General features: G+C 38.2%; 1 protein-coding gene across 3 annotated transcripts; it reads right to left on the bottom strand.

The window, feature by feature from the left end:
- Positions 1-24,103: 24,103 nt before the first annotated feature.
- Positions 24,104-53,943, bottom strand: SOCS6 (suppressor of cytokine signaling 6). Of its 3 annotated transcripts, none has more exons than XM_055705414.1 (2): positions 53,807-53,943; positions 24,104-30,115 (listed from the first exon to the last, which is right to left on the bottom strand). In XM_055705414.1, the coding sequence occupies exon 2, from the start codon at positions 29,988-29,990 to the stop codon at positions 28,386-28,388; it is 1,605 nt and encodes a 534-aa protein (XP_055561389.1). In that variant the 5' UTR covers positions 29,991-30,115; positions 53,807-53,943; the 3' UTR covers positions 24,104-28,385. The 3 variants fall into 3 exon arrangements, with proteins under 3 accessions (XP_055561389.1, XP_055561388.1, XP_055561390.1); XM_055705413.1 differs by having other exon boundaries at positions 53,677-53,925; XM_055705415.1 differs by lacking the exon at positions 53,807-53,943 and adding an exon at positions 36,581-36,664.
- Positions 53,944-72,089: the final 18,146 nt, after the last annotated feature.

The following is a 72,089-nucleotide window of genomic DNA, read 5'->3' as shown; positions in this document are numbered from 1 at the left end:
TTTATTACTCGTGGCTCTATCTTGCCAGAGCCAGAGAGTCACAGTTACATAAAGAGTGTTCTCAAGTGTGAAATAAGGTTCTCGGCCACCATTTAAGCAGAGTTTTAGTACCATGGCTACACTGGTAAAAACAGACTTGACGCTCATCCAACACAGACTTTTTCTGAAACTGAAAATGAAGAAAAAATGCAACTAAGAATAAAAAAAGGCATAAATTTCTGATTTAAGGATTTTGAAATGAATGGAGAGTTTTTCCCAGCAGTCAAGGACTGGAAATATCAACTCAAATCTTTTCTTGGTCCTTATACCTGGTAACCCTTTAAAGAGAGTAATGAGAAAATATAGAAGTATTTCTAATAATGAATTTAACCTCCTTTTGTTAATACAGTTTCTGTAAGCAGTTAAATTCCTTGAATATATTCATTTAATTAAATGTATTTATTACTTTAATTTACTCAACAGAAGCTGGCAAGAATTATTTCGTTTAATCTCTAGGCTGCACACCCACACACATTTTGCTGCAAGAATTTTAGATTTAATGTCTGAAACCTGAGATCTTTTTAATTGCAGAGGGTCATGAATACTGTTTCTCACCATTAACTGGCTCCCATCATCAAAGAAGCGTTGAGGAAAGCAGCTGGGACTGGGAATCTCCCAGGAAAAGAGAAGCAGTACTAAGGAATTGTAGTAAATTTACATCTCTGAGTGGTTTGAGGGTAATAAAGACCTTCCTAGGAAGGTGAATTTAAGCTTTAAGTTTGCATGCATACATAGCTGCATCCAGAATTTGCTTTTTGAAATTAATTTTTTCATGTCACAGTCACGAAAAAATTTGACTTCTACTGTTTAAAGGCTCCGGCACAGGGACTGTGTCACTATTCTGATCTGTTTTTGCAGAGATATTATGAAGTTGTCATTCACTGAAACATGAATTTTCTTTTCATTCCTGAATATTAGTGAATCAATCAATGCTGTTCCACTTTGCAGTTTGCATATGCATTTTGCGATATTTTTAACATTGTTTATTAGAACTTTCTACAATGCGAGTCTTTATGTTCATTAATTAATTAGTTTGACTCTGCCCGTACCATAGCATTTTTATGCCTCTTTTGGAGAGCTGTGATGTTGCATTATTGCCTGTTATTTCTAGCAGGTGTAGAAAACTCACATGAATCCTCAGATAATTTTTTTCAATACACTTGTTAAAATCCTTAGTTTATATGCAATTTAGAGAACTAATTTGCAGCTGACAGTAGGACAGGGCAGGTACCTGCAAATGCCTAATAAATATCCTTACGGCTCCCAAAGGAAGATCCCTTACCCGTGAACATTAAGAAGGAACATTCCAAGGGCACTGACAGTGACCTAGGGTGGACCTCACCAGGCTGTACTTTGGTTACTGCGTGAGTAGAGCTGCTCCTGGGGGGCTGTGGAGTAACCTTGACAGAGAAGTTAAAATTTAAGTAGCAATTTTTCTTCTCCCATAAGAAATCACAATAGCCTATCAGACCAAAGTGCCTAAAGAGCACCCACAGAACTGCTGCTTCTTACATGAGAAATGCAGGCAATGAAGGGGTTACCATGTCATATTTTTTCCCAATTGCTATAAATGTCACTGGCTAAGGATTCAGGAAGCATTTGCTATAGTTCTATGCCAGCACCTGATTGTGAAAGTCTGATTAGATTGAATTACTGAATGTATTGTCTGGTTTGCAAAATAGAACAAAGAAAGGACACACCCTTCTAATCCTATACACGGTTCTGGGGCAGTGCTGCATTTCCACACTGAACAGATTTTCAGCTTTTCTACTTTCATTTTCTACCCTTATCGGGTGTAAATATAGGTTGTACTTAATGTGGTGACACACTTAAGTATGACTTTCTGCTTTAGTGCTGTTTTCTTCTAGCCAGCGAGTCCCGGGGTCATCTACCCTCAAGCCAGCATGTTTTTACACATCAGTGCACAATTTTCAACTAGATGGTATTTATTAACTTGTCCCGTACCGTTTGTTTATACATCATTCTCCCAGCCTAGACAAGCCCACAGCAATAGGCCAAGAACACCTAACCAAACCTAAGCCTGGTTTTATTTTACTGTGACAATATTAAATATAGCTCATTAAGAGATCTGAATTTTGCCAAGTATAGGGGAAGTCAGCAATAAACCATGAAAATTTCAAAAGACTTTCCCATTGGTTGCTCTCAGTCTCTGATTCTCTCTTACATGAGCACAGTTAGAACATGTTTTCACAGAAGGGTTTTCTATTTGGATTCAGATACCTGTGAGTATACCGCACCAGTTATTACAGACAGATCTGTCATGCTCTGGGGACTCGGGCCACAGATTAAAAATGGAGCTCTTTGGGACATAAACCTATTAGCTATTTGATGAATATGCTGAACCTGTTAGTCCATCTTGTAGTTTCTGCTGCAAAGTGCAATGCTACCTCAGTGGAGCTGCTACTTTTGTCCCTCTCATTTGTTTAATGTTTCTTGCTTCCTGTCTCGTAAAAGCAGAGCTGTGTCTGCTGTGATAACACAGATCAAACATTTCTGAAACAATGAAGAAACCTAAAAATGTAACGATTCATTTTTAATATATGTGATTCATAATCAGAACATTAGCAAGTGGCAGGTGCGAGTGTTAAACCGTAAGATTTGAAGTGTACTTTGCTTTATGAATGTTGAACGCAAATGACAAATGAAGATGGAAAGCCACAGCATCCTGGAGTAAGTACCACAGAGCCAGTCATTTATAAAAGGCAGCAGCAAAAAGCATGAATGGGTGGAGACAGGAAGAAAATCCACCAAAGTGAATAGAAGAACTTTATCAGTTCAACAGGACAAGAATCAAACCAGTGTGAGAAACCTTGCAGGAAAGTTGTCATAACTGTAAAAATAGGAGCTCCTGTAATGAAGACTTATATAGTCCAATTTACATCAGGGAGGGAGGAAAACAAATGGAATTGGTCTCGTCTGCCATCCATCAGCTCTACAACAGAATTTTTATTGTTTTTTGGTAGTATGGACTGCAGTTTAAAACAACCATGAAGGGGGTGACATCTTTACAGATAATATATCTATACCCTATGGTCATAATTGCTCAGTCACTGTATAACTTGCATTTTTAAGGTCAAACCCAACAACTCTCAGGATAAGCAGCTTCTAACATCCTGTTGCAAATCTATGGGTACAGTAATGTTTATGAGATCCAACTACACAAAGCTAGGAGGAATCACAGAGTCCTTGAGGTTGGAAGGGACCTTTGAAAGTCATACAGATCAACTCCCTACTCAAAATAAGTTCAGTCCACTTAGAGCAGGTTGCACATGTTCTTGTTTAGTTGACTTTTCAATCTCTGAAAAATGAAGCTTCCACAGATGCTTTGGGCAACTTGTTCCAGTGTCTGGCCACCCCCATGATTGAAAGTAAACACATTTCTTACACCTAGAGGAAATTTCTCATGTACTAACTTGTGCCTCTCATCTCATAACCATGCATCTCCAAGAGGAGTCTCACCCCACCTTCTCTACAGTTTCCCACCAGTTAGCTCTGGACAGCAATAAGAGCTTTCCCTCAGCATTTTCTTCTTAAAGCTTTCAGCTCAAAGCTGGATTTGTTCAAGGCCAGTCCTCTCAGCTTTTCCTCATACATCTTGTGCTCCCTTGAGCATCTCACTGGTGAGCCCAAAATGGGACGCAGTACTACAGAATTAATTTCACAGGTTCCCGACAGGGGAAATGAGCCACATCACTTGATTTGCTGGCTACAGCCATGCTAATATACCTACAGTGTGAAGACACGCTGCTGCCTGATGGTCAGTTTGTTGTTGACCATGACTCCCAGGGCCTTTCCTCCAAAGCTGTATTCCAGCTAGTCAGCTCCAAACTGTATTGGTGCCCAGAGTTATTCCATCCCACATGCAGGACTCTGCACCTGACACTGTTTGACTTCACGCAGTACCTGCAAGCCCATTTCTCCAGCCCACAAAGATCTTTCTGAACAGTAGCTCTGCCCACTGTCATCTTCTGACAGCACAGCAAATGTCCTATCTCTGTCTCATCATTCAGTTCATTAAAAGTATATTACAGAACAGAATCAGCCTTAGAACTGACCCCCAAAGGATACAACTAGTAAGCAGCTACCAGATGGACTTTGCCCCATTGATCCCTCTGAGACCACAATGACATGCCTAAATGAAAAAAATGGACAATTACGGCTCTTTCATTGACTGTGACTTGTGAAAGCATATGATTGCATTGATGGTTTATAACACTGACAGCAGCAGACTGTCCCAGGGCAGGAGCTGCTGGAGAGTCCAAATTCCCAGTTGTGGGAGGGAATGAATTGGCAAAGAATATCAGACCCTCACTAGTTATTCGTATGATGCCACACCGTTAATTCAACAAAACTAGCCACAGTTGAAGCAATGAAGCTTTCTGCAAGCCATTATCATCTCCCAGCTGAAACCCACTTCTGAAGGTATATTGTTTATATTGGATATATATGTATCATATAATGCAGCCCTGGTAGTAAAAAGCATGGCTGCCTCAGCCCAAAATAGCATGCTAGCAGCACTGTCATTTCAGTGGGGTTCTGGGTGAGCACTGGTGCGGCAACACCAACCACAGGAAAAGGGATGCATCAGTAACTGAGATACAACGCCATGAATACCCACATCCTAAGGGTATACAGTGAAAACAAGCATGTTTTATACAAAACAGTCTTAGAAGACCCTGGACAGAGGCCACCTAAGGAGGAGCTAGATGATGCCTAGGTGTAACTGTTCCTTATTTATGGTAAAGTCTTGCACTTTACTTCAGAGACACGCTTGTGCATCGTTAAACCACTGACTCCATCTCAAAAATAATGAAAGACTGATGGGCTGTAGGACCAAATCATTTGTTGTATGAAGGACAGAGGATTGTTTTGTTACAACAGACACACAAAACAAGAAATCTGGGTTCTGTTCCCTGTTTTACAGCAGACTTCCTACATAATGTTAACTGAGCCTCTTTTGAGCCATATACTCTGTTAAAACCTATCTAAAAATGCTATCATGAGAATTTAATTTCAAAAAGTGAATTAAGAATAGAAAATAGGATTACTTCTTTCACTGCATGTTTTGCAATTATTAAATACTATTTATTCTTATTAATGAACGCTTACAAGTCTAACGGTATTTGCAAGGGGTTTGAGACAGTGGAAAATGCAAAGTGATACCATTGTTTCTTAGTCAAGCACTGTGTCACTTCTTTCATAGAGTATTTAGATCGAGGCATTGACAAATCTCAAAACCAACTTCCTCCACACCCCAGCTCTTCCCCTGATGGTGCGGGGCTTACAGGGCTCCAATCAGCTAGGCGGATCCTCTCACCAATAGTACAAGTAAAGCCACCCAACCTTTCACTTTGAAAAAGGAAATGCATTTTCCTGAATATGTGCCAGATTCGACTCCACCCCTAACTCTCTGCACTGCTTAGTTACACATAGTTTAATGGCATGAAAGCTGCAGAATTAGTGATCTGTTACTACTCTATCACTGCATTTTCAGTGACAGTGACTCACTTCATTGCATTATAAATGCAAGTATGACTGAGAAAGGGTGCAGTAATGAACCGTGTACGTAAACCACCCATGAGTCCTACGAGATTCTAAAACTTTCTTTTGCATCTGAAAAACAGAGAACCAATAGTTGAAATGAGATAAGCTGTTCTCTAAATATCAAGTACTTAAAATAATGCATGGAAGAACCAGAAAACATATCATATATGTATGTATATTAAGAGAGATATGTTATCTATGACAACCGCTTTGTAAGCTCTACAACACTAAATTAGTAGATACAGCAAATAAGATGAAGACCATTATATCCAAGGGAGTCCCTGTAAATGGCATACAGCCATGAAGTACTTATAAAAGATATACAAAAACATGTAGTAAATATGAGAGACACAACTACATCAGTTACACTTCCTCTGTGTTAGTAGCCCTCAAAACAAAATGCACAAGAAAAAATCTGGAGGAGTCATCCAAAGACATTGAAGAACAGGTGGTAAGATTAAGTTACCACCATTTCTGAATTGCGTTCTTGATAACCTAATATATTAAACATAGGCTTTCTGAAAATATCAGTTATTTGTATAACAACAGTAACCATCATAATTAATATTATTGATGACTACATTTAATTTCACGTAACTCCAAAACTGCCTGTTCATCCTTATTATTTCAGGATGACTGAAAAAAGAACGCTTCCCCAAACATTTCATTGAATATGTTATCCACCCTATTTTCAAAATAATACCAAACTAAGTTTCAAATGAGATGATGAAAGTTTTCATTTGGAGAAGAGCAACATAAAGTATTTTTATATTCTGAAATTCTTCTCCTCTGCCACAGTGTTTTTCAGATTGTTTTTCTACAAGCCAGATTCCGAATTATTGAAAATACATCCAGAACTCTTTTACTGTTCAGTTTTTGCCCCTCTGCTGAGGTATCATCCTTTACACAAATTTATGTCAGCAAAGATGATGTTAAGGTAAATGATGAAAACTGTAAGAGGTAATTTTTCAGAGACACTAATCCTTAAAATTTTACTCTTATTACTAAACTTTTAAGTTCAAAGAGGTAGGTTGGATTTGAGCTTTCCATATAAATACAAAAGTGCTACTATGGCAAAATCCATCAGGGGCACTATTGTGAAATTCCACTGATTTGATATTAGGCATATCAGGTTATGAGCTGTATATTTCTTCATATAAGTAAAATTTCTAAAGTGTAATTGCAGGGGGAGAAAATAACAGAGCAATAGAATAACATCTTTAGTAAAACAGCCTTTAACTAAATTCATACCAAATGGTTAGCCATGTAGGTATCACATATATATTTTAAATTACAAAAATAAGTTCCAGGTTTTGCTACCATTCACTCATGATTTCAGGAAACTTGCCATTGACGGAAAACTACTATCTCAGGGCTTATCACCAGATGCATAAGTATCTCTTGTCTTAAGGCTACATGATTTCAGCAGGAACTGTGTAACATGCTTCCCAGAAGTAATTAATAGGTGATTCATTTTGTAATTCAAGACTTAAGCTTACTAATCCATAACACAATAGGCTTTAAAAGGCAGCACTTGAAAATGAATTCTTTGCTTAGAGGGCACCTGAAATTACCGCATTGTTCCGCATCAGTTTTTGTTGAAGAAAAAATAGGAAACTTCATTTGAGTTTTGCTGAGCACTTAGGTGTTAATTTTCATGCACAGAGGTTTTGCTCAAAACTTAAAGACTCCAAAAGTGCCCTAAAGCACAGGACTGGAGTTTTCAAGCAGTTTAACTTCCTTTGAGCTCCTGGACAAGATCCTGCTTTTAATTATGTGGGCATGGATACATTAAGATTTCATTGATTCTCTTTCATTTGGAAGAGACCCAACTACTAGTACCTATTTGGGTTTCCTCAGATGTGTCCTCTTCTTCTGTCCATATTGAAGACTCTGGACATTCTTCCAGGATTTTGGGGGGTTTTTGGCATCCAGTAATGTCATCGTGTCACATGTTTGAAAAAAATCTTAGAATGCCTCTTAGATCCACCCTACTACAGTGAAAGTCTGCCCATGTTTATATCTTTGGAAGTAGACATTCTCAGTCATTCAGGTTAAAGTTAATACAAATCAGCTTGGGACTGGAAGTAGTAAAATTTTACGTTCGTGGCAGTGCACTGCATGGGCTTTGCACAGACCCCGTATTTTCTAAACTTCATTTACATACATTTGTATTATCTGTGCTTTTCTCTTGGGTACCAAAATCCTCCATTACCCTGAAAACTGAGAGTTAATTACAATTAGTTCTCAAAGGAGATTTGGTTTTCAAGCTCACAGGCACACCAGTGGCAGAGCACTGCCTTCATCTCCTCTGACCCTCACATCCCAGTGATCCTAACTAAGCATCAACTTTTTCGTCCCAAAGCCATTTATAGATTTGATCTCAATGCTGCAAATTCTTGCACATTCAGGTCATTTCACATCTCTGACTATGTTTAAAGAAATTCACAGCTGTAGTACCACATGCCCCTAGTAGCACAGACAAGGCCAGCGTGATCCCAAGATCCAGTGACCACAGGTACAGAAGCAACTCTGAAAGTAACTGAAAGTAGTAAGCCACTTTGCAGAGCACCAAATATCACAGCAGTTACTAACAAAAAATAAAGCATGCAGTTTGTCATAACTGCAGTACTTCTGCTACATAAAAACATTTGCTATTCTTCTTATGTCGCCAATAACAGGAGATACGTATATAATAGCTGTCACAGGTCGGCTCAGGCAGCGTGGGTCAGATGAGCGAGCAGTGGGGTGGATCGAGAGCTGGCTGATGGCAGAGCTCAGCGGGTTGTGATCAGCGGTGCAGAGTCCAGCTGGAGGCCTGTAGCTTGCGGTGTTCCCCAGGGGTCAGTACTGGGTCCAGTCCTGGTCAACCTATTCATCACTGACCTGGATGAAGGGACAGAGTGTGCCCTCAGCGAGTTTGCTGATGGTACAAACCTGGGAGGAGTGGCTGACACACCAGAAGGCTGCGCTGCCATTCAGGCAGACCTGGGCAGGCTGGAGAGCTGGGCAGAGAGGAACCGCATGAACTTCAACAAAGGCAAGTGCAGGGTATTGCACCTGGGGAGGGACAACCCCACGCACCAGCACAGGCTGGGGCTGACCTGCTGGGAGGCAGCTCTGTGGAGAAGGACATGGGAATGGGATCCTGGGGTGCATTAGGAGGAGCATGGCCAGCAGAGGTGGAGAGAGGTGATCCTGCCCCTCTGCTCTGCCCTGGTGAGGCAGCACCTGGAGTGCTCTGTCCAGTTCTGGGCTGCCCAGTTCGAGAGAGACAGGGAACTACTGAAGAGAGCCTAGCAGAGGGCTACGAAGACCATTAGGGGACTGGAGCTTCTCCCTTATGAGGAAAGGCTGAGAGAGCTGGGCCTATTCAGCCTGGGGAAGAGAAGACTGAGAGGGGATCTTACAATGCATACAGATATCTTCAGGGCGAGTGTCAGAAGGACAGGGCCAGGATCTTTTCAGTGGCACCCAGCGACAGGACAAGGGGCAACGGGCACAAACTGCAACACAGACAGTTCTTTATGAATGAGAAGAACTTCTTTACCTTGTCGATGACAGAGCACTGGAACAGGCTGCCCAGAGAGGGTGTGGAGTCCCTCATTCAATACCTGCCTGGATGTGATCATCTGAAACCTGCTGTAGGTGACACTGCTTTAGCTGGGGGTTGGACTGGCTGATCTCCAGAGGTCCCTTCCAACCCTGGCCATTCTGTGATTCTGTGAAGTCAAACAGTTGCTGTGCTACCTTCATAGCCCACCTTAAAAGGATGTCCCCAAAGGCTGCCTGTGCAACTCCTGTAGTTCTCAGACTGGCTGTCACTATTTTGTGTGGTAAGTACGTAACTTTATCAGGTATTATTTTCTTTTCCTCGCATGGGACATACCCACTACTGGAAACATAGTCAATATTCAACAAACATTAAGAATCTCAGCAAAATTAGTCTTTCCTGAATTCTAAACACTGAAAAATTATATTGTTTCATCAAAACTAAATTTTTAAACCCAGAGATGCCTCATTGTAAAAGGACTTTACACCTCCTAAATGTATTACTTCAATTTCTGTTATAGTGTAGATACCAGAGATACTAATTTCTCCAGGGTTTAGTCATCGGATAGTGGCCTAATATATGAGGAACAGATATCCACATTCCAGTGATTAAAAATTATTAAAAATGAAAAATCTCTCCACAAAATAGTGATAGATCAAATCAGTATCCTAGATATCAGGAGAGAAAAAACACTTGCATGTCATCTTAAAGGCATTTAGTTGCTTTTAAATGTGATCAACATGGGAGTGAACACCCGAGAACCCCCAAATTGTCAGAAAACTACATTTTCACTTGTTGGTTCTTTAACTGAGATGTAACACAAAGCTGACTGTTTTTAGGATGGAACATACAAGACATGACCAGAAAATGAAAATTCTGACATTCATCTACAATAAGGGCTACACAGTTCTTATTTGCTTACACAGATATATAAGTATAAACAATTCATTCGGGTTCCACCACAAGTCACCAGTAAATGCCCCAGCCACCGGCTAGTAGGTACTGCAATGTTGCTTTCATTGTGGATCTAGCTCAACCTACTGTAGACAGTCTTTATACTTGTCTGTAATTATAAACCACTTTGTAATCTTCTTCATTTTAGTGCCATGACTTATAATGCTATTGAAATGTTTTATTTTTGCCTGCTACATTGAGCTATAAAAATATTCTTTTCTTACAAAGAACAGAGTCAACTTACCTTCTTTCTGTTTGTTTCTCCCAGATTTTTGGTACTTGCATACAGTCACATTTGGAACACATCACATTTTCCCCTAAAATTTATAGGGACGATTTAAGAATAAACAGAAGTTTATGCTGCATATTTGCCAGATCTTTCCCACATGATGCTAGTCAAAAGTCAGAATATCAGTCTCATGCTTTGTACTGTCAGCATCCAGAGAAGATAATAACTAAGGGAAAAAGGATAAAGGAGGCAGGGTTAATTGCCTCTTTGATATAAAGGAAGTTTTACTCTGATTTTTCATTGTAGTTAACTTAGCAAGAGAGATATTGTCTTTTTCAACCACTTAACCAGGACTAGCCCCAACTACCCTTCACAAAGCTTTAGGTGTGTCCTTAAGCCTGTTATTCTACTTCTGTGCGGTCTATGAAGAACTTACGTCATTAAAAAAATAACAAATTATCCTTAGTTGTCACTTCAGCTGACTTCTTGCCTGATGATACTCCTCTTCCTTCCACAGCCCATGCCAGTGTAGTACCTCAAATGTTATTTTAAGGTATGTTTGTGAACTTTCAAAAAAAAATGTAAAAAAAATTGTTTCTCCCCAGAGAGGACTGTTTGTGTTATTGGCGTGTCAGCAAGCACTGGCTTACTTCCCATTTTCACCAGGGCAGGAGCAGAAGCCACAGGCAGAGCAGCTCCCAAAATCAAGGAACAGTCAAGCTGATGATTAGAATCTGGTTTGGCTCATCTTAAACTGAATGCAAAGAACTGAGTTGAGATTTAGATCAGAATTAGTAATAAAAAATGTGGAAGATCAAAGGGGAATGGGAATAGACTCGAATATCTGGGGACCACTATAATAGCTTTCATTCTTGTGTGTATTGAGAAGTATCAGATCAGCTGATAACAAGAAATATATTCTAATCTTATTATTGTTGCTGAATATTGAAGTGGGAATAAACTAGGTAAGCCTGTCTCAACTGTACCATTTTTTGTCACCTTAATACGTCACAGACAAAAGAATTAAAAGCTTTTACTTGAATAAATTACTACTTCTACACATACAGAAATGCTGTATAGGTTACTGTGTCTCTCATTTGCTCTTCCAACCATTCCTCACCACAATCACAAATCTATGGTTAATTGTCAAATGGTATCCTCCATAAGTAATTAACTATCAGGGAAGCTAACATTCCCAGAAATAAAATGTTTGATGGAGTGCTTCCCTCTAACTTATATTCAAATAGCCTTTATAAATTGATGATACCACAGCTGACTTTCCTTCAAAATGCCAAAGACTGTCCTATGTAATAGCACATGAATTCTAAGTAGAAAGACATTATCCTTTATGAACTGTTTCACTGCAACACCATAAATCACTCTTCTAAAAGATTTCTCCATGTTACATGAGCAAAATGCTGAACCTATCAATGCCTCTTGCTTTATGAGTCTCAGGACAGCACACAGGCGTGAAAAGCTAAAAGGGTATATATTAAACCTTCTGAAAACTCGAATCACTGCTAATGTAAAGAAGCAAGTATGCCTGACATTGCTCATTTGAAAGCCACAACGTAAGTCAAATGGGGAAGGTATCACTGTCACATTCTCACAAGGAAGTATAACAAATGGCAATTTACTGAGTATGTATCACCAACATCTGGTAATGCTAGTAAATACATCTATCCTGGAGCCCTCAGCACAGGAAAGACATGGACCCATTGGAGTGAATTCAGAGGAGGGCCACAGAAATTATGAGAGGGATGGAACACCGCTCCTACAAACAAGTCTGAGAAAGCTGGGGTTCTTCAACCTAGAGAAGAGAAGGCTCCAGGCAGGCTTTATTGCAGCCTTACAATACTTAAAGCAGGCTTGTAAGAAAGATGAGGACAAACTTTTTAGCAGGGCCTGTTGCAATAGGTCAATGGGTAATGGTTTTAAACTAAAAGAGGGTAGATTCAGACTAGATACAAGGAAGAACTTTTTTTACAATGAGAGTGGGGAGACACTGGCACAGGTTGCCCAGAGAGGTGGTAGATGTCCCATCCCTGGAAACATTCAAGGTCAGGTTGGCCAGGGCTCTGAGCAACCTGATCTAGTTGAAAATGTCCCTGCTCATTGCAGGGGGGCTTGACCTAGATGACCCATAAAGGTTCCTTCCAACCAAAACTATTCTATAATGCTATGAGCTTCCTTATATTTAAATGGATACTCTTGCTTTGCTCTTTCTACTAATTGGTAATTGTATACTGCTTTCAGGCTCTACAGTATTTGCCAAAGATTATTAAATCAAATCGTTTAAATGTTAAAATTATAGCAGTATTACTAAAATTGAAGTGATTGTCCCATAAAATCCTTACTATATTAAAATGATGATGATACAAATATGCATTCACCTGACAATAACCTTTTATAGCAATTAATTTCAAGACTTTGGGTCAAAAGATGGTTTCAGAAGTGAAAGGAGGAGATAGATACACCAGAACAGCACCTGTTCTTCATTGGAGAATCCTGTCCAAACCTCTTGTTGGGGTTTCAGGGATACCCCTGGGTATTAGCTGCACCAAACCTCAAGTATCAGTAGTGGAAACCAGCTTCTCAGCAGGCAACAGTTAATGATTAGCATACTTTTAAAATTGATTTTAAATACTTACCTACCTTCCTCAACAGAAGACCCAAGGTTGGTTGAAAGGTTTTCCTTTTAAAAGATATTTTTAACATCCTAATGTGTGGAATCAGCATTTGTGTTTTATTAAATAGAATAAACAAATAGATAAATAAAAAAGCATTGCCATGTTGTTGAACAGAGATTTGTCTTGGTACACTACAAAGGCCAAATAGAGCCCTCCACAGCTACACAGATGACTGACATCTTTGGGAGAGCAGCAGCTTTGTATTAATAGTTTAATTCCAAATTGGAAGAATGATTCCACGTATTTACTGATCAATAGAGATCTGATAATCTTTTAAAATACCTGCCCGTATGGTACTGCCTCCTTTGATGACAGAACTATTCCAGCTGCTAAATTACATAATAAAAATAAAATAGATTGTACCGTGAAGTTTTAATTATTTGGTTTTAGGATACTACTTATTTTTTCTGTTCGACAAACAGGAAAAGCTAAAATGATAGACATAATTTTCATACTTTAAAACACACAAGTAAGTGTGTTCTTTATTGCTTTTCTTTTCACCTTCGGATCACCACTAAAATATTTAGCAATCTACTTAAATTCTGTCAGCACTGATTTCTCTAAGAGACAAGTAAGCCCAGCAACATGAAAAAAAGGGTAATTTGATATTTAAATTTCTCAGTAAATCCAAGTTTCCTAAAACAAGTCAGTATCAACCAGTCTGGGAATGTTACTTAAAAACAGACCACCACCAAAAAAAAAAAACCCACCCTCTCAGAACACAGACACAAGAAGCTTCTTATACCCTCTGACAAATTAGCACTTCTGTTTGGTTGGCAAACCAATTTGGCTTGATTAATTTCCTAGCAAAATCTCCATTACAGTTCGATGTCCATACTGAACAAATTTCTCCCTCGAGCAGAACATACAGATGAGCTACTATCAACATCCACAGAAGGGTAATTGCCCCAAAATCTTGACTAACAGCAGCCTCTGAACTCTGCAGTGTCTCATCAGTGTTTGGCAGCTTATATTGGCTTGCTAAAGCCAGTTGTAGTTTTTAGTAACAACATTTGTCATTATGTGAATTGCTCCTGATTTTCTAGCCAGAAAGGTCAAGTGGAACTGCTTGTCTACATTTATGGTTCAAATTAAGTAGCTATAAAATTACATAACGCAAAAGAATAAGAGTATGCTGTGGTCATAGAACATGAATTCATTAATACACTTTTTTTTTTTTTTCTTAGTTAGAACATGAAACACAGGCCCAGAAGATACTATTGGTTAATTTAGTTTACAAGGAAAACCAGAAAAAGCTCCACTCATTTTCAGAGCTCTGGGAATCATCTTTTAAGTAATGTGCATTTCATATAATTTAGCCAATACTTTTAACTTCGGTAGGAAGCTACCCAGCTTCCCTCTCCAAATGCAGTTTCTTGCCCTGAGTCTACCTGACAAAACAGAGATCATTTGGAGCATGGAACCAAACATGAAATTAGTCCATTCATCTAATTCCAAGTAATCTCTCATTAATACAAGCAATGCAGAAATGCACTCTATTTTACTGATCCATATTATGCTTTCAAGTTGTTTATTCATATACGTACAGGATTATACAAATTTCCATACAAAGTAATCATTTGTCTACATGTTACCATGTTGCTTGTGATGACATGAGAGTAGTTCACAAATGCATTCACAAGACCTTAAACGCTCCTTTGAACTGTCTGAAATTCTTCGTGTTCTCTCTTAGTCATATATATGTGCACCACTATGTGCGCAGAAATGGACAGATAAAGAACTCCATGGGATTATTCCTTTGCGTAGATTAACAACCCCAGGAAGGAGGTTAGGTGATCTCCTTGCAGTCTGTATCCAGTCTATTGCTTGCTTCATCCCTTCCCCTCAAAGTACTCACCTCAAAGCATAGTGCTTTGTGTAAAGTTTGTTTTCCTCTCCCATCTGTTTTATCCAGTGATCTTCTGCTCTTGTCCAGTTGTTCTGCCAAGTTTACTGACACTAACAGAAATTAAACAACTTGTGCAAGGTCACATACATCTCAGCTCAGCCAAAATTAGCATCAAGAATTAAAAACTGATACAGAATATAAAGAAAAATAGTTAAACCTCATCACTTTAAGGGCTGTTGGGTTTTTTTACTACAGATAACTTGAAGTAAATTTTGGTCCTATCAAGAAGGGGCCCTTCTCTCCTTCCTCCCAGTAGATCCTTCGTTGTGCCACACAACCATTTTTTTGCACAGAAAGAGTGAGATTCACCACAGTTTTTCTCCTCTTGTACAACCGCCAAGTGACAGGATGTAGAAATAATAAATATAAGAATTTAATAAAAATAAGAAATAATAAAGGAAAGGCATAAGTAGCTGCTTATCTCTGCTAGACAACAGAGACCCACTATTTCTCATCTTTCTTGGAAGCTGAGAGAAAAATAGGATGCTGGTCCTTTAAAGTGAAGAAAATTAGTTCCTTTTTCTGTCCTGATTTTTAAACTTTCATGCTTTATGCCTGCAAATAACTGCATTTAAGAGAATTGTGTGACATACAATAACAAGTCAAAGTATTTTATGAGGTAATAAAATATTGTCTGAATTGATATTGCCATGTACCTAAGAAAAGAAGAAATCTGGAAAAATGCAAGTTGGTTCAGTGTGTGAGGCATGGAAAAGTTTCAGGTTGGCTCAAAAGGTTTTAAGATACAGTTCCAAAATAAAGTACGCGTTACTATTAAGAACACATAAGGATATAATAACATACTATCTTACTCACTACTAAGGATAGATGATAGATTTTAATAACATATAAACTCTACATGAAGGTGTTTAGTTCTTGTCATCCTCCCAAGCCACATGTCAACTGCATAATGATTATTTAAAGTATGTATCTTTTCAAGTCTAATACTTCAAACATGTAAAAGGTCTGCAAAGGAGAAAAAATTCATGTTGATTCTTTTTTTTCCCCCTTTATTTCCACAGCCCCCCAAAACAAACACTGTCAACTCCTGTCAAAAGAATAAGCATCTGTTCCCAACAGATCCCTAGAGAAAGGCAAGAATCTTAACTGATTGCCACATTATCACAATATCTGCCCTCTTGAATTAGAATTTAAGAGTAAAGCAAAAAGGAAAAAAATCCTTCTTTTACTATACAAAGATACCCAATTTATTTTTCTTATAATACTCTTGACAGGCTCAGTTCCAAATATGAAATATTTTCAATTTCATCATTGAAAGAGAACAGATGATGCATAAGCATTTATAGTTCTACATGCAGGAGGCCCCAAGTTCTCTTATACCTCCCAGTGTTTCAGATCCTTCTAATACACTTTTAGAGTTAGGAAATCACTCATTATGCAGTGACTTCTTTTAATTACTTCCCACCATTTAAAAAAAAAATCTTTGGTCAAAATCCTTCGTGGTTTTCAGTTTCTCTCCTAGAGAAAAAAATCTTACAGTATTTGACATGCCCTTCAGCATTAGTGCTTTTGGAATAAAATACATCTTCCCTTTGTTCGTTATCAAAATCTATTTATATATTTCCACTGGGAAATCTCAGACTCATAAAGCAATGAGAAAAAGCACTAATCCATTCATTAGCTGAGTATTTGATCTTTCCAAGACTATCCAGGACATAAAAATTAGACTTCACTATTTTTCTCCTACAGCAATGTAATCTTTAAAAGAAAACTAAAGGGAAAAAAAAAAAAAAAAAATCAAACCACCACCACACACAAAAACTCCCTGCTTCTGCCTTTCAAAATATAATCTCTGAAAAATCTCCGGAAGCAAGCTACAAAATGCCTCAGAGAAGAACAGATATACAGGCACCAAATTATGAAGCTTAGACATTATTTACATGGGTAGTACGATCAAACTCAGCCACAAACACACACAAAAAAGGCAAAACCCCTGCAAGGCAGTGTTAATAGTCATCTTTGCCCAAGATGCCTCCAATCCCTTTACAGAAATTTCTTCTTTTTTACTTGCATACAAAAACAGAAAGATGAACAATTTTCTCATTTCACCCACTTTTTTCTTCATTTCTCCTAGTTATTTCATCACCTTTGCAACTTAAACCAAACCAACCAACCTACAATGTAAGTTACAATACAACATGAAATAAATATGTCAGTATGCTTCCAATCATTTATAAGGACAAACCGGTCAGATTTTTTTCTGATACAAACTGGTACACAGAGATTTCTGTCATTTTCTGAGCACTTAAATATGCTCATGGAAGCACTGATTTGGCAAGCATCAGGGAAGACAATTTTAGATTTGCTCTTCTTACATGCTGAAGTATTTATACTACACAGATTTAAAGTTGGTTCAAATACAAATCTCTCTCTCTGTGATATGTTTTTCAAACCTTTCAGTGCTAGAATGAATTTGAAGTAGATCTTGAATTAATTTTAACACTGGCTTTAAACTAAAAAAAGTACAGAAGAGCTTCATGAAAAATTTGTTAGGTGCTCCAGCTGGGAGCAATCCTTTGCCTTGCAAATGCCAAATCATTTACTGTTCTGTTTAATGTTTCCTTTAAAAAAAAAAAAAAAAAAGTAACACTTTCCACAATGATCAAGAATGTACTCATCCTTAAAATTCCTACTTAAAATCCCTACTGGCCCCAAGATAAAGAAACAAGAACTGTTAGACAGGATTTCAAGATTTACAATTTCTCACCCAATGTAAAAATGTAAGTACAAACATAGAGTCAGACCAGACCCTCACAGCTCAGTATCATGTTTGTCCCATTAGAACCCAATCTGGAATATGACCAGAATAGGAAAATAGTAAACAATCTGCCCTTCAGATGCCCTCCTTGCCATCCTGCACCACCTCTGCATTTAGCAGACTACAAGTATTTTTAACACATGAACTTACCATGTTCTTGTGTACATTCTTAGCATCTAAAACATCTGTGAAAAGGAGCTTCACACCTCAAGATGGGCTATACAAAGCACCTCCTCCTCTTCCTGCTTTTGAACCTGTTCCTCCTGCTTTCACTTCCGCCCTCTCCAGATCTTCTTTTGGGAAAGACAATGAATCATTGATCCCAGTTCACACTTGGTACATTGGCTACGTGAAATAACTTCATTGCCCCTGGACAGCAACATGTTACTTCAATGGTGAGCTGCTTGTGGCGACCCTGAGTAGTTAGTTGCAGGTCATACTCAGGGCAGGCAAAGCCAGATGACCAGCATCGGCTATAAATGGAGGCTCATTTCTCTGCCATATTATTCTTATTCTTGTTATGACAACTCCTGAGAATGCCTGCCTTAAATCATGAAAAGCCTCAAGCACTAATACGTATGTGGAGGATTTCTACAGAGACTTCTAGAAACAAATACTTTATCTGCTCTCTTTAACTTTAGAATAACTTACTTCAAGTTGTCAGGCAACAACCATTACTACATTGCTGAAAGCAGGCAGAGATTTAACCCAGAGCCCTTCACATGGCTGTATGAATCCCGATGCCACAAATGACAACTGAACGATGTTCATACTCTTATTTCCTTTCTCCTTCTTCAATATGAAGGGATAGAGTTTATCCTTAAGTAACACTGCAGGTTTTAATATGAATATCCCATACAGCAGTCACATCAGCGATGCTCTAAGGGCAGCTGGGGAAAATTACACCAAAATGAGTGATTAAATCTTCAGGAGAGTTTGAGCTGTAAATGATCAGGCTGGGTAAAGCAAGCAGGGGGAGAAGTGTCAGAACTAAGAGTTACAGTGCTAAGAGAACTGCCACCTCTACACACTCATATGTCCCGATGTAGGTGTGCATGTGAACAAGTGTCAGCATCATAAAGCATAATTACTAGTTTTTTAAAAGGAAATCACAATTTTTAAAACACTGTTACTCTTCAAGTAATTTCCTTACATTTAAAAACTATATTTTATGGCATAAAGCAAAAATATGTAACAGTAAAATGACTTTTTTAAAAGCAAATTATAAAACGATTTCTACCATCTCCCAGGAGCTCATAGCTATTATTTTTGTATTTATTTTGTTCCCTTGCATTGCACATCACATATTCTATACTACAAAATATTGACAGTTTTACAAGCACAATATCATGCCAATGACTGAACACACTACCTAAAATTCTAAAAAATCAAATCTCTACAAAACTGAACATCAATTTCCTAACTCAGCCTGTGAAAACACTAACTTTCACACTTCTGGAGCAGTAGAGTGGACAACACTGGAGAAAATTCAATCCCCACCTCCACAAAACCAGAAAACAAACACAACCCTCTTAGACGCCACCACAAGTTTAATTCTGATGCATTGTAATTTGATTTATATAAATTAACCAAATTATTTGAGTATTAATTAGGAGCCATAACTTATCAAACAATTAGTCTCTGTTGACTATTGTAACTGGTTCTTGGAAGGATAACAAATTCACTGGAAAGTTAATTGAAGCAAATTTTATGTATGTTGTATGCCCTTCTCAAATTCATTACAAATTATTTTTATATTTCCATATCACCTGTTGTGTCTGTATTAAACAGCTATGCCCTAGAACAATTTATCTTGAGCACAGATTTATTTGCACTTAATATATGCCACTGAACAAGATTAGCTATACTTGAACAAATCTTAAATGCTGATTATTTTATTGCAGTTCTTATAAAAACCTTTTACATTCACAGTTGTACATGGCGGTCATGTATAAAAGGAAGGATTTGGGATTTTGGGGTAGTTGGAGACAGGGATTATTTTATTTTCTTCAGACAGGCATTTTTTGCCATTGAACTATGTATGATATTAACCATGATAGAAGTTTCTACATCACGTCTCAGCAGTTCAGTCAGACAACATCAAAGTAATATTTATTCTTGCATTGCATTGCAGTTGGAAAGCCTTTTTATTATATTAGAATAAAACAATATACTAAATTCATATATTACTGGATTTTTAGACAGAAAGTAGACTTTTATTATTATGACATCAGATACTGTTTCTGAAACAAAAGCTTTTCAGTTCAACGTTCTGCCTCTTCACTACCCATAGAAAACTGTTCCAGGATTTCACTTAATTACACTTGAAAATTTTAGGTCAATGTTCATTTGAAGGTTCGACAGTGCCAAAATTATTAGGGGTTTTTTAGGTGTTTTGAGTGGGTTGGTTGGTTGGTTGTTTTTTTTTCCTCATGTAAAGGAAATGCTTTCAAAAATTAACTGGTTGAAGAAAAATAGAATTTAAGTAACTTTTTCCCAAATACCACTGTTAATTGGAGAAAAGGTAATGATCTAATTATGAGAGGCTATGACTTTCATTCCAATTATTATCTTCATATGAAACTTGGATATACAGTAAATTACATACCAGTAGATGATGGTGAGGTTATCTTCACTTTCCACATTATATTAACCCACAAAAGTAAATGATTTTTTCAATACACACACCCTAACATTTAACTGGTGTGAAGATGTTAACAAAGTCAATATTAAGTTTCATGTAACTACTTGTAACTAGATAAAAAAAAATTCCCACTGAAAATACACCAATAATAACAATTTCCATCCTTCTATCACTTCTTTGATCTGGATTTATCCAGATGAATTTCATCAGACGAAACTGAAAAAATACATGAAGAAAAAGAAAACGTAAGGGGAAGTTAGAAAACTTGCAATCAGTCATTGACTGTCACAGATGAGTAACAAAAAGGAGCAAGTCTACCATGGACCTTGCACTTTGGTACCTTTTACTTTCAATACAGCCTAGAAAGACAGGAGTTTCTCAAACAATCCTAGCCACCAGCATACTGTCATTGGTGGCAAGATCTGGAAAAGATGTCAAAAGCTAAAAAGGAACTCATGAGAGGTCCTATCACCCACTGACTCTCACAATGCAGGCAGAAAACACACCAGGAGTGGCACCTGCCGTGCCACCTACCCTGCAAGCCAACCCCTCTTCTGTTTTCAGGAATGACGAGAGTTATATTCTTCTGCCCGAGATTTGGGAATTTCCCTAACACCTTCTCCATTCAGCAGAGCTCAGCAGAAGTTTTCACCATGACAAGGTATGACGCCTCAACAGGAATAGTTTTCATTTTGCTGGTGCCCCCACACAGGAGTTTAAAAAGTATAAAAAGATAATGAGATTAATTTCACAGACTTGATTTTTCCAACCTAAACATTTTCCAAACTTTACATTCATAAGAACTATTGAGTCTCTTCAAGTTATTGTGCAATAATAAAGTCTTGAAGATTACACTTTTAGAGTTTTCAGCATCATAAGACTGACTGCAAGATACTACTCGCGCAAAATAGTTCAGGTAACTTTTCCATTAACTCAAAATGGGAGTGTTTAAACCAGAAACAATTTCACTTCAGAAAAGAACAGGTTGGAAGACTATTAGAACACTCACATTTGTTTTATTTTCTTCTCAGTGATACACGGCAGACAACCAGGGAAGAAAGGTGCTCTGAAAGAAAATATAAAGCACACGTTTCAGTGGAAATCTGAATATGCAGCAGCAGACAGAGAAAATCTTTTGAAAATCCAAACAATTCCATCAGAAACCGAACAAGACAGCTGCTGTCTCCTGATGGAAGCAGAGGGCTGGGGCAAAGAAAAAGGTGTGTGTGGGGGAATGTTCTGTGGGAACACAACACTGCCAAAAATCTCTTCAGCCCAGATACCCCCTTGGCTGATGCGATGTGGTCAAACACAGAAGCATCCAGTGACAGTCTGAGAAATTCAAGCAGTGTTTTCCTTCCTTTCTTATTTGAAAGGTGTATAACTGAAAAGACAACACGTATCATTAAGAAATAGATGTGAAGTTGATCACGCGATGATAGATGACCTAGCCATTTCATGAATAATTTGGGAAAATACATTTGAATTACTTCATCTACTTGAGCAACATTTCCCATTTAAATAGCTGGAACCAACAGGGATTCCTTTTAAAAGCTGCCCTTCTTACTGTGGCAGGCTCAGCTGAGAACACAATGCCCTGTTCACAGCCATGCAAACTGGAACTGCAGCTGAACAGTTTTGCAAATTAAAGGAAATTGGAAATTTTGAAGAACAGATGAGACAACACACATTTAACATCAGATACAGGTGTTCCTAAGTTTTACAAACCTTGCATTACCTTTGCTACAGCTCCTCTTCCTTTCACTGTATGTTGACTCTTTCCTCCACACATGACTGCTCTAATGGCACTTGAGCTGTCAAGTGTCAGGAGCAGACCAGATTCCATCACACATTCCTGCGCCATCTGCATCCAAAATACTTAATTCTCACCCACCAAAAGTGAAACATCAAGCATCTTGTTTATCTTTCCTTCCTCATTCTACACAAGGAAAGATTCCTTTCCTTTTTAAGCCTGTTTCCTGAGGGCTGGTGCCCTGCCTACAACCCTCAGCAGTACCATCTTCAAAGTTCGCACTTTGAGAGACTCAGTAGCTTACCAAAGCATGCGGCAAGCTGGCTTGAAAGAATCACAGCCTCCTGTCTCAGGAGGCAGAACACCTCTTATTTCTGAGTTACTTCCCAAAACCAAACAAATAACCATTGCCTCCACTCCCTACAACATCCTATTCGTACTTTACATGGCTTTGACAGAAAAGAGTAGGTATTGCCTTACCAGGAAAGTCACAGACGTGCATGCTAATGCCACACGGAATGCTAAAATGCTCTGCTAAACCTCAGCCTTTGAAAAGGAAAAAAAAAGAAAGAAAAAAAAAAAAAGCAAAGCACACTGCAGGCAAATCACATGTGCTGGAGTGCTGTGATCAAACTTTGCTTCAAAATATTATGGATTTCTACTAGATCTTACAGCTTTCTAATCGTTGAGGTCTTAATTGCAGAGGATGACTTAATTCACACACATGCTCAATGCCAAGCCCTGCCTTGGTACAAGGGTTATGTTATCAGGCATACAGCAAGCTTTCTGTATCTGGCAGCGTCTTAGAATTTCTCTTCCACTCTCACAGCTGTGAAGCTGATTGAATAGGAGGTAGGAATAACTAGCATTACAGGCATCTTGACTATAAACATTTCAACCCCACCTGGATTGTGCTAATTTTACAGGCGGCTGTAAAATTAACTCTTACTCACCTTTCGCCACTTACCAAAGACACATTTGAGCACAAGTTTATTTTTCCCCAAATTTTCTGAAGTAGAACACACACAGAGAAGAGCATCACGCAGACTTACTAACAAAACCCCAGCAAAATCCCCTGTGTGCTGGGGGACACCACCATACCAGCCCCAGCAGTACAAAATAGGAGAAGGCAGTTTCCTCTTAAGTGGCAAAAACTATGAATTATTTCTGGTTAGTGTTTTAGGACTTAAGTACTTTTCTATGTATTCTGTAACTTACCAGCTGCAGACAATACGAAGAAGAGTTACTTTCTACCAAGGTTGGGGGTTTGTTTGTTTAAAAAATAAAAACTAAAAAAAAGCCAACAAAATCAAATCAGTTATAAACAAGACCTAAGGAGCTGGTAGTATTTCACTGAATTTGAATAGTGACTCTAAGTTCCAACTACACAAAAACATGGGAACAATTGTACATATGTTTTGTAACAAATTGTTTATCCTCGATTTTCTCATTTATTTGTGTAATTTCCCAGGGTTTAAAATGTCACTCCCTTTTTAAAGCAAATGGACAGCATCCAGTGAATATATGGAGATCGACACTGTGGTGGTGGTGTTCTTTTTTTAACTTTGCAACTAAGTAAGAACTATTTGCTTACTTGGAAGACAAGAGATGGTGTGTTACCTTTGACGTACATCTAGATGAAATGGAGACTTTTGTTACAATCTATTTTTTTTTTTAAGGGAAAAAAACCAACAAATAATTATCAAAAAGTTAGCTTACAGTATATACGCAGACCTTTTAAAAAATATATTCCAGTTATGTTCTGGCAATTTTTTTCTTGCTTTCAAAAGTATGATTTAATATAATCAATATACAGAAATACTATGAAAAGTCAACTAACAAGTTAAACAATATAGAACAGTAAAAAAATATAAAAATATAAACCAGTAACCATTAAAATTTAAATGTTTAAGTCAGATGTCCAAATTTTACAATGTCTTTCATATTTTTTGTTTTAGATCATTACGGTATAGAACACTCCACAAATCTTTTTGTGAATGAAATTTTTATTTACACACCGTATCCAGAAGCAGATACATAAATCCTTATACAATTATTTTTCAAAAATGTGCAAGAAATTACTATAATTTTGTTTACAAACCAAAACACATTAAAATCAATGGACTTTGGATAATTCACTCTGTGGCGTGCTTAGTACAAATAGTGCACACCAGGTCTGAAACAGAGAGAAGTGTAAACTACAGCAATCTGGATTGTAAGCATTAACTTCATGGCACTCAGTCACCACTATAAAAATTCTTCAACCCAACAGGTATTCATACAAAATTCTTTAAGAATTTTTCATTATCTGAGTAGAATTTAGAACACTTTCCAGATACAACAATGCCATATTTCCCATATTATGAACTACCATCTAGCCCATTTTTTTTATTTATAAAGAATGCTTATAATTTTTATTCTTTGCAGTCATAAAAAGGTTTTAAGAAATTAAATTGGCAATCATGAATTTATCCATAGCTTAGCTCAGAATTTGAAAGTTTGGAACACAGAAATACTTCTCATCAGAATCACAGCCCATATATTGCTGGTATGCTATTTTAAATTCATAATTCCAGTATTCACATCGATAAAATGCATCAAAACAAAAACTGCACAAGATTTCACTTAGCCCAGCAGTCAATATTCATAGAAAGAAATTGACTTTAACAAAATGCAAAGTCAGCTCATCTGAGAAGAAAGAGTTTAACTAATAATTGCATTTCTGATCCTTCTGACAGAAAAAGATTTTGATAAAAAGATGGCATTCACTATGGCAACAGTAGGATAAGTGCTATATCCTTCAAAGTATAGTATAGATTAAAGTATACAAATCACTTTCAGTTGTTCCTAACACTGGATTACAAAAACCAAAAAAAAAAAAAACCACAGAGGAAATTGTGCAAATTTATTTTTCTATTTCCAAATACAAGGTGTGGTTTTACTCTTCTGATTGGTAAAACAGACAATGTTATCAATAACGTCAATCATTTCAGATGCTCAAAAAAAAAATTTTATTTCAAAGTTTCATTTTCAAAAACATTTTTCCCACAATTCAATTGCATAAAAAGCATATCTTTTGAATCCTTAAACTGTTGTGCTGAATAAATAGCCATATTTCTACTCTATAAGGATCACAGTCGGTTAGCTTTTATTCCTAGTGTATCTACTTCCAAAGGCCCCCAAACTATGCTCCATCATCTTCCTATTATCTGTCAAGGAAACTTCTTTCCTCTAATTTTCATGAAGCAGAAGTCAACACAATTTTTGTGGTTACGCTGAGTAATTCTAAGTTGTCTCATAACTAAATGTTACTGTGTTTCTTTCATATTAATCTTTATTATAAGAAACGGTAAGTATCTTTAATGTTTTCAAAGTAATTTTTCTGGGTTCCTTCTCCTGGCTGGCCAGTTACCTCAGCATGAAAAAAATACTCTGAGGTTCTAATTAATGAAACCTGTAAAAGTAAGTATTTGTGTCTACTTATTACTGATTTAAAGTATTTTGAGCTTAGTAGAAATATCACCACCACTTTTTTATTTAGAAGCAAAGCGGTATATGGTTCTCATATCCTAGGCATCCACCACTTTACAGTGTTCCTTTTGTGGAAGATTTGGGGGGGGGGGGGGGGGGGGGGGATGTGAGCGGGGAGAGTTAACTCGACCTGATTAAGTTCACAGGTGAAGAACACAGCAAGGAAGGCCATTAAAAAGATGGATAGCTGAACCAAAGTGTTTAAAAAAAAAAAAAAAAATGCATCAACTTGTATCAGTGAACGAACGAACATTTACAAAGGCATGGGCAAGAAATTTAACGTGTGTTCTTACACATTTTTCAATTCAGGAACAAGACCAGGATATTATAGCTTCAAATATTTATGTTTCAATGTAATGACTGCTAAATTAATGCATGTGGCATAGGATAAACATATCTAATCCATTCAATAGTGGTATTAAAATGGCAAAGAAAATATTTAATATACTATAATCTTTCAAAGATTCTGTAGAATGCATAGGTCCTCTAGCTTGTATGGGGAAAGAATTTTTAAAGTGAAGAAAATGCCAGAGGTCTTCTTCCAAAAGTATGCGTCTGAAATCCATAAAAATGATTTTCTTTTTCCTCCCCACAGACAGAATCAGAACACTGTACCATACAATAGGTTATTGTGCCTTCTGAATAAAGTTAGTGGTCCTGATTCAGGGCCGGGGGGGGGGGGAGGGGGGGGGGGGGGCAGGGGGGGAGAGGGGAGCTGGAGGGGGGTAAGTCAGTAGAGGGAAAAAAAGAAAACAGAATTCACACTTTCATACATAATATCTCAATGGCAGAGCCAACAAATTATCCATATAGACTGCTCTAGATTATTTTTTTTTTAAGTTTAAAACTTTATCAGACTAAAGAAAGAATCCTTATTCTCCCTCCCTTTAAAAGCAAAGGCAGCCTTTATCTACCTTTGATTTTTTTTATTTTTTAGTTAAACATTATGGTCAAAAAATAAATTAAAAAAATATAAATTTTGTCTATCAATTCAGGCAACCCAAGATGTAGTGCTACTGCACCACCTTGCAGCAATACTGTATTCATTATTAAAGACTTATTTCAGGGGACAAAAATATTAGCTTCAACAAGAAGAAAATGACCTAAACAAGAAAGCTCTATCAAAGATGAACAGCATTTTCTAAGCTGATGTTTACTGACTAGCCACTCCTACCAGAAATGGGGAAGATGACATTCTAAAATACAAAACAAGGGGTAGAGGCAGGCAAAGCAAGCCTCCCTCCCAAATTAGCTCCCTTTTACAAATAACTCATAAAAGATAGAATCATGGGGAAAAGAAACCTGAAACAAATCAGAGAAATGCCATGGATTAACCTTGTATGACAAAAATATTAATGTAGAACCTGTACTCCCCACTGAAAGTCTTTTTCCCTACAGAAGGTTAGAATAACTGTAAGCTTTCCAAATGCCAGAATCTTTGACAGATACAAACATTTACTTAATTGATTCAATATTTCATATGTCAAAACATATTTCATGACAGTAAACAAACATTTTCTGCATTCAGTGTATATCCAAACCTCTTTTCCCCATAATTTGAAAGGCTGTGAGAATAGAGCTTTAGAGATGCATTTTAAGCATCTTTCATCCAAAACATTATCAGTCCTGTTCCTTCCTCCCCAAAGGATACCCAAAAAAAAAGGGGGAAATGATCCAAAGGACATTAGTGTATTACTGCACTTTTGAAATGAAAAAAATGCAGAAAATGGAAAATAATAAAAATCCAAGTAGCTTGAACATATATTGTAGAAGTCATCCTATTAGAAGTTTTACCCCATCCTTAAAATGGCTTATCAATTTATGGTCTATTCCCACCCCAGCAAGAGGAGGCAGGAGGGAAAAGGACAGAAAGAGGGGACCTGGTAGGTGTTCATTTATGTAACTAATGGCATGATTTTAAAAGACAGTATTTGACAAGACCCCAATACCACAATTTCCTTATAGGTACTACACATTGACTTTCATAGGCTTTTTTTTTTTTTTAAAGGCCATTTTTAGAAGGACAAAATACTGAGACAAGAAGAAGGCCGAATCAGCCTTCTCAAAGACAAGAGTCTACAGACAATACAAGGTTTAGGAGAAAGGTGGGGTTTTTTTCCAGAGATATGCTGCATAACCATGTTCTTATCACACAGCTCTGCATGTTCTACATTAGGACATATCTCTATAGAAATTTATAATTAGGATACTAGGAAATAATTTTTAACATAGATGTAAATTCTGTGATTTAGAATACCAGTATGTTTTTTTATCCACAATCATTTTTTTTCAAACAGGCTATTTTAAAGGAAAAAAATTCCATTCAACAAGTTTCATTTTACTTTTACTTATGGTTGAATACACATGAAATGTGCTTTCAATGCATAAAAATCACAGTGGATAGCAGCAAAGGACTTGGGGGAAATTAAGGAGAATTTGATCATTCACATTGTGATTAATCTGCACATTGATGAAAGATAGCTATTTCACACTTCTGAAAATAAACTGGAGATCATTCTTCCCCCCACCCCCCCAAAAAAAAAGAAGCCCCCCAAAATACACAAAAAATCCCAAAACAAACATAAATCCAAAATGCATTACTTTCCTTTTACACACAAAAATGAAATATTTTTATGGCAGCAAAAGATTTTGATAATAATGAAAGTCTGTAAACTGTAATTCAATCTCTTTTTGTTGTTGTTGTTCCCAAAGTGCAAGATGCAAGATTCCCGTAAGCTTTCAGTAGTGCTTTTCCTGTAAATAATCCTTCATTTTGTTTGGCAAAGGCAGTTTCTGAATCAGGTCTATTCTGGTGTACTGACGTATAACAAAACGACACAGATATTGTAAAGAACGCACCTGCATAAACCGAGATACTGGATTTGTCAGTCTCACTGGGTAAGTTGCAGATCCAGGCAGTCGGGATCTCGAATAGCAGAAAGCTCCATTTTCAGAGTCCCTGATTGAATGTTCAATTAAGTCAACTATAGACGTATGTCCCTCCACATCTGGTTGTTCATAAAAGCTAAACCTACCATTTGAGTGTTCAATTCTAGTGTGAAGAGTTTTTCCATGGGAACGAAAACTCAAACTTAAAAGATAACGATCATCAGAACTATCTCGAACGAGAAACGAGCCATCAGGCACATTAGCTAATTTTCCCTCTGCCTCCCAACGTGTAATGGGGCCCCAGTACCATCCTTGTTTTGCAAGTTTTTTCAGTTCTTCTGTGAGACTTGTCACAACCATAGGACCACTGTTCTGAACAGAATCATAAACTCTTCCAACTCCAGGGGCAGTGTTAGGATCAAAATTCAAATGGCAGCGCATACTTTCAGCCACATGGGCATCTGTGCCATTTAATCCATTGAAGTTCCTTTGGATTTGATTATTCTGCATTGGAGGTAGCAAAGGCGAGAGTGGAGGGACATCGCTGTGATTAACTCTTGAGCTTTGCAACATGACCCCTGTGGTACCAATCAACAAGCCATTCACTGTCTGGTCCACAAAGATATCCGGTGCAACGACTACATCCTGATCCACTTGGCTCTCTTCTTCATGGAAAGCATTCCCCCCCACTTGAGAAGAAACAGTTGAAACTTCCATGGGTGAGGAACTATCCAGACAGTAACTACGTGATCCTTCCAAAGGATACATTCCCTCATCTAAAGGCACAGTATACTGAATGTAGTCCTGAGGCATTAATCCAATAACTACAGGCACATGTTCATCAATATGAAGATGCAAGTCCCCATTCTGAGATTCCGTATTTTTTAATGCATTGTTTTGTTCCTGGAACACGCTGTCTGACTGCAAGTCATGGAAGTCCTTTCGAACACCATTCAGTGCTGGGCTTGGATTAGAGGAATGGACCAAGGCCTTCACTTTCACTTCCATTTTGATGCAAGTCTCTTCTGAATTTGTAGGTCGAAGAGGCCATGGAGTTGGACTGTAATGGTGATTACGGAGGGAGGTGGATCTCAGAGGTCTTTGAGCTCGCACATCTTTGAAGGTTATTGGAGCAGATGAGGAAGAAAAGGTGTCATCATCTGCAGAGCTTACAGATGGTGTGCTGCCTTTGCCTTTCTGTTTTTGTTTTGCTGAAAGCCTCCTTTTTAACGTACCCATTAAGCTTTCACTTTTTGATCTATTTTTGCCGCCTTTTTCATCTTCACTATTGACTTCACAGCTAGCCAAATCTTTACCATAGCAGCTGCCAAACAAGGAGTCATCTTTTCCAAATTCACTTAACGATGGCTGCTGAACCACTACAAAGTCACTTTCATCTTTACTTTTATTTAAGTTAAAGGACTTGCGAATTGTTTTGAGACTAATTTTCTTCATTATGACAAGTTACCAAGTCTGGCTGATCAGCAGTGCTTGTGGTGATACAGCCCTAACACATGCAGAGCAGCTTCTGCTTCATTTATGTGTTTTATCCAGTCTCATTTAACTTCAAGAGCCATTTCCTGGAAACAAATAAAAAAACAATTAACTTCACAAAAGAAGTATTTTAAAAATTATGCATAAGGGTTTCCCCCTCTCCAAACAAAACAGAAATTGCAGTACTTAAGTAACAGGCATCAAATAGAAGTAAATACAGGCAGCTGACTTGGAAACCAATCAGGCTCAAAAAATGTATCTTCTACATCTGCCTTGGAGATTTCCACAACTTTTTTCTGATTTCACCATGCTATTTTTTAAATACACACACACACATTATATCACACTCACGGGCACATACATTTAATGCCTGTATATAAAATGTTCATGCACAGAAACACTCCTATCTTTCAGAAGGCTCCTAAAAAAAATTGCCACAAAAGTAACTACAGAATACAAAACTATAGGAGATAACAGGATTCCTACACACAGGTTAAACTGCAATTAGCCCTAAAAACATGGTCTTACAAGGTCATACTTTCTTTACACAGGGAAGTTGAGCAATATTCAAATAGTTACATAATTATAGAAAAACTAACTCTAGTGAAAAAAATAGACACCAACAGCAAAGTAGCATCTGTTCAGAGCAAGTCACAGGAGTCCCCTCCTGAACATCTATGAAAGAGAAGTTATTGCCAAACTCTGTTTTAGGCACAGAGGAGGTCAAATCACAGGCTATCCCTGCTAGCACTATTGGAGCTTTTCTTCCTTCAGTACCTCTGTCACGACTAAGTGGACACATCTGTTCACAACCCAGCCAATTGCTCCCACCTGGCACCTTCAAGCATCATGTACTCACCTCCTCCATAAATTTGACTTTTCAGCTTGGTTTTTTGGGGTGGGGTGGCAGGGGCTGTATGTTTGGGGAGTTTTTTTGTTTGGTTTGGGGGTTTTTTGTGTGTTTTTTTAATGTTGGTTAGACCTTCCAAAGCAAGCAGCTCTGCAGAGAGGGAAAGAACAAGAAGGGAAAGAGGACAGAGGGAAGCTGCTGCTGCCACAAAAATAGTCTTACTGTTAGTACTAGCCATTATTCCACGTACCTCCAAACATGTGTGATGTTAGCAGCACAAAGTGCAGCAGTAAGCCTGGCTCCAGGCTAAGCATGGCAAGCTGGAGGAGCCGAAGAATCTTTCGAGAAATCTTTCAAGCTTGGGGGACTGAGGGGAAAGTAAAACAGTCCTTATGCGTGCGCTTCCCACTTTTCTCCCATAGTATCGCAATACAAGCAACTGAGAAAAATAGTGCAATGAACTAAGTTTTATTAACTAAACAGTGTGATTTTCTTAAAGAACCATTCAAAAATTGCAAAAAAGCATGTAAAGAGAATGACTACTATAATCAAACATGAATCCATTGACTCTTGTCATCTATCCTCTTGTCCAGCCCAGCTCTTATGGTCCTCAAATACACAAAGGCTAAAGTATCATATCCAAAGCAAACTGAAAGACAATGCAAAGCAACTAAGGATTCTGAGCTTCAAAATATCTTGAAACATTTTAAGTAAAGCCCTGCTGCCGGGGTGTTGAACACTGTTCTCATAAAGAGCAGAAGCATTAAAGCTTGATTTACTCAGATTTCTACCCTAGCCTTATCTTCAGATTCCCTACACTACCTGCATTACCCTACCTCAAAGACCTTTTCTGTCTTTGCCATAACCTCCAACATTTCCTAAGTCCATTTTTTGAGTGTCTTCAGCTCTTCTCATTTCCTTTTCTTTTATCAAACTAAACCACACTTTCCTTTCTCTCAACAGGGAGAAACTAAGTTTCTCTTCTGCCTGTAAACTGATTTACTTGCCATCAGCAGAGAACAAAACACCCCCAAAAAACTTGATTCCTAAACAAAAGACTAAGAACTAACCTTTGCTATAAACAAATATTAAAACCTTAAAAAAAAAAAAAAGAAAAAAAAACCAGGACCAGTATTTTATTAGAAGTTCACTGCTTATTTGCCACTTTTAACCTGACCCCTGTGGTACCAGGGGTCCTGACACATTAAAAAACATATTCCACTTACATAATTTGGAGATGATACTGAGATATGCACAAGTATTTTCAAACGTTAAGACACTACTTTTGTTTTCCTTGTCTTATGACAGATAAATGCAGAACCATAACATTTCATGTTTTGAAATACTTATGTTTAATATGAGCTCCATATGTTTGGAATTGGGAAATATGGAAGTACTGGGAAAAAACCCCACACAAGTAGAATATATTTAGTGGGTTTATATGCCTGGAATTTGGCATATCAGAATAACTGACGAAGTACAGTATTAAGAAAAACCTACAGATAAAGGAAGAGTTACATGTCAACTATAAGTAGACTCAAAACACCTTGTTGACCTTCTATTCCTAAACCATTTGGGTTTTGCCATCTTAACAATACTCTTACTTATAGTAATTACAGTACTCTTTTCATTATATATAACTAAATGAACCTACAAAATGAGTGAAGAATACAACTTCAGGATTCTATGCAGCTCCTAAACCAGGGGTCTTCAAACTTCTTAAACAGGGGGCCGGCACACGGATGAAGTGGCAGGCAGTCATCTGCGGCTGCTTGGTTTCCCCCCCAACCCCTGGCGGGGGGTGGGGGGGTCTGTAAATACCGGGGGCTGGATTGAGGACCCTGGGGGGCCGTATCCAGCCCACGAGCCGTAGTTTGAGGACCCCTGTCCTAAACTGACAAAGTCAGAGTCTTTTTCACTTGGTAAATTTAACTGTGCCTTTGTGTATGTAGTACCAGAAGCTTAGGAATCCTCAATGTTTCTACCATGAAGCCCCAATGTGAAATCCACAATGTTCTCCAACTGCTTCTGACTGACATTCACAAGCCAATACTATTTCCACTTTACAAGATATGCTCCCCCATCCTTGTGGGGAGTACACCACAGTGTTTGCAGTTCCTAACCCTAAAAAAGCTAGCATGAAACAAAGTGAAATCTGCCTTCTAAGCTATGGACAAAATAAAAGAATGTTATCACATTGCTGATTTGGAAGAGAAGTACAGACCCCAAGGCTGATTCACCAACTTTTTTTATTGATGTTTCAAAGGAATTAGTTACCTAAAATGTGGGTGAAAGAATAACATTTCTTCAGCTTCTCCATAAGTCAAGGACTAAGCAAGTCACTTAAAGAACAGGCTCTCATCACATACTAGTCTTTCAAAATGTGTTTTTTTAGAAATTAAAATTCAGTATGTAAAAAATATTCTCAGATAGATCTATATGGCAGCACACAGAGAAGTCAAAATTTTTCACTTTGGAAGTGACTACTGAGCAAAAGTGTTTTACATCTGTCAAGTCTACTTTAGCCAATATCTTTATCAAGCAAAATGAGCAATTATCCAAGTGCACAACTCACCATTTACATCATTGTAACATTTCATATAAAGAAATAATAAAGGTTTGAAGTTCAAATATAAACCACATAAACAATATGAATATAAACCAGAAGTCCAGCTCATTCATCCAAGAAAAGACAATTAAAATCTAGTCAATAGCAGTCCAGGTCAAAACTCTCTAAAGTAAAACATACCCTACAGAGAGATGACAGCAAGCCTCTAAAGAAGTCTCCCATATGAGAATCATTCTATTTTATGACAACTTTTACACACATTTTATCCAGGACACAAGAAAACAATACACCCTGAAACCAAATACCCTAATTGATCCAGATACTCTTCTTTCTTTGCACATACTTAAATATCTGAAATTTTGCATTGCATATTAATGTGTTTAAAAGTGCTGTATAAACAGCCCCCAATATATAGAACACTCATACACTTGCAAGCGTATAATTTTCCACTGTCTACATCTAGAAGAGCCCAGCATGCACCTCTTCCTGGAATACATCAAAATTAGCTACACAAATTCATAACCCTCAGCAACACAACGGCTTTTGCTCTCATTACAGTCAGCATCACCGAAGTCTCCCATTCATATGCTCTTCCAGTGCCATCTGCTGTACAGTGAATTAAGACAGTCTAACTGGAGACACCTCTAGAAATTCTTCTGGCAGGTGCTTAGAATTATAAACAGTCTCTGAACTATGCCAACATACTCCCAAAGCCTGGTGGCTATGTACACAGAAATACCTGGAACACACAGACTGAAAATGGGACAATCAATCAGACCCAGAAATAATGAAATTTTAACACACAGAGTAAAAGGCAGAATGAAATGCTGGCTTCACCACAAATTCTGCATCTTGGAATCTTTAAAATTATGTAGGTTGACAAAACACAGGCCTCTGGACAAAAACTACCAGACTACTACCCAGCAAACACAATGGTCCCCTCTGTGCTTATAAAAATAGTCAAAAAACATGTATTGATCACAAATGTGAAATTAGTGAAGAGAATTGAAGGTAAAACTTTACTTTAAAGGCTGCTTCTCAGAAATATGAGAAGCAGGTCACACGATCATGTATTGTTATTATGGTGGTGGCCAGCACTGATTCATGAAAAATTATGACAGTTTAAAAAAAACATACATAAATCAGTTTGTGCAAATCCAGTTTGAATATTCAAGACTTCAGAGTAGTTTCAGTTTGATCCTATAAAATGGTTTCAATGAACTACAATCACATTGCTATCTCAGTGCAGTGCTTGCAAAAGGACACCAACAAAACCTGATTATTTATAATGGCCTTTATTAATTTCTTACCTTTTTCACAATTTTAGGTTATGTGCACTCATTTCCCAAGATAAATGCTATAAACAATGCTGCCAGAATACACTACTATAGAAATAAAACAGCATTAACTTTTAAGAGTCAGGACAGAAAACATCATACTGGAAACATACAGCGAAGTATAACTCATGATTGAACCAAGAACTGTCTTTACAAAGCTTAATAAAGATGCCATCACAAAAATGGCTTGGAACTATTAATCAATGACACTGCAGATAACTTACACTTTCCCAAAATAAATGTTACTCTGCTATATTCTATATGTTTCTATGAAGTGAAACAATGGAGCGTTGAACTATTTTTTTGAACAGCTGTACTATTCCTGAAGTCTGGCTATTCATGAGAAATATATAATCCTTCATTCTTACATTGAATCATAGTAAGACTGCCATCATTTACAACTTCAAGTTACTGCATTTTTAGCATAATTATTTCTATTAAGAAAATAACTAAAAATAACCTGGAAGTGTAAAAATGTTTCTGCATTCCTGGGGCATGACAAGCACCAGGTTTTCATTACAGTCTGATAATGAAGCCCAGTCTACTTATCTGCAGAAGTACAGTTCATCTGCTGTCCCCAAACTCTCACTGAAATATATTCATTCATTACTTGGAAGGGTGTTTTAAAAAGAGCATTCTAAGGTAACACAGATTTCAAGTTCTGTATTTTGGAAATTCCTAAGTGTCTAAATGTACTCCAGAGCTCCTCAATCTATTTATGTAAATTCCTGAGAAGTTGTTCTCCATGCCTGTTGCATTGATTTTACTTCAATAATGAAGTCTGCATCACTGGAAGTTACTTCTTCAAATCAGTAACGACATTAACTCAAGATATTTCCTGCCATGTACTTGTAGTTTTAGTCTATACGAGTATAGCAACTACAAATAAAATATTAGTTACATAAAAAGAGATTAAATATCTGTTTTGAACACAGTTTCTGTGTTCATAGATACATGGCAGCTTTCACATTTCTCATTATACATGTCATTAGCGTACTGAAAATGGAGAAGTTTTTCCCTTCCCTAAGTTTCAAATAGATTCCTACACTGTATTACTCTCTAGTTACACCTTGAAGACAACAACAAAAACAGACCACACCACCCCCCCAAAAAAAAGATGGCTTTAGTAGTGGCTTGCTTGCTAGTGGATGAACACTGTTTTAAAATAAGATCACAAATTTTATAAAAGCCTACCCTCTCCTACATACCTGCTTTTCTAGTGAGTGTGATGCAGCTCAGATGCACACCTTCATATAAAATTGGAATAAAGGTAAAAAACAGATGATAAGCTTATCTGATAGTACTTTATAATCAAAACAATTCAAGAGTACTTAAAGCCTTCTATTTTCAAGCTAATTAATCAAAGACCTGAATACTGAGTTGATTTTATTCACTACAAATTTAAACTTCCACCTTCTAAGATTTGAACAGCCGAGGAAAGTAGTCAGCTTCTCTAGAGGCCAATATAATTTAACAGGTCTTACACAGATTACAATTCAAAACAAACAAACAAAACCCAACAGTAAGTCATGTAAATTCTTTTTTTCTTCCTCCTCCTTTTACAAAGCTTTAAGGGAAAACAGTCCACAGGCGCTAATGTTCTAACCACAGAGTAACCCTGATCACTATGAGCAACTTTTAGCCAAAAATAAGCAAGATACACCTTTGATAGTTAGTAGAAAAATGGGGTAAAATAATAAGAAAACCTTAATGCAAAGGGATTTTTCTTCACCACCATTAGTGGAACTAACTGTATGCAAAACCAGGAACAGAACCATTGAAGAGGTCTCAATACCTTGACTGCTTGCCTCTGGCCTGCTGTTGAAAAAGGATGTCCCTTAACATCTGGATTTCCCTGAGGTTGGGTCTGTGTGTCCCCCGTCCGTGTCATCGTGCCCCCCCCCCCCCCGTTTTCTTTAAACACTACTTAATCATGGCTGCTTGCAGCAAGTCCTGTTCTTCTTTCCCATATTTGGTTGCAGGACGGAATATTTCTATCCGATTGGTAGTTTTCCTCTGGGGAGTAACTAAAGAGTGTTAAATGGCATCTCCGTACTACAGTTCATCTGTGTATATACAGTCTTGTAACTACAGTAATGTCATCTCTACAACAGCCAAAACCAGTTTAACACTAACAGTCCTCACCCAAGGTGACGTGTCCCTTATACAAGAATGGCTGATTGGGATGCATGCCTGCTTCTGGGCTAACACAGACATGCTAACCTGGTATATTAAACGGAAAACAGCACCAGTTGATATCAGCTGGTATCAGTTTCAAAGAAAGCACACACAGCATCAAGATACTAGTGGTACTGCTGGAGTAGGAAACTCTGGGGGAGCTCGTGGATGACAGCCAGAACAGTAACCACTTCAGCCACTCCTACATCTCTCACCAACTGGGAATCAACATCCAAACAGGGAACAAAGCAGACTGTACTTTTTATACATTTACTAAAAAACTGGCACAAGTACCACCTTTCATCACTTTCTTTTAAGCAGACATCTGATAAAAAGTATACTGCTAACAAAGTTTTTCAAGCATACTGAAAAAATACAGGGAAAAAGGAAGCCACAACTTGGCAAACAAAAATAACCCAGCAGATCTGTGTATGCCAAGCCACTGAAAAAGAAAGTAGAACATTTTCTGCTGAATCAAGTAAGAGAAGTCACTAAAGAAACCTGATGTGTGTAGTCCCTGTGCATGTGTTTCACTGCAGGCAATCACATCCATGAGCGCATATAAACCTTTGTTTTTCTTTTTCACACAGCTGTGCAAAAGCAGACAAAGAATGAGAATAATGCTTGGTCCAGCTCAGTTTTCATTTCTTGCTATTTTACAGGCTGCAGCAGCCAGACTTGCAGCAGGCTGTCTGTCAGCAAAAATTAAGTTTAGCTTCACAAGCAAAGGTTAGATTTCCTTGGGAGATGATGTATGAGAATTCCTTTCTGAGTAAGGGTCTGTCCCCCTTCTCCATTCCGACAGGTGAATACACAAAAATGTTTCTCCTCCATTGTAAGAGATAGTGGTACCCTCAGCATGACAGGGGGGTCTTTATGCTTTCCTAAGATATTTATGCAACTGTCTTAAACCTTAATACGGTCATGAGTCTGAAAAGTTGTAAGACTACAATAATCTAGAGACCAGCTTCTCGTTCAGCAATAAGAACCAACAGCATGCTCTTTAGAAAGGAATAATTACAAAAATCTTAGGAAAAAATTGGTTTACAAAAGTTACCCGTAGAAATCTGTATACAATTTACAGTAATATACCACCTTTGGCAAGGAACAGATTCTGTGCCTACTTATTTGAGAACAACAACAGTGTTTGAAATTAATATAGTGAAAATGAAAGGAAGAACAGGAGAGACATCCAGCAAAACCAAAAAAAAATCGCATTTTCTGTGCTTCTTTTTATGAAGTAAGTACAAATGCCTAAATCCTGGCACACATGTTGAAAAGAAAATAACTTATCTAACTGTATGGATGCAGGCACTAAAACCCAGTCCTGAATGCAGCTTGATTCTGAACCACGATGCATTTCAAAATGAAATATAGAAGTGCTGTCTGTCCACTTAAAGCATATGCCAGAAAGACAGAAATAGTAAATCAGACCATTCTCTCCAAGTGATTTTTGTGGTCTGCAGTGATCTTGACTGTTCTCTTAATATTAGTGACCAAATAACATAATTGTGAGAAACAGTTTTCCAGCCCTTCCCAAAAAAGGAAACAGAACACTTAGCAGTCGTGCAACAGGTGAATATTACCACTTCATATTGATTTGTATTGACGTCAGTTTCACTTTTACATAGTGCTACTTCAGAGAAACACTGTCACTGTGTGCAACTTCCAAAACACAAACGAAGCCAGCTGAAAAGGGCCTGCTGCTGACAGGTATTTCGATGAGGGGACATAAAGTAGGTACCATGCATGACCTTTCTTACAGTGCTATCAGAAGAGACATTCAGCTTTCCAGGCCAAACCTCTGCCATGGACCAACTCCACAGTACACAGGGCACATACTAAAGGGGCAATACAGAAATACACCACCCAGTTAACACATGTACATGCCTGTCTGCATCCAGGAAAATAATGCTAAAAAAGAAAGGAAAACACTATAAGGGGAAGGAGAAAACTACAGGAAAAGTAAAGCCTTGTACCATATTTCTGCAGAGGATTATAAAGGTTTACACAGGATCACCACACACTTCACTACAGTACTTGCTGATATAAACACTTTCTTTTTTTTTTAATATTGTTATTCTGCCTAAATTATGAGCTGCTAATTTGTTAAAATCACCATGTTTGCTTCTGCCCATCCAATTCATCTGATGTGAAAATTGAGAGGAAGTAGCATTTACACACTGTAGCACCAAGCAAGTATGACTGATAATGATAATTATGCTTTCATTAAGGTGCAACATGGGATACTCTTCTTGAGCAGCAGAAATGAAAAGCCTAAAAACACCAGAAGAGCTAAGTCACATTCAAGGGTAGATGGGGGTGTTTACATAAAAAAAAAAACAAACCGAAAAACAAAAAACTGACATTTTAAACACCTCAATAGCCACACTATTTAGCCAACAGATAGCTTCATAGCACATATTTCTAAAACTGGTATCTTGACCAGCAAGTTGTAAACTGCTCACCTTCCCACTTCTGGGGGTGTCTGTCTGACAAGACAACCAGAAACATATGTAATCAGCCTTTGTTCCTACAAATAACATTCACCTGGCATGAAAGATACGCAAAAACAGGAAAAGAAAATTGCACAATTTCAAGAGTATAATTACTCTCAAAATATCCTGAAGAAAAAAATAAACTTTTTAAAATTACCCTAAAAATGTAATTTACTTTAGAACACACTTTTCTTCAAGTAATAATCAACATTTACCTAATCTATTCCATTAGCAATAAAAGAAATACTGAACTCTGAAAGAGAAATGCATTTGACACAGATTTCTCTAACACATACACAATCTGAAACACAAGCAGCTGAAACAAGTTTTTAAAATAAATTTGGTTTGAAAATTCACTATACAGAAAGAGGATTCTGCTTTTCTACCACATCAAGTACAGTCATGTTCTACAGATGGAGGACCTGTGCTTGAAGTAAGACTCTTTTTTTCTATTTTTCAGCTTCTCAAGAAGGCCTGAATGAAATGCAATACACTGCTCTTCTACCTACCATTCTGCCTTGGATCTCACAACTGATGATGGCTGCACCTGTGGCTTCAAATTCATTTTTCAGCTGGGTTAGTTTGAGTGGGGCTGAATTATCCTCTAAATTTTTACGACTAGGTAGGATCTCAGGGTTCTTTGCAGCTATCACCTCACCACTTCTACCATGCCATTTTCAATAACAAAAAAATGTTTTCTTTCATTAAAAAATAACACTCTATCCTCTCAGTTTAAGCTATGATGCAGCAGTCCTTTATAATGTAGTTAACCCTTGACATAAATGGAAGGGTTAAGTAGACCCATTTATGGTCTGAGGGGAGAGCACAGTGCCTTGATAAAAGAGAAATAGAAGTGGAAAGATCTTTCCCACAGCATCTGTGCAGCATTTGCACATGGAGTGAAACCACCAAGCATGCTGAAAACGAAGAAGCAGTTAATAAGGACATTCCTCACAATAATGGAGAGGAAGGGACTGACCTCTGGTTTGTGACTTCCTTCACTAAATTATCAGACAGAAATACAATGTATCTGCTACATGGACACCACAAAGATCCCACCATTCTCCTCCAGACAATACAAAAATGTTTCATGTCAATATTGTACAATACTTGCCTCTTATCAAGGCATTCGGTTGCCATACAACTCAAAGATTTAATAACTTTCAAACCCGCAGAGACTCCTACTTCCATGGCCTTTCTTTTTTGTGAACATTGAATCAGTTGGTACCTTTAATTTCTGACAGTGGAAAATTCTGCCAGAATACAAACACCAACAACTGATATTACCCTTATTCCCCAGACACGCATTGTGAAACAAATCTCATTTTTGTGAAATTCACACAGATTTCATTCATTCATTTTGTATTAGACAGTGCCATTTTTCCAAAGTAATAAACAATTGTTTTATTACAAATGCACACCATTAACACAAATATAACATACTGAAATATACTTTCATATTATACATATAACATATTGAAAGAGAAATAGACATTCAGTGAAATACATAATACCTGGGATGAAAAGGCATTGGTAACATTTAAATAAGAATTACTTTTAGTCAATCAAGGACATTCCAATCCTTGAAATACTCTATTACAGTATTTTATCTAGTTGCTATTATTGCATATAAAGTACAGGCTGCTACTCATGAAACAGAGTTCCCTAGTCACTTCTTAAAAGTTCAGAGTTAAACACACACTCAAAGACTAAAGTTTGTTTTAGCATTACTTCCTACTGAAACAAAGCTCCACCAAGCAAGGCTTCGTCTGTCTGTATGCTCTGCAGCCCCTTCAGGGCTGCCCAACAAAGTTTTATCAAATAAGCAGATAGGTAGCATCTCAACTGAGGAAATACCCATAGCAAAAAATCATATATCTTTATGTTAAAAAATCCAAAGCATGTACATTTCTAAATGCAGGAAAAGCTTTTTCTGGAACTCAGAAGTATCTCCAAAACCAAGGAGGAAAGTGGCGTGAAACAACTCCATCCCTCAGAGACAGGTTTCACAAAACTGTTTCATTGTAACAGAAAAAATGTTCACCTCCAACCATCAAGATATCATCTCTGTTTGTTAGAAGTAGACATGGTTTGCTACTGTGATTTCTTTTTAATTTCTGATTAGCAATTAAAAAGAGAAAGCTTTAAGTGATACTTCTTGTATCACTGTGGTAAGAAATCACTAGCAAAAAATACTAGAAATTAAAACCATTTTCTATCACATTAATTCAGAATTTGAAAGTATTCCCGAACCGATCAGTAAGTTCCACCAGCAATTTTACTTTCTTGAAAATTTGAAATATAATCACTAGAATAATCATAAACAACTTTTATCAGTGAGTGAAACACTTTGTGGTTTTCCTCTTGAACAACAACATATTAAGAAAAATCATTTTATATCCTTCTTCTGAACTATTTATATAGGAAACATAGTAGGCAATTACATTAAGGTTCAAAGTTCAAGAACTCAAAAGTTGAGAAAAGCCAGAAGAGTTGCCTGAGCAATTTTCCTCTTCTTCTTGCCTCACATACGGGACAAAAATGTTTACATTAATTCTGCTCTTCACCATGCTTTAAAATGTATGATCCTATCATATACTTACAGTATACTAATTAAACTCCAAACTCACAGACAGAATTAACGGCTTCATTAAGGAAATTTTTGCTGTCTCTGTATCAGATGCTTAAATGTTAATGCACTGGCATTCAATGCTCTGTTCGACACTTCATGAGCCAGAACACAGAGAGCTCAGTTTCAACTTTCTTAGATGGATTCATAACCTGAATAATATGCACCATCAGGCCAAATTAAGGCAATTTAATTCTGAATTTGTATTATGTGGAGTGATGGGGGGGGGGGGGGGGGGGGGCAGGGCAGGGGTGCTACCTGTTGAAGTTTTGAGTAAATACTTTCCTACTTAAATCTGGAATCTCCCTCATCTCTTCATGTAAATATAAGACGGCAACAGAACCAAACAAGTGTGACTCCAGTAGTTGACTGCAACAGCAAATTGTCACCCACTGAAGATCAGTTAAAACTTGTGGTCCTTTTCAGGGATTTATTGACAACGGAGGAATAAGCCAAACACAAGACCTTGAAATTCATCATCCCATCATTCTGTGGAGACATACCCAACCCTTCAGGATACCTTCTGTCCCTGATCATTCAGTCATGATTCAACTTCCTGACTTTCTTTCAAACTTTACAATTCAGGAGATATTTTACAAGGACTTTCCAGCCTGTTTTGTTTATCAAAGCAGTAAGTGAATGAATCACCCATCTTACAGTACAAAGAAGTAAAAGGTAGCTGAATGATGAGTAGAAGATCCATCAGTGGTATACCTAAAGGAGTTAAAACGATGATGAGGGAAAAAAAAAAACCAACCAAACTCAAAGAGCAAGATACCAAAGTTATGGAGGAGGGTAATGAAACAAACAAACAAATAAAAAACAAACCCAAAAAACAATTCCCTCCCCCACCACCATCAAAAGGAACAAAAATACAGACACACCCTTCAAGGTTAGTTCTAAACTATTGATAAAAGTGCAACCTACAAAGAAAGTAAATTCAGACTAACAAACAGGCCAACAATATTTCTGCCCAGAATTTAAGTTTTATGAGACAAACTCCAAGTCTGCTATACTGGTGTCTCCAGTGAGGTATGGAGTATTCTCACAACCCCTACCACATTCTGTTTGCGACATAACAGATCTGAGGCTGATGGCCTGCTTTCCAAAAATACAGTTCAAAGCAAAGTACAGTCTGACAGGCTGCAAAGGTCAGAACTACAACCAGTCCTAAATAAAAATAGAGATAAAACATCTGATTTTTGTCCAAGATATTCCCCCACACCCACACCCCCGCAGTACCTAAGCATAAGCAACTCCTCTACAAATCAACAGGAGTTGCAAGTACTTACAGCATTACTAGAAGAGTTAGGTTCCTTAAGGGTCCACAGACATGAAGACCTTATACGCAAAACATTGTTCATCAAAACCTTCTTCCCCTTTGCATACACAGAGCTGCTTCATTTAAGAAGCACCGAATTTCAGAGTTTTTTGTTTTTTAAATTAAAAACTCAGTAGCCCTTAGCCTTACTTTTTGTATATAAAAGCAAAAGTACTTAATGGTAGCACAATAGTATCAATGCCTACCCGATGCCTACACCTTCATTTACCTCCCTAGGCATGTTCTAGAACTGTCCATCATCACCTCACAGAATCATGCTGCATAAAATACAGCAGCAACCACTTCTTTTTATGGACATCATGAGAAGTGGAAGAATGATCATAGTATCCCTCTGGATAACATGAGGAGCTTTCAACAATGGAAATCAAACTGTGAACTCTAGCAACTTACATCATGGTCCCAGCCATCATGGAAGAAAAATTCTCACATATTCTTCATTAAGATACCCTACTGTGCAGCAACACTTTCAGATGCTGAACTGGGCCAGAAAGGCAGTCCCAGGTTTTCCCTTTCCAAGGCAGCTGCTCGCTCCAACTGGGATGAAAAAAACATACCATCTCTAGCACTTTGTTTTTCAGCTGTTAAACTTCTGTAGAACAGCTTTAAAAGAAGGAATAGAAAACTTTTCAAACTACAGAGCAGCCAAAAGGCTGGTGCTCAGAGTAGTCATCGTACAGAAAGCAGTGGAGAATTAACTTGGCTATCTTACATTCTGAATAAGGGCTCAAGCTACTGAGCTGTTACATCCTTTATTTTACAGCTCTGGGAAATGAGTTCTTGCAGTCTGTGAAAGCTGTACATGCAAGTGACAATGGAAATTTTTATCTATATACTTTTATATTTAATTTCGTATTTCATTGCAGATGAATTTTGTCCATCATATGGATGCTAGGCCCAATGTCCACCTATTACATAGACCCTAATAAATAACAGTGACAAGAATAAACTTCATTCACACACACTTGGGAATCCATTTTAAAGGCAAAAGAGCATTTAATACATGAAGTGTAAGGAACCCACCTTACATAGTTTTATTGGTATCTCATTTCTATTCTGGAACACATATGCTATTTAACAAGATGCGATTCCACCAAGAATAATATTGGTTTCGTCTAGGCTCTGATAGTAGTTAACAGAATGGAAAATCTAAAGCAAAAAAGCAAAAGTTTGCATAAATAATGTTATTGGAAAAATATTATTCCTAACTTCTTTCCCAGTGAATATAGTTCTGTCACTGTTAGTAGAAAGGCTTTATCCATAAATAATAGTTACCAAATAGATTAACTCCACCTTCACCATGCCTTTAAGCACCCACAGTTTAAGCCTCAAAGAACCACCTCACCCAGAAAAATGTGTTCCACACTGCTTAAGTACCTTACACAATCTTTTGGATATATGCAAATCATAACACTAGCAGTATTCTAAAAGGTTTAAATAACTTTGTCTTTTTTTTCTGAAATAAAAATTATAACTTCAAGTGACTTAATACCTAGTACTGATAAAGAAAGCATACCATTTCCCCATTACCACTCCATAAAATTATTTCATTTTTAAAGAGACAAAAGTAATCAACACTGAAAAAGGATTTCAAACAGTGGCAGTCAAAAGTTACTACAACACAAGCAACTTAATCTGCAAAGTTAAAAAAATAACTTTAATCCAATTTTCTGAACAGCAGTACATGGAAAGTGATTCATTAGGCTGGATTTATTTAGTATATTCTGAAGTAAAAAAAAAACCCAAATTTCTGAGGAATACAAGACAGAATTCAAACCACTTTTCAATAATTAATCTGAAAATAAACCCAAGTAGACCTTTCAAAAAAAAAAAGGAATATTTCCCCATTATTTGTATTTAAATAAGTGTTTATCATAAATCTACCAGCTTTGATAATATGTGATAACTAGACAAGCTCCCTATTGCCTGCATGTTCATTTGTAAGTACTCCAATCATTATTTTAAGCTCCTCTGAACACAATCAAATTTGGAGGGGCTGGGGAGGACAACACATGTAGGCAGAAGTCTCACTCACTCTTCGAAAACACTAAGCGCTGAAAGATCATTTTAACAGAGCTACTCACACATTCACCTTGATGAACCAATGCCCAAAGTAAAACGAATGATACAGTATTTAAGCTTCATTACTGATTCTGAAATCAGTTTCAGAATCTTCAGAATCAGAAAACATTTCATACAAGACGGCAAGATGGCTACATAAGGATTTCTTAGGAGCAAAGCACACAAAAACAAGATTGAAGAAGGTTCACAACTCTCTTTCCCACTATTACAACTTCAAATTAGAATATACTGCAATAAGGATTGCAATAAAAATATTTCCAGTATCTCCAGCACTTTATTTCCTGGCTTGGACTCTATGCAATTCATAAGCTAGCCTGTTAACTACTAAAGTTAAGACAGTTTTAAAGCTTTCTAAGGGGACAAATCTTTAACAAGACATCTGAAAACAATCCTTCTAAACTGTTGCAATTCTTTAAAGTGAATATTCCTCACTTAAAGTTGGTACCTGTATCAAACCACATACAGGACAGTTAGATTAGGATCATTGCCAACCTCAAATCCAACCAATTTTATACATGGCATGTCAAACACACTAAGCTACTGAAAATCAGTCTTCCATGGTCAGTAAAACAGATCCAATCAGTCAAACAGAAAGCAGGGTTTATTTCACAGACAAGCCAGCACAACATAACAAAACCAGAAAGGGGCCGGGGCAGGGCATGTGTAGGGAAAGAAAGAGGATTTCCTTCTTTCTGTTTAAAGATCGGGGATCTTCAGCCAGGTGGGTGCCCATGGGGAAATCTTCCTCACAAAGTAAGCAGCCGCCGCTAGAACCCACTCCCGCAGCAGAACCTGGATCAGTGGAGCAGAAGTCACAGCCAGCATGTGCCCACTGCCCCCCCCCATGCATTTGGCCTGGCTGCTCCCCCAAGGTCTTAGGACCCACTGCAACGAGTGACCCAAGCTCTGCATTTGGGAAAGTGAGAATGTAAAATACAGCTTATTTTAAATATTTCCCTTCCCATTTTCACTGGCAGGAGGCCCAATAAGAACAAAGAGCAAATTAATTATCTTCTCTATGGTTTAGAGCCTTCCCATATATGGGAAACAGGAGACCTGCCTGTGCTCAAAGTACTGTCAAACACACCTGTACAGAGTATTATCTCCATCTAATCTCACAGAATTACTTGAGCATTTAGTTTCCCTTAAAACAGAAGGTGAAACATTAAATCAGTTTTCTAAATTGATAGTCCTTTTAAGACCAAGGGATGCTTTTAAGAAGGCACGTATATGAACACTGCAAAACTAGGACACGGACCAGAATGGAAACAAAATTTTGACTGCAAGACCAAAGCTGCTTAGCCATCTTTTTTGTGAAGTCCTGATTTGTCAGAATAAAACCCTTTTACAGTACTCTACCAGTTCCAACAAAGCTTACCCAACATGCAAATTTTCTAATTTTGGGTCAAAACTAGAGTAACTCTTAATTATTCATGATTAACATGAGGAAGTTTGGTTGTGGGGGTTTTTTTCCACCTACACTCTAATCACCCGCAGACAGAAACATCTCACTATCCCAACCAGCAATTCTGACAGGGAATATTTTGAAGTTTTTAAACAGACACTGTTTTGTCCTGATGCACAGTGTAAGAATTTTGGGTTTGGAGTTTTCTGGGGGGTTGTTTCGGTTGTGGGTTTTGGTTTTTGGGTTTGTTTTGGTTTGTGGTTTGTTTGTTTTTTTTTTTTGGGGGGGGGGTTTGGTTGAGTGGGGTTTTTTTGGTGGTGATGGTTTTTTTTAAATAATGACCCACAGAAGCAGAAAATAATTTCCCACAGAGCCCTAAACAATCTGATTTTGCTAGTATTCAGTCCCAACCCAGCAAAGATTAATTAGCTGCGAACAGACACTTAAATCAATAGGACATTATGCAAAAATAAAGTATTATTATATCGTACATTACATTTAGCTTGCATATTAAGAATTGGGGCCTTACACTGAGCAACTGCTCACACGTGAATAAAAGATAAGGTTTTCACTGTCTATATGAAGTAATATGCTCTATGAGATTTACACAAACTCAAAGCCCTTAAGATAAGTATCTCCAGAGCAAGGTCAAATTTCTGCAGAGCCAGGAGTATAGAAGCCTTGTTGCAAAAGCTAGCTAAGCTTGAAAGTTCAAGTCTGTGTACATGCACAGAGACTGTTTTTTCTCCTGTTCTCTCTGGCATACACCTAAATTTACACATATTATAAATAAAAATGAAAAAGTATATTAGCCCAAATAAAGAAAAAAAGAGACTAGATACATATTTTTCAATGCTGATATACAGAATTTCTGTTCCTGTTTGACATGAAAAACAACACTTTAAACCACAACAGATTCCAAAAAAGCATTTATTTTTGTGATATACAGTACAACTGAGAGTACTCATGTAACAACTTCCCTTCACCATTGTCTTCTGAACATCACTGGATCAGACTGCAAATAAGGCTAGTACATTGGTCAGTACAGACTCTCTTTTATCGCTTCAGTAATGGATGTGGAATATTTACATATAAGTATTTCCCCAAGTAACCTGATTTTTTGCACAAAATCATGCCAAAGACCTATGGCTAATCCTTTATTACTTCTCAACACTACTCCTAACCAACAGCTCTCTTCCTTTCAAAAGCCAAGAAGAGGAGAAAAGTCAATGTTTCAGAAAGCACTGGATCAGTATTGGGTTTGCCTCTGTTTTGCATTGAAGAAAGAACAGGGAGGGGAAGAAAAAAACCCCCATCAGGCACCTACCTTATACAGACCCATGCTTACAATCTTACACATAACCTAGCAACTTGTACCTCTGAATGCACAAACCAACTATTCTGGAGTCAATCTCCTCAGGCTGACCAAAATTCCAGCCTGGAAAACTTCCCCAGCACAGGTTTCACCCAAACCAGTCTGCCTGCACAAACAGCTTCTGTTCAGTGAATCCAGTGAGAATTCCTCACTCGCCCAGTTCATACCAGCTCCTGAATGAAGAAAGTCAACCTGAAAAGCTGCCAACCCTGTTTTTGAAGTACAGCTTCCACAAACCTCATCCTAGAAGGCACACCTTCTGTAATCAAAAACCTTTGCCCTTATGCCACTAATCTCCATTTTTCTATTTTATTAAACCTCCCAATCTGATACCTGATTACCAAGCAAAAGAGATTCCAAGGGTATAAAACCCCATTACTGATGCCAAAAACACAGTCAACATTATACCCTGTAAGTGCCCAGTCTTGTAGCACTTACTGAGGCAAGGTCGGGGGAGACAGGACTCCTTAAATCAGAAGGAACAAAAAAGAAAGCACGCTTGACCACTGTATCAGAGACATGCTTCAGAAACGTTTGGAGTAGCCTACTAATTTGTTCTCAACCTATTTGAGGAATGCAGACTGCTTTAGAGAAGGAAAAACAATCACCTACTCAAGACTCCTACAAACTGCTGTTTAAGCACATTTACAGAGAACGTCAAGATTAATTAAGAATAAAACTACTCAAGAAAGAAAAAAAAAAGATCACACACTGTAAAACCAAGCCTGACTAGAACCTCATTTCCAATAATTCTGTCATCAAGAGTAGCATTCTATGTATTGTTTTAAGTAATATGGAATATCCTTGAAGAACAATACCAAAAGTATGAAGTCTGCCACCTCAAATCCTAAAATGAATCAATTTATCTGCTAGGTCCATTCACCATATTAACTTGAGACCATCAAAACCTTACACAACTCCTCTTGAAGATCAGTATCTTATACCATCCAAGTTAAATAATACAAATACAGTTACTGACTATACACTGCACTTGGAAGCAAGGAAAAATACCATATATCTGTATGATTTACCTAACAATATGCATAGGTTCATTTTAACCAGAGACCACTTAAACTCTGGAAAAGAACATTAACATCTACTATTTATACCTTTGCTGCCACAGAAAATGGCTCTCATCCAAAACTTAACAGTTTAAACAAAATTATTTGGTGTTTATAACAAAACCCCCATATACTTTATAAATCTGAGGTTTTTTAAAAACTGCCAACCTACTGCACTTAGCAGATTACAAACAAAAGGAATGTTTTGCAGAAGACAGGAAGCCTCTCATGCTCTATGTGCCCTATATATATGTCTACAATAGAAAGCAGTGTTCAGAACGTAGCACTTGGACAGAAATGCCTAAATAAGGTATCCTTAGGTTGGGGTTACCAGCAAGCAAGATTTTTTTCATATTCCTTCAATGGAGTTTGAAAGTTAGAGGCAGAACAAGTTAGCCAATGTATCTGCATCCACGCTAAAAAAATTAAGACTTATACTTACCTTGCATAGTCTTCTTGGTGATGTAACAACCAAGGAACATTATTTTAGGTAACATGTAACTTTCATCCTTGTCCTAAATGAAGCCAACTGAGTTCCTCAGAGTCTAAACTGCTGTGTGAATGGTTAAGAACATAGAAAAGGGCCAATAATTTTCAGAGTATTTATCTTAAAATTTTCCAGAAGAAAATTCTGCGACAGACAATAGGTTAATTAATTTTTTTAAAAAGCAAAATTATCTGAAAATAGGTCCTTAAATCCACATTACAGACACTAATGAATAGCAGCCAGATTTGCAAAGCCATACACAGCAAAACTTTCTGAAATTATCTGCAGTTGTAGTTGCTTATTGTTGGCATGCCTGTACATAACAAAAGCAAGAGTCAGAAGATCATAAAAACTAGTAGAAGAAAATACTTGGAGCAACTTTTATTTAAGTGAGCTTAAGAATTCAGAGAGCTAAGTTCCTAACACTGGTCTGGAAGTTTTAATTCTCACAATAAGCAGACTAAGATTCTGCATCATGTTGCCTTTTCAAATTCAGTCTGTGTAGACTCTAGCAAAGATTGTATAACCTTCTTTATAGATGTGATGTATTAGACACTACTTTGCATAGTCAGCTTTCCATTTTCATCCAGGGCAGTAATTTAAGGCCAGCTTGTTTTGGCTTTAACCACCAGGACAGGCTGAAGTAGGTGACATGGTGTTGCTTCAACAGCTTAAGATCATTCCGCTACAGTGCGGAAAAAAACCTAACGCAACAAAGACCCCAAAGCCATAAGTTTTTATATGTTTGTTTCCAACCTAATGTAACTATTTTTAACACAGAAATTTATCCAACTTACATAGTACAGAGTTTTAATACAGAAATCAATTATTTCTAGAGGAAAAACCAAAAATGACAATAAAAGAAGGAATCTACTCGGTGTCATGAATCTTTATCCTCTGCTGTATCAGAAGCATATTTGCAACAAGCACATCTATTGTCTTAGACTAGACTTACTTAAGAGTACACATACTCAGACCGATATGTATTTCCAGAAAAATATGCATACACTAAAATGGAATGAAATTAGCTTTTGGTACAAACATAAGGATAAGGAACATTACCAGATATTGTTATTTCTCTTTAAAAAATAAAAAAGAGGGAATTCAAAAGTTCTGGTTTTCTTTTCAGCTTAATACTTTACATTACAAAATACAGTTAAGTTGCATAAGAAACCACTATTCTGCTTTTCAATCCCAATCCTATCCAATTTATACTGAATACCTTTTAGCATTTGCATTCCTAAATTTGATTACATTTACTTTTATACTACTTGTACCTTATTTTCCTCCTTGGAGCATCACAACCCACTTGAGCTACCTCCTCTAATTTGTTGCTAACACACATTAAAGCACGATCAACGAAACACCAAGAGACACACCAGCAGACAACAGCCTCCTTTCCATCTAATTTATGTTATCACTCACCTCCCTATGACACGCTATACTACCCAAACACTACCAAAATATTGCTGTGTAGACCCAGGAGGACTGTAAAGCAATAGCAAATAAGGCACTTGAGTAAGGAACTACCCTGGACTGTGGCCTCAGTTTTGCCAGCAATAGGGTAGCAAGTATGTAGTGAACTCACAGCAATGCTACTAAATGAAATAATGAAATATTTCAAATGTTTATGTTCAAGTTACTGTATGACTATAGAAGATTTTATAAGAAGGAACAGAAAGAAATAATTTGCTTCCTAGTAAGAACTCTTAATAACAAGAGTTCACTCTCTCACTCCACCACACAAAGGAGAATTAGGAGATGTAAACCACTTGCAGAACAATGGGGACCAATTATCAATTCTTCAAACCGTCCCTCTCCAAGTAACCTAAGGTGTCTGACTCACTGACTTTGCAATCTAGGATGAAAGAAGTTAACAGCACAGTATAAATTACTATAAGTCTTCTTAGATTTCACTACATAAAGTTCTCAGGAAGCTTAGGACCATCCATCATGTCTCCTGGATCCATGTGAACACTCTGATGGTGCACATATGCGCTGGGATGAAGTGACTGCTCACAAAAGGTCTGGAAACAATACAGTGCTTCTTCCTTACTAGTCCACAGCCTTACAGCTTCCCAAGGAGTTTGCAAAAGTGTGACCACTCATACTTTTTAAGTATTAAGGTGTAATTTAATTGAATTTTAACTTTAAAAAAAAAAATCTACTTAAATCTTGAAACTCAAGATATAGGAAATACATGCCTGAAAGTATACAACAGGTGAACCTGCTTTAAGTAAAAGCTCAGTTCCAAATACAATGCAATGCCACAGAAATCAAGACATACATAACAGGAAGTGAAGACTCCACTCAAGTACTGCTTGACACTTCATGAAAATAAGTAATTTGAAAAAGCTGAAATCTGCCCTTCGTAAGCTACACGTAAAACTGTGGGGTACGATTACGGCCTTACCACTGAAGATTCCAAAAGCACCTAGACATTTCTCCAGTGGTTTAAAGCCTTCCAGCCAAATTATGTAATTTAATTCCCAACTATACTGAAGCTTCCCTACTTTCTGCAATCCAACCATGTTTTTATTAACATGAAACAATAATAGCTCTATTTTTTCCACATAGAGCAGAAATACAGATGCATTATTCCTCAAGCACTTGTACAGACAGCCTCTCTCTACGACAGCAGGCCTGCAGCAGGCATTCTTTCACTATAGGTGTATTAAGAGGCTGGACATGGCATAAATGTTCCTACCAGGTAGCGAAGAAGCATTGCGACCTAACAGTAAAAGAGCACCATAATTTAGTGACTAGAAAAGAAGCTTTCCCTGACTTCAGTGTATTCTGCAACCGACCTCTTTAACACAGTAACCTACTGCACAAAAAAAAAAAAAAGCAAGCATGTTCCAAACTAACATGATTTTGAAAACATAGAATGGTGAAAGAAAAAAGGAGACAGAAAGATACAGCCAGAGCAGCTCACATCACAGAAGCATCATCCTCTGCACCTCTTAAAAACCTCAGTGTTTCGCCAAGGGTTTTTTCTTAGGCAAATAGGTAGACATGCGCCAGGACCAGTGTTTTTTGGAGAGATGTGGCACCACCATGGAAAGCAAATGTAAGAAACAGCTTGACAAACAATGAAAGCCAGTAAAGTTTGGGCGTTTTGTGTCGTTTCTTTGTTAAAGTCAAGTTTTTAAGTGCCGCCTGTCACAGAGAGCAGTCTTCCTCCCGCTCGCCCCTTCGTGAGGGAGCCCTTAGCGCACCCCCCTCGCAACAACGAGGCAGGCGGCGCCCCCAGGCTCCGCCGCCGCACAAGCCCCCGCCGCGGCAGCCAAACCGCCCCCTCCGGACACCAGCCCAGCTGGAAACGGGGACCCCCCCCAAGCCCCAAACTGAAGGCGGGTTTCAGGGCGGGGTGGAAATCAGCCTAATTCAGCGGGCCCCGATAACGGCACCAGCAGGCACGGGGTGCGTTTGGGAAGCAGCTCAGGGGAGGCAGAGGGGAGGCCAGCGGGCTCCACTGCCGCGGCTGGCGGGTGCGAGAGGCCGGCCCCGGCCCCCCTCCTGTCACGGCAGGGGCTGGGCTACGCCTCGGCGGCCCGGGCCCGGCGCTTCTCCCCGCCTGCCCGCCCGACTTGCAGGCCGCGCCGCGGCCCCGGTGCCTCCGCAGGGCCTGGCGCCGCCGCTGGCTTGGGGAGCCGAGCAAACAAAGGGAGAGAAGGCCGGGGCCGCGGCTCGGCAGAGGGGCGGCGGGCAAGCCGCGAACCGCGCGGTCCCCATCCCCCGGCTCTCCCCCGCCTCACCAGCCCTCCGCGGCAACCGGGGGAAGGGAAGGAGAGGAGAGACAGGCCGCGACGCGCCCGTTGCCCCGGGGACGCTCACCCAGCGGAGACGGCGGTGTCCCGCTCCCGGGGCGGGCCTCTTCCCGGGCTCCTCGGCGGCGCGGCCCGGCCTGCGCCGGCATCCGGGCTCGGTAGCGAGCAGCCTCCTGCGGCGGCGGAGCGGGACTCACCGAGGACGACAAGGAGGAGCTGGCGCTGCTGTTGCTCTTGAGGGGCCCGGCCCGGCTCGGCTCCGGCTCCCTCCCTCGCCGTGCCGCCGCCTCCCTGTTCCTGGCGCCGCCGCCGCTTCCTCCGCCTCCTCTGCCCCCACCCCTCCGTCCGCGGAGGGGCGCACGGGGGCGCCGAACCCGCGATGGCCGCCGCCTGCCGCAGGCACGGCTACGGGTGCGGCACTCGCGCGCAGCCCGACAGGGGCAGCAGGACCCGGGACGCTCCAGCTATGTCCCGCCGCCTCCTTGCTTGCCCTCGCCGCCTCTCCGCGGCCCGTCTGCCCCGCAGCGCCTGGCCGGGGTGGCCAAGCCCCTTCCCTTCCACCGATCCGGGTGCCTTCCCCTGCGCTCGTCCCCGCTGGGCGGCCGCGGGAGACCCGCGGGGTTCAGCTATTGCTGCGCTGGGAGGGAGGCGGCTGGGCTTTCTTAGCCCCCGCTCCCACCCCGGCCCGGTCGCTGACTGCTCCCCTTGGCTGCAGAAGCTCGTAAATATAGTTCACGGGGCGCAACTCCCCCCTGCTCGGTTCAGCGAGGAGCGCGGCCTGGCCGCTCCCCTCGGCCGCCCCCCGCCGCTCCCCGCCCCGAGCATGGGTGGCGGGCCCGGCCTGCTCTGCCCCGCCGGGAGGAGCCGGCCATGGACGCTCCCCGGCTGGGGTGGGAGGCGGTCTGCCCTCCGCACCCCTCCGCTTCGGCCCCCTCACACCTCCCGGCGTGCTGCCGACGCGCCAGAACAAGCATTATTGCCGTGTGCCGGTCGCCACGAGAACGGTGCCGCTAAACTTGAGCCACATCAGCCGTGCTACCGCAACTTCAGCCGAGCCGGCTGTTCGCTTGCTTGTCTGCCGGTCCCTTTTTTAAAAAATGCAATGCTAAATCAAGAGCAACAAAACGGTTCTTAATTTAGGATGTGAGAGACTGACAAAAGCAACTAGCAGGGGGTGAAGAATTAAAATCTGTGGAGAATATGGGTCTTGAAAGTTGTTGCAAGTCATGCTTGCTGACTGATGTGAAGCCAGTAAAATACCAGCTTAATTTCGGTGTATAACTGATGCAAATCAAGAACCTGATTTGCAAAGATATGCGTAATTTGCTTACCTATGTAATCGCATGAGAGTCAGTCAGATTATTGGTGTGACTCGTTGTGCAGCTGCTTGACTGATTTCAAGGTTAAAAAGAAATCGTTGAAACTCGAAAGATTGTGAGAATATTCATGCACGTTCTGCCTGACTACTTCTACTGATATCAAAGCTATTTGTGGGTTGAGGTCAGCCAACTGTTTAATTGCCAACGTTATTTGAGATCAGAATATGTCCTTGATTGCATTTACATTTTTTATCTCAGGCATTTATTGAGAGTTAAAGGTTTTTCTTGAGTCTCATCCAAGAGTCGTATGCTTTTTTATGTGTCTGACCAACCTCAGCTGATAGCAGCCCAGGTCCGTTTCAGGAGATGATGACTCTAGTGAGAGTTGCAAAAATACCCACCACCACCCCCCGAATTGAAAGCACAGCCTTTTCAGGTACATCTAGAATTCTTTATGTATTTGCTAAGTGGTTTATAACTTTTTGTTTTACAGTTACAATTACATGTTATCAGTGGTATAACAAATGATGCTAGGAATAGCTCCAAGTGGATCGTTTCTGAAACGTTACGGATTGTAATTCTTGCTTGTAAAACCAATATTGTCGATACGAAAAATATAAGCAACTTCTAGGTTAGTAGTGGTGTTCAAAAAAAGAAAGAAAATTAAATAACAAAAGACTAACTTTTTGTTCCAGCATAGTAGGCTCCTCCCTTCCCAGATAAACTGTTGGGAGTTTAGCAACCTAATCCAAAAGGGAGTAGGAGAGAGCCACGTAAGCAAGGAAAGCCCTGACTGACTGGGAAAGTTTCAGTTTAATTCTTGTACAGTTCTGTCAGTTCCTCAAGCAAGTGGCTTTTTTTGTGTGTGTTCTTACCTTCTTCTCAGGCCTCCTTTTCCTTGGGATACAAACATTTGAGTAATTATTTTCAGGATCCAGCTGGTATTCTTGCTTGACACATGTACATCTATTAACTTTAGTGTCTTCAGCAGCAGCTGTGGACAATAGCAGCCATACGTGAAGAAGCAAACTGGGCTAAATATATTTTTCCACCTTCAGGCAGCTTTTACAATAGGCAACTTTTGCAGTAGGCTATATTGCATATGAGACAAAATAAAAAATTGGTCTTAGGAATCTTATTCTGCAGCCTCCCATGCTAGTAAAAAAATTTGGTTCTGGATGATTAAATTTTCCAGCCCATGTGCTGACCAAAGGTTTTCATGCGTTTTAAACTGCCTCCTTGTCACTCTTCGGAATCAAAAGGCTTAGCTTTTTGCAGAAATGGCACTGATAGACAACCTTACTTTTTCTCCCACTTTGTTTTACTAAATATGGCTTAAATTAGTATTGCTACTCAAAATAGGGACCTGCCTCATTTTCTCTCTGCCTCCTTCCCTCCTCTTGCCCACACATAGCGTTGATTTTTTTCATAGTGGCTCCAGTCCTCGTTGGACCTAAGCCAGCTCAGGTAGCTAAATCTCATGATGTTCATTTACCTAACAATAAATCATGATATAAAGTAGAACAGGTGCCTTATTTTTCACTCCCATCATTTTGAAACTGTCATCTGTTGCTGTAAGAGTTCACAAGAACAGCAATTTCAGATTGTTAGCATTAAGCAGTTTTTAAGAAGTCAGGGCCTTTCAAGGCAAACACACAAACTGAATTAAGTAGAACCAAACAATACTTTCCAGATGGATTTGTAGCTGATGTAGTTCAACCTGTTATTGGGTAAGTATCGCAGCCTACACAAATAAAAGAGGTCGTTTGTGCATTTGGAGGGGTGTAGAAAGAAAGGGAGAGGAGGACTAAGGGGACTGCAGTCTTCTCTATAGGCTACAGGCGTGCTGTTGTCTTGTCTTAGCCTTAGCATATAGCTTCATGTTTGGGATAGACTTTTTCTCATCCAAATGTGTCAGCAAACAGCTATATCCCAGTAAGAGCAACAGTTTATCGCCACAATTGAACTCACCCAGGTGTGCTGCTGGTGTTGCAACTTGGACGGCAGACAAGGAGGATGTTAGCAGGATCTCTCAGATTAATTTATTGTTGGCTTAAAAACATGTATCGAACAAAATTGGTCAGTTCATACATTCAGACATCTTGTTTGAATGCTCTCTGCATATATCACCTGTTAGACTTGCCTCACAGTTGCTAGCTTTTGTTCAAAATGTCAAGGACTAGAAATTTGGTTTTAGTAGTACAAAATTCAAATATTTCATATGTGATGCCCTTATATGCATGAGCTTCTAAAATCAGGAGCTCCAGAACCAGTTCAAATTACGTTGACTGAGGTCTGCATGCTGATGTGTTCCCTGTTTTGATATGCATAAAAAGATACATTTTTTCCTCCTTTTTTTATACTCAAAAGTGTGATTACAAATTATTCCATAACTTTTGGGTCCAATCTACAAATCTGTAGTTCAGAAAGACAGGTCAGAAACCTAAATTGACAACAAAGCTAATGTTATATCCACCATATGCACTTTTTATCTTAATTGCTGCCTACCTGCCTGGCATAGTTTACCTTCATCTTGTAACTACTCACTTCCTGGCTCTTTGGCCTGAACTGCAGTGGGAGGTTAATGCCTTTGTCTTCTTACTGCTCTTTGCAGGAGGGTAACTGTATGTGATTGTATTTCAAGGACATAAATGCCTTCTTTTCCACTGCTGTTAAGTATAATTCAGAAAGGGCATTTGTCATCATTTTATTAAAATTTTAAAATTATTGTAATCCTTTACAGGAACTTGATCCTTTAGATGGTAGATGTTCAAACAGCTTGGAAAATCAGAATTTTAAGGGAAGCAATATACACAAAATCACTGTAGATTGCTGGTCACTTTTGGTAACTGTGGCCTAATTTTCTGATTTTTTAATTCCTGTAGTCCTTTTTTATTATATGTTTTTATTTATTCCGGGTTTTTTATTTTTAGATAATACTGCATATTTATATTCCTATATTGCATATTCCAATATTCCATATATATATATGTATTAGAAATCAAACATCACATCATCACATACAGTTATTGGACACTGCAGGTTGATTGTTCCACTTTGTTTTCTCATAGATTCTTGCACATTTTCTGTTAGTAAATTCCGTTTCCACTATAGCAGTTAATTTATGTAAATATTTTCCAGGTTGGGGTTTCTTTTCCTTTTTGTTTTGGAGGGACTTCCCTCCACCTAGTTAATAGTAGTGTTAAAAAAAACCACCACCACCAAACCAACAGAAAGTATACAGGAAGTTCTTTCACCCTCCCTTTGTCTCAGATTGGAGTTAAATTTACATTGTTTACTGGCACTGCTGAAATCAGTTTAAGGTAGAAATGGTGTTAAGATCTCATTACGCCTACTAAAGATAAACCGTACATAACACACACATATAAATCATGTGTCACATTTTAATCAGAATAGTCCTATTGCTTCTACTTCATACTGTGGTTATGTTGTGATAGCACATATCGTTACCTGTAGTGTTTATGCCTATAAAAACTTGCATATTTACTTAAAATTTTTCTAATTTACACCTATTTTTGAGTGCCACTCGCACCTGTTTAATTTCATTTCAAGAGGAAAGGTACTTAAAAATGATTGGTAAGCGCTTTTGAAATTAAGATTTTTAAATCCATTACAAAGTTTTCTGTTGATGATAGAAGTGTTCATATTTTAGCAAAAGCACAGCTCAATATTTTCTTAGATCAAAATTCTCTAACAATTATATCATGGTAGACAACCGAGTAGAGCAAAATGACATTTCTAATAACAGTACAAGAAGACTAACCTGTAATCTGCTGAGTAATGGAGAAAGGGAGGAATCATTTTGATTGCTTATGGACCAAAAGCTGAATAAAGTCAGGGTAAATTTGGCCTCACAAATGGATTTCTATTAAAGTCAGGGAAATAGTACATCGCTTGTCACTGAAGACACATAATAAATCATGGCAATAGTTGCTGTGAGTAACTCTATACAGTTAGGTTAGCCCATGCATCTTATTCATTAATGGTCCATATTGCCTGTTCATTCACTTCTAAACTAACGCAGGTCTGCAGTGAGTCATGTAGATTTTGAGATGCAGAAAGATAGGCAAGGTGGAGAACTTATTCCAGCTTAGATCTCATCTGTACAAGCACTGTTGACACAACCAGTCTGAATTTCTTGGCAGAGCGGATTTTAACCTAGAGTAGGACATAGCTAACAAAGACAATATATATATATATAAAGTCTGTACTCTCAAAGGCAACAGCAACACCCTGGAGTACATACAGGCTCATTTCATCCATTTCCCCATACTAGTTCATCAAAATAATATCTATAGAAGGCTATGTTCATGTATTTTTCTGTAACAGAAGAGCAGAAATGTCACAGAGACTTCCTTCTTCGACTTGTAAAGTTTCTTCCGTTAAAAGGCAAAAGTATATGTCCAGTAAGAATTTTTATGGGTATTGGTGTCAGACCCTTTTAAAAAATATATACATATATTTTTATTTGGAACATTGTATTCTGCACTGTAGCCAAATCAATTCTGTTTGAAATCCTAATAATTCTTTACAGTGCAGCTCATGGGCTTGGCTTTGTAGCCCTTACTTTCAGTACTCACAGCTGGCCCTAAGTAGTATAAATCCTAAAGGAGTATAGAGCTCACCAAGAGGCACTCATTTCGGAAAGCAAGTGTTGAAGACAAACCAAAACAACTCCAGATGTCATGTCACAATATTTAAACATTCTGAACTTTTGGTTATGGGCTTGCCGTAGATCTGAAGGATCAAATGAGATTTGTGTGATTAGACTGAGGTTGTGGCAATGGCATGTGTTGCTCAGTGTCCCTGTTTCCTGGTTTTCCTGCCTGGGGTGTGAAACTGCTCCAGAAAATGTTGCAGTTGAACTGTTTTTTCAGGGTAGAGTTCTTGACAACAGTGTGCCCCAAACTTTTCAAATATAAAACTGGTCATTTAAAAATAAACAATTCTATTTGTCAGAAGTTTATTGTTTTTATGCAGGGCTGCTTAAAAGGAAAAGCAGCAGTAGTTTATTTCGTCATCTTTAAGGGGCAATAGAGGATGGAATAAAACAGTGAAAAGGAGTCAGAAAATGACTTTTTACTTTTTCACTTGGAAAAATGTTTTTGAAAACTCAAGAGGTAACATTATTTTTGCATTGTTTCTTCAGCCAGCTCCTGTTAGAGTTATACAAGAACTAAGCACACAGCTGTAGCTCAAATTTTATTTAAAATCTACAAGTTGGTTAGACATCAAGAATCATACCTAGTTCATTAGACCACATAAAAGAGAGCAAAGTAAAGTGTAGATATCAGGTCAGAGTGTTCACTACAAAGGATTATATTAAGTTTAAAATTTTCTAAAACCAGTAGTAGCAGGTAGAAATGAATGTTATTGTACTTTCTGTGTAATGACTAGGCTAACTGTTCCTCTTGCCTATAAGTGTTGCAGCTGTTTCCTTAGTTATGAAAAAGAAGGTCAAATGAGTTCTTTTCAGTCTTCTTAAGAATATGCTTTTAAAAACATGCATAAAAAATAGTCAGTTCATGAGAAGAAGCATATTAAAAACAAAAACCCCTGCCTCCTAAAGTGGATGTATGGTTACAGGAAGTCAGCAGATTTCACAATGCCAGCTGAGCAGTTCTTGTCTGGTCTTGATCGTCTTTTTCTTCTAGTTCATGGAAAAGAGCCACATTTACTTCAACAGTATAAGGCTGTGTGTGTAATGCCACAAGCAATTTCTCTTGATTTCTGAACTCCGGTTGCCTTCAGCTAGATCCAGGGCTGCTCCAGTATTCCCATTTCTCAGAGGTTTATCATTACGCAATATACTTTCAGCTAGACCAAGAGTTACTCCAATATTCTTGTTTCTCAAGAGTTTATCATTAAAGGGTATACCTGCAACTGCTAGTTTTAATTGAATATAGTTTGTAAATAATTTTAACCGTATTTATTATACTTATAAATCTCAAGTTAAAAAACAAACAAACAAAACACAAAAACCCCAACTTTGGGCTATATCAGTCAAGCAATCAGTTCACAGCCTTCTGGAATAAAATTTCCTATTGTTGAAGAAACAGTATTTAAATCTAGGTGGCTCACAGAGGTACATATGGAACTTTTCACATTTAGGTCACAAGTTCAAATATGGTATTTGTTACCTGCAAATTGAAACTATCAATAACTGACATCTGTTACATAGCCAATATAAAATGAGCTGCGTTCTAAAGTGGATCGTGCAGAAGACATGACCGTAGAACTTGTTTCTAAATGTACTGTAAACATACACCTTTAAATATGTTTCTTCTCCAAAATGAAAAGTCTTGTTTCTCAAAAAGAAGTTAACAGTACCAATTTTTACAATTTTGCAAAACACTGCTTTATTACTGTTGTCCCAACAAGTAATAAAATATTGACATTAAAAGCTCTGTTGTACCTGAAACCTACTTTCTTCTTGAAGTTGGAGCTTTCAACCACAGTTCTTTACATATGTGCAGTAGAGGTGAAGTAGGCTGGCAAGGCAGGGTGGAAAAGCTCCTGTTGCCCACACTACGTGTTTTCAGTAGACCTCGGTCACAAGTCAGATGACTGTAAGATGCTGAAATGGCATTGCATTCATTAGGAAATAGACTACTGTGCCTCTGCATATAATTTTCAAAAACATCCTGAGAACATTTATGAAGACTTCTATGCAAGTGTAGAGCCACACTGAAGTATAGCCTACATTTAAATGTGAGGAGGCTTTATGATAAGTTCATTAAATTTGAGTTGTTCTTTAGTAATAAGCTTGTCAAATTCATCACAAAAGGTGCCTTGAACATTTAAAAAATGTCATATAAGAAGACAAGATAATGCTTCACAGCTTCAGAAGCAAAAAGAGATGAGAAATCTTCAGATTATGATTGGGTTTGTAAGTTGTTTTCAGTATGCAAAACAGCCAGAAAATATTCTGTCAGCTTCTCTGTCTGCTACTTGATGGCCCAAGACAGAGTTGATGTAGTAAGTGAATGATCTTTTGTATATCCTTCTTCTTCCACAAAAGCTTTGCAGATCCCATAAACATTTATCTGCTTTTTATTTATGAAGCAGTAAATTTTGTCACTGTGATTGTAGCATAGCAAAGCTCTTTTTAATCATTTTACTCTGCTCTGGATAAAAGTGACCGAAGGCATCTTTTGGAAGAAAAATAAAGCAAAGCCTCAATAACTAAAACCTGGACATGCTGAAGATCATATCGCAGCTCTCACTCATTTCATCCCTGAAAAAGAGCAGTGCTGAATATGCACTGTGTTGTTCCAAACCTGGAAATTCTTACTGATTTAAATAATATTGCAGCATTTTCTTCCCACTGTAAATGCAGTGGATTTGAATGTGCTCAATACACCACTAAAATCTGCACTGATAAAGATCACACTGAGAATGATATAATCTTAAATCTCAGGACTGAGGGCTTTCAGCTGAAACTGATAAATAAGGCTATTCTTTTAGAAAAAGAAGGTTGATATGTTTGCAAAACATGCTCGCATAGTGACTACACCAACCACAGTCTCTTTTGTGGGTAAAAATCAGTCTTTGGTTGGATATTGAATTTTGCTCCAGAAAAGAACAATCTTCCTTTGATGGAAGCAATGTCATTCTACTAAGTTGCATGCATTCAGGGCATATTTTCAAAGACATGAAGGGCACTTATATACATCAGTTAGGTGCCTCATGGATCTTCTTCCCTTTGAAAAAATATCCTCCCTTGCTCTGTTAGGATTCTCTTAATGCAGAATTTCTTTCCTTCTATGACTCATCTCTATCCTGTCTTTGCTGTAAATAAAACATTCCCTTGGTTTTATAAATATGTTGATAGGCAGCAGGGAAAACATTAATCACTGTAAAGCTGAAGGATACTTAACAAAAGTGAAGAACATGAATTGAGGAATGCTGATTTAAATAGTATTCAACAGCTACAAAAAATGCTGTGCAATCTCACTATGATCACACCAGAAAGGCTGTTTTATCATATACGAAAAATAGTAAAATCTGTTTGTCTAATCTGAAACAAAAAGATAGTAAAACAAAGTTGTTCAAAACCATATTATATAACACTAATATTAAGTAATTATAGGACATATTCACAGATATAGAACACCCCTTTTTTCACGACAATAGCCATGTTTGATAAAAAGAAGAAAATGCTTAAAAAGTTGTAATTAAGTACGTAACTAGTGGGAGCAATTTTTGTATCTAGATAACTAAAAGTAGATGCTTAAGCATCAATCAGCATTTAAGTGTATGTTAAATGGTGGGAAGTTTGAAAGAAATCTTTTATCCCATGTAAATACTTAGCAAAATTGCCATTCACTTCAGGAGGACTGTGGTTTCCTCACTCTTGCTTAAATAGTAACTAGAATGTCAGTATTATATATACTACTAAATAGTAAAGCCTACCTGTAACAATCTAAAGACAAAATTAATGGGACTTCATTTTACAATCTTCCTGCTTCAGATTCAGAGGAAGACAAACTATTCTTTTTTTAATTAAAAGCATCAGAATTAGCTAAATGGAACATCAGAATTAGCTAAATGGAATATCAAAAGCAAATTAATGTAAACAAAAGTGGCTATTTTTTGTTGTGTTAGAAGAAGCAATTGCTCTTGTAAAAATGTTCTGTTTAACTAATGCTCTAAATATTTTTGAGAAATTTCTTACTATTATTGATACTACATCAAATCATTGCTGGCTGTTTCTCATTCTTACTTGTATTGGCATCAATAAATAGTGATTGCTGTATAGTTCAGCTCCTTTGTCCAGAACATTCAGGTTCAACATTAAGTGAAAAACTGTCCTTAAATATATCATTTCAATGAGATTTCATCAACTCATTACCACATTTTTTTTAGGTGTATTGATTCTTAATCAAAGATTTATTTAATAAGTGCCAGCTTATTACATTAATACTATTTCACTTAGCAGACAAACTTTAGACTCACAAAAAGTTTGCTTAGTTTTATGCTTAGTTGGTTTGATGACTTATTTTCATGGGTTGATCATCTAGTTGGAACTATACGCTCTTTAAGGTCCCTTCCAACCCAAACCAATCTCTGATTCTCTATGATTCTATGATGAGACCCATCTGTCATAAACTTATGATGTTTGGCAATTAACTATATTTCTCTCTTTTAAGTCTTTGTTACCAAAAATCAAGCTAGTCATTTTCTAGACTTTTTTCCAGTCTTCCTGAACACCAAGAGAAACTTTGTGGCTGATTATAGTTAACGTGTATGTGGGAGGAGTGCGTGTGGTGGGAGGAAACTTTTTCGACTTCAGTTAGCGATGAAGGCAGCATTTTAGGATTATCTGTTTAAGTAAAACCAAACACAAATTTTTGTTTTATTTGGCGAAGATGCTACTGTAATTATGCCTGTATGGTCTCTGAGACAGAGTGTGTGGCTCCTCCTTGAGCCTGTGCATATCAGGCTGGGAGGAAAGCACCCTTCAGGACATGGGGTTAATTTAACTTTCTGCCCAATCTGTACTCTGTGTATGCAAAACCAACACCATAAACAGCACTGTGATTTTGAAACCAGTTACAATGCTGTGTGTGATTTGATGTGTCATATTACATTTAAACTGGTCAAATCTGCAAACATCTCTTCATTCTCCACTCCCAGAAAATTGTCCCTGATGCTTCCCTTGAACTGCACCTGGAGATTGTGCTGCTGCTGCAGGGGAGAATCCACTCAATCCCTTAAATCACAGGGTCTGCCAGGGAAGGAGGTAGGTTAGTTTTCTGACAGATCAACAAGGTGATCCAACTCACAGCGATGTGTGATTGCTAGATCTATACAAGCTCTGGTGTAAAATGGGAAGAGCACGATCTCCCTTTTATCAGCAGCTCATAGTCACACCAGATGAGGTGTACAGCTGGTGTACTATTTATGCAGCTGCACAGGGAACAGGTTGAGGAAATAATCTAGGTGACAAAATAAAAATAAAATGAAGAAACACTTTATTGTTTGCAGTAGTCCTGTCCCCTGCAGGTCACTTTGTCAGCCTGGTTCCCAGTGCAGCTGTACTGCTCACAGTGTAGGATGTGACATGGGGCACACATGAGAAGAGGCAGCTGCACCTTAAAACATTCTTATGTGTATTACAGGTAGTCCCACCCCTACAATAGTAAGAACTGGGGGTCTAGGACTTCCCAGCCTGCTAGCCACATCCTCTTGTCACCTTCACTTGCACTTTGCAGCAATGGAAAGACCAGATTCTCATTAATTTGCCCTTCTTCATCTTTGACACGGGTTACAATTTATCCCAATTTTGTGGGCAAATATCTGTCTTTGCTGCCTGTCTTCTCCTGTTCAATTAGTGGGCTTGTCCTTCTCTGCCTGTCCCAGAAGGCCATATTCCAGTGAATTCCAGCAGGGCAAAGATGGGCTAAGTCATGACATAATAGACAGAGGTTTGCTGCTGTTACAGATGCTGCTGAGTAGAGGGAGAGGGAACAGCACCTGCTGCTTGGGACAACGTAATTCAGGTCATAAGCCACGATCTGCACCATATCTTTTAGGAACACCATCGTGAGATTTTTTTGATAGCAAAGCCAAAGCTGGTCAAACATCTTAAAATGGGTTTTCAATAGTAAAGGTATTTTTTTTTAAGAATTAATTTTAAACATTGGTTACAAAAGAATAAATAAATGTTGACACTTTTTAATTACTTTCTAAATAATTTCATAAATCACTTAATGAAGTATCAATTTATATAATGGAAAAAAACATGCACTTGTCCCACAAGTCTATGAAATGGGATTTCCTCTACAAAAAGCACACCCACAAACATAGATGAGAAAATATACTTTTAAGGAAGAACACTGGTGGAAACTGAACAACTTAATTTTCTCTATATTTTCCATAAAGTGGAATGATATTTTTGACCAATCCAGAAATTCTTCTAGAAATTTCTGGAGAATTACATTGTTACGGTATGGGCAGAATAAATGAGTTACAGGTGTTTCACATCTGCGTGGGGTGACTCAAAGTAGTGACTTCATCAGTTCTGAGCATTTCCTTCCTCATACCTGTACTCTGTCATTCCTGGCATGAAGTCGATTCCCAGAACCTCAAACTGACATTAAGATCTCACTTTCTTGGGCCTTGAGTGCATGAAATTCATTACTGCAGATATTACAATGTGAACAGGTAAAACAACCAAAGGATGAGTGGAAGGCATTACGCTTTGACGAAGGTTCAACAGCACTTCAGCAGCAGCTGACAGCTTTTCAGAGTATTTTTTTCAGCTGACTACTGCTGTTTTCCTTCCTGAATTTATCTTCTCTACCAGTTAAAAGCTCTAAAGCATTTATAGGAAAAATCCTATAAAGGATTCTAGAAGGAACCTTATTCATAAACACCAAAATAACTTGTAACTACTCACTCTACACCAGGGTAGGACTCTTCTGGGAATGCTCAATGACATGAGATTTTCCAGTCTGCTTGTGGAGGCATGCTAAATGGCTGATCTTTGATGAAAATTGATCCATTTTGGTGAAATTACACTAACTAATACTAGCAGAGAATCTTTTTCTAGCCTATTATTTACTGATCGGTCACTGGTGCAATAGAAAGTGGATGTAAGCCTTGCCATGAAAACTTTTAGGTTACTTGCACATAAGATGACTATGGTGACTTTATTTTTCTGTAGTGATTTATACTGCTTTACCTATCACAACCTTGTAAGTAACTAGATTACACCATACCATATTGTGACTATTTATAAGCAGATAGTTCTCAACAGCTCTCTAAGGATGCCCTTCATATCAAAGTTTAATTTGTATATGATAATTTACTGTTACGTTTCTAAGCAAGAATGCCCTAAGCAAATAGGCAGTGCATCTGAAAAGGGTTGTTTTTCTCTAAGAATGAAATTTAATAGAACATTACTTGCACTTTAGCATTCATCTAATAATCAAAACATATTTCATTCTTGTTATTTTTAGATATCATTAATTCACAGGGGAAACTTAGACGTTTTCCCAGTCTGTGACTCTCTTATGCAGATTCAAAAGACAAAAGCTGAATTGTCTGCTTCTAAGGAAAAACTGCTGGAGGCACTTCTTTTATTTTTCTAATGAACACCAGATGAAACAGCCATAGAACAACCATTTACTTACATGCAGTGGTCTACTAGGTCTACATGGGCCACTTCCTTCAACATGACACTAAAAGTACTACATTGGTCAGCCTATTCACCACACAAGACTTTTCTTCTTTTTTTTTTCTTTTTTTTTGCAATGCAATAATTTCTATATTACTTTGACCTGAATTTTTAACGATAGTGCTCTGTGTAAGGGTGGATTATACTCTTATGTATAGTTTACCAGACTTAAACACATCAAAGAGCAATAATATTTCATAGTTTTAAATGTTACAGTCAGCCTTGCTCATTTCCTTATTTCAAAGTTCAGATTTACTGTTCAATAATACCTCAATTTTTATTGTTCCCAGTGCTAGAAGTTTCTTATTTGCCTGGTCAAGGATGATTTGGAGAGCATGTTGGAAGAGGAATGACTGTTTTTATAGTCTTTCCTGTATTAAACATCTATGGTTGGATGTGGGTTTGGTGATCAGGTACACTGATTTACAGACTTGCTTTCCAGTCTAGCATTTTCCTCTATATCAGATCTGTACCATGCAGTATATATTTTCCTGCGTCTGCTGGCATAACAGCACTAGCCATGTTATGAAATATGTCAGACCTTGGCCTTCAACGTTTTGCTGCAAAACCAAGGGAAATAGTAGCTGTATGGTAGGGTACTGCTAAATGTTTTTTTTATCCTTTTACATATCTATGGAAGTGCATACAATCAGTTGAATACAGTGCTAAAAAGAACAGCATTTTTTTACAATCAGAATACAGGTACAGACATATATATGTATTTCAAGATATATTAATTTCTCTGTACGTTTTCTTATTTTTGCATCACTGATTTTCTTACAGAAGAAAATTTGATCTGCTTGTTTTAGTAAGTGTAACTTTGTTTTATAATGAAGAGTAACTTACAGAAAACTGATAGCAGGTAAAATGGTTCCCTGTACTAAACCTTACTTGAGAAATAAGAATACACAGTCCAGGAAAGACAGACTGAACAAAAGCAAAAGTATAGAAAATTACTTGCAATTTCCAGTTTCTCTCTGGAAGTTTCAGAACAACTAACCACGATCAGCTTGACATTACCAAGCTTGCAACTAGAGATATATAGCTTTTATTCAGTGAAGAATCACTTGTAGAAAACTTCCATCAAAAGCCAATGAAGTGAGGCAATGATTTATTTAGGTGCATCCCAGTATAAGGAAGTGAATTCCAAAGGTAAGAGAGGTGTTCTGAAAAAATATTGTCCCTGCTTGAAAAAAAAAGATGTGTTCTATTGAACACAACATATTAAAGTGAAATGAATAACATATATATCTGAAAGTGATTGTGAAAATGCTCATTTCAAAGAAATCATAGGTCACTGGTAGGATCTAATATCTTCAAGAGCTTTTTTCTTATGAAAAGCTCAATAATTAAAACCATATTTTTTTCCACTTAACTATAAATTGAGTTAAATACTCAGCTTCTGGTAAATAAAAATATTGAGAGCTACCTAACAATGTGAAATAAGAAACGGTGCTTGCGTTGTTAGAAGAGCATTGGCAGGAAAAACATTATGTGAAGAGTTATTTTAATTCTTGCTTCTCCCTGCTTACACCTATTCTAAGATTGTAACTAATGGTGTGACATCTGGCAACCATACTACCTCAGGCTGTGACCTTGTCAGTTCTTGTAAAACTGTGGGAGAAGTTTAACGGTGTAACCATCAGGTTTAGATATTTTTTTTAACTGTCTAGAAGCACAAAATCAAATATAGATATAATAAAGATATTTTTGATTTCTAAATAGCTAAATCTGCTTTCCTCATGACAGTCTTTCAAGAGTTACAGATAGGTCTTATGCAGGCAAAGAAACTAAGTGGTCAGGGGATTTTGGTGGGGAGCAGGTCTTAAAGCTTACAAAAAATCTACTTTATGTTCCAAATTAATTTATATTATCCATTTTGAAGAAATGCATAGCAAAAGAATGCTGACTATGCAAAATCGTGAAGTATATTATTGCAAAATTTTGTAGCCAGGAAACTTCTTGCAAAATTGTGCATTTCTGCTATCTCCTAGTCTGCATCCAAAAAGTATGCTTATTTCATTACTAAAGCGTTAATATTGAGAATTGTGTGTTGTCACCTGACCAGGTTCAAGGTCATGTTTGTAGTTCTAATCATAAATATTCTCTCATCCAATTGCTGTCAAGATAGTAATAGAAATAAGAGAAAACAACATCCTCAGCCTGCTTTCTGGCAGAGGTCACTTTCTGTTAGATGACACTATGTTATAGAGCGAGTTGCTTTGTTCAGTCTCTGGGGAGTTTGTCACAGTATTTTGTCATTGCATGGTAATGATCGCCACAGCGCTGAGTTTTGCATTTCAGAGATTATAATTTTGCATTGACTGTGAGGAGTGGCATCTGGAGAAAGCACATCAGTGTAAAAAGGAGTCAGGAGGAACATTAGATAGCATTAGGCATGAGTAAGAAATAGGCAGTATCATAGAATGGAAAAGAGTCTTGGCTGAGTTGGTAATCTCCAGTTACCCAGAGACCATTTGCATTCTTTTCTCATCAGCAGGCCATTTTGTAGCTTTTTTTTTTCTTAACAAAAAACTTCTCATGGCTTCTTCAAATTGCCAGAGAAGATTGTTCTACTGAAGAAACATTGTCTGGCCACAAAGTTCTTTATTAAAGAACTTAATAAATTCCTTTGGATATCTAAAAGCTTTTATTAGATTTAAGAAATGGCAGAAATGTTTGCTGTTCTTCCATATTAAACAAAAAACAAAAAACAAAAAACAAAAAACAAAAACCAGCATGAATTGTAAAGTACTTCCGGTTCCCATATCACCTAATATATAGAATAGGTGATGCTGAGCTTGTGATACGAAACTACATGTCATCATTCTGATAAATCCCGGTTGTGAGTTAGTAGCTATCGCATTTTATGCTACCCTATTTTGTAAAAGCATAGTGGTTTGGACGGTATTTAACAAGTGTCTGCGATAGTCTGATGTTTGGCCACCAGGTCAGGCTGAGTGCTACCAGAAAGCAGAAACCTCAGACACACATGGGTTCTCCTCTGTTATTACAAAATACTTGAAAAAGTACTTTTCAGCATTAGAATATTAGCTTTCAAAAGCTTTCTTAATTTCTTGTTTGCCACACTGATGAAGTGCCTAAGACATAAACTGAGGATACAGCTTTGGAAGATTCCCAAAAGAGGAGCCATCAGCCAGACAGCAGAAATCCTGTACTTCTGAACAGTTTCCTTCAGTATTGGAAATACAAGACCAGGCTTTTTTCTTTTTAAAATTGTTATAAATAATGATCTTATTTATCTATGTTTGTCCTTTATCAAAGATACTCGCTTAATGCTTCTACTCACATCATCACCCATTTTATTGAAAATTACTACCACGAGTTGATACTTTCAGTGCCCTTTAGCTGTGCTTTTTTTTATATAAGTTGGGTGAGAATAAACACTGAAACAAATGTAGCACTTCTCTTGTTTCTTAGCATCACATATACATGGAAGATAGGTCTGAACAGAATTTGCATTTCCCCCCATTTGGAAAGCCCACAGTTACATCCAAGTCTACTTTTGACAATAACAATAATATTTGGAAGCTAGTAGAAAGTTTTCTGCATTTTTTTGGTATCTAAGATCCCATTTAAATTCTTCATGCTACTTTAGCTGGTATATTATGACTGGTTTAAGAAGCTCTAAACATTATGAAAGATGCAAGTTACAGAAATAATGTTCATATTTTGGAAACATACACAATTTTCGAGTTATGTTGAAGAAAATCAGAAATATGTGTATCTAGGAATTGCAGATTTCCTCAGAAGACATGTATCTTAGCACAGAAGTTACCTTATCTCAAGAAATCCTAAGCCATTCCTGGCTCTATGGGAGCTGATTGTACAAGATCTGCAGGAGAACTCCAGCACTGTGGCACTCACAAAAGAAACCTATAATGGTGAAGTAATATCCAGCACTCCTGCAAGAAATAATTCTTAAATGCAAGTTAATCAAATGAGTAACCATGGACACAACCTTCTTGACTGCCTGTGGTGGACTGATCTTGGCTGGCTGCTAGGTGCCCACCCAGCTACTTTCTCACTCCCTCTTCTGAAGAGGACAGAAGGAGAAAATACGATAGATAAGCTTGAGGGCTGAAATAAAGACAGAAAGATTTCTCACCAGTTACTGTTATAGGCAAAACAGACTTAACTTGGGCATGATTAATTCCATTTATTGCCTGTTAAGAATAGAGTAGGATGGTGAGAAACAAAGACAAAACTAAAACCATCTTCCCCTACCCCTTCCCCCTTCTTCCCAGGCTCAATTTCACTCCTTCACTCCTGACTTCTCTGTGACCTACCCTGCTGCTAGAGGGGAGGTTGGTCCATAACAGCTCCTCTGCCACTCCTTGTTCCTCATGCTCTTTCCCTGCTCCAGCATGGAGGTCCCTCCCATGGGATACAGTCCCTCAGGAACTGCTCCAGCATGGGTCCTCTCCACAGAGTACAATCCTTCAGGAACAGACTGCTCCAGCATGAGCCCTTCCATGGGCTGTAATTCCTGCCAGGAACCTGCTCCTGTGTGGGCTCTCCATGGGCTGCAGCTTCTTTCGGGCATGTCCACCTGCTGCAGCACGGGGCCCTCCAGGGGCTACAGAGGGACAGCCCATCTCACCATGGTTGTCTTCTTGGACTGCAGGGAATCTGTTTTCCAGTGCCTGGAGCATCTCCTCACCCTCCTTCTTCGCTGGCCTGGGTGTCTGCAGGGCTGTTTCTCTCCCATTTTCTCCCTCCTCTTTCTCACTGTTACTGTGCAGGATTTTTATCCTTTTCTTACACACGCTTTCCCAGAGGTGCCACTGTCTCGGCTGCTCAGCTGTGCGCTGCGGTGGGTCTGCTGGAGCCGGCTGGAACCAGCTGTGTCTGGCTGGGGGCAGCCCCTTGATCTGTTCTCACAGAGGCTGCCCCATAGCCCTCCCGCTGCCACAGCCTGGCCACCCGCACCCA

The sequence above is a fragment of the Falco cherrug genome, chromosome 3, assembly GCF_023634085.1.
Source record: "Falco cherrug isolate bFalChe1 chromosome 3, bFalChe1.pri, whole genome shotgun sequence".
NCBI lineage: Eukaryota > Metazoa > Chordata > Aves > Falconiformes > Falconidae > Falco > Falco cherrug.
The sequence above is the reverse complement of the archived record's forward strand: the minus strand, read 5'-3'. Positions and strand labels throughout refer to the sequence as shown.

Excerpts from the sequence above, each read along its gene's own strand:
- SOCS6 (XM_055705414.1), bottom strand. The coding sequence starts at position 29,990 with ATGAAGAAAATTAGTCTCAAAACAATTCGCAAGTCCTTTAACTTAAAT.